General features: G+C 39.7%; 1 protein-coding gene across 1 annotated transcript; it reads right to left on the bottom strand.

Annotated features, from left to right (window-relative positions):
* Positions 1–27737: 27737 nt before the first annotated feature.
* On the bottom strand, positions 27738–60828 carry ELOVL4 (ELOVL fatty acid elongase 4). The gene is made up of 6 exons (XM_062571056.1): positions 60571–60828; positions 43557–43744; positions 40714–40794; positions 32036–32207; positions 29650–29777; positions 27738–28629 (listed from the first exon to the last, which is right to left on the bottom strand). The coding sequence occupies exons 1-6, from the start codon at positions 60665–60667 to the stop codon at positions 28354–28356; spliced, it is 942 nt and encodes a 313-aa protein (XP_062427040.1). The 5' UTR covers positions 60668–60828; the 3' UTR covers positions 27738–28353.
* Between the last annotated feature and the right edge of the window lie 11261 nt (positions 60829–72089).

Raw genomic sequence — 72089 nt, 5'->3', positions numbered from 1 at the left:
GATGCCTTCCCTCATCCTTGCTGGTGCTCTGTGTCATCCATTGCTTTTCTTCTTCTTTGTGGACTTTCAGTTACACTTATGCCAAATTTTCCAGGTGCAAGAGATCAGATGGGGAAGTCTCTGGAGCTGTCCTTCAGCGGGAAAGAAGGAGCATCTCTCAAATATTTTGGCTCTTCTCCTCCTGCTCATGCCTAACTAACTCCAGCTCCACGCTGGGAATGCTGAAGGAAGCCTTATGGGACGCATGGCTTCCTCCAGGTAACCACAGCAGAATCTCCTGGCGTTAGAGGAAGCTGCCCCACAGCTTGTTCATCTCAACATGCATATTCCAAACGGCTGCTCTGAACTGGGTTTGACGTTATAGCTATGAAAACCTCCTGTGTGGACTCAGCTCAGAATCAGCTCAAATAACCTGGAAAAGTGGGTATAGGTGGTATTTTTTCACAGACTAACAGTTCTGTATGTTTACATTTTTCTGAAATGATCACAATATTTTTATCTTGTATCTTGAATCTTAACTATACTTTCAACCTTCAGTTTGATCACTTTAATTACTTTGTTATTATTTCACTCTGATAATCATCAGCTACGTCTATAGTAGGAAACAAAACGGATCCAAGGTGCTGGATCAAATACTAGCACATGATCATACATAATTTTCAAATGCTAGCACACACCTTCCCTTGTCTAGAGCCTGAGCCAACTACGGTCTTTCAGGTAGCACTGGGGTACATTTTGGGTGACAGCATGCATTTCAGATCCTTTCCAAGAGGCAGTATAGACAGTATAGGAATACATGGAGTGTGCTGGGCAGAGAGGAAGGGAGTTTAGGTCTGTGTGAACTCTGCCATGCCACTTGACCTCAAAGACTAGAAAATGGGCTCTGGTCCATTTTATTTATTAATGAAGGTATGGCCACTGAGTCCAGAGTACTCATTCTCAATATCTCTCTATGATAATACACCATCCACAGAGACAAAAATAGTAGTGGTGACACACTGCTTAAGCTGCGGCAAGGGAGCTGTCTTATTTGCATTCAGTTCCACCATAAATGCCTTGAGTGATTTTGGACAGTTTACTTGGATACGAACAGGTCCATTTCAATGGTAGTCCAGCATGTTAGATGTTTTTGCAAACTCAGAGAATCACCCTGCACCTCTGAGTGCCAATGTGTATTTTAAAAGACAATCTGTTATCTCTATAAATCTCAGTGCTTCTGTATCTTTGGGGATATGTCCTTACCTCGTGGTGATCTTAGGGTAAAACAGGTAAGTGAGCAGAGGTACTGCAGTAATAGGAGAGTCGGTTGCATAACTATCAGCTTAATTGCTTTATTAATTAGTGCTAAGATAACTGGTGACTCTTTCTAGATGCTAAGTAAGTCTTGTATGTTTGTATGTGGTTAGGCAGAGGGGATCTGAGATCTCCAATGTTGTAAATCAGTATAGAACTATTTATTCTAGCAACAGTTTTATACAGTTTTATACGAATTGGCCAGCTGGGTGGGGAGATTATCTTTTGTTTATGTATTTATTTTCTTATTTCTGCAACTCATAAATGCTACAGATAACTCTAATAATCCTTCAAATAAATGATAGGCAGTATTTGCAGTTGATGGATAAACCATTCCACTTCTGAGTGGGGCCATATGGGGAACCAGACTGAGGACCTGATCTGGCTAGTAATAATACAGAAAGGAAAATTTATTTAAAACCCCAATTAGGGCCACTTTATGGTCTCACAAAGTTGTGCAAGCAGAACTTTGGGGGGCAATAAGGAGCTGGGAGCAGTGAGAGATGAGGAAAGGTAGGAGCCATCAAAGGGAACATTTGTCAAATGATAGCCTGGTGGGTAGTATGTTGGGTGTCTTCAATAATTCAGCTGTTAAATTATGGGTAGCCATTGTCCTAAAATGTGCTTTTAGTAAGCCTATGTATTTATCTAGTAGAGGCTCAAGCAATTTAACCATAACCCACACAGAGTATGTGACTGACACAACCAGGTCTGCCCAGGCACACTTCACTGAGAGTTTATTCTGGGTAAAGGATTTTGGATGACACATTACTGAGCTAAGCGGCAACATGTGAAAGGAAAATTAATATTTATTCATAGCCAACTTTAATTTGTCCAAAATAGCATCAGTTTTAAGCTCTTAAGGCTCCCAGTGTGTTTAATCCATTTTAAATGCATGATAATGAATTAAACATTCCAAGATTTTCCCTTCCTCATATTTATGTGGGTCAGAGGAGAGATAAAAAGTTGGAGTTGGTGTCATCATTATGTAATTAGACTTGTCTGGACTTTCATTAGCTGGTGGAACTGCTCCCTTCGTCCTGTCCACATAGAGTTATTTATAATTCAGCACAGAATAGGTTTCCTTGGTTTCACATAATTGCTCAAATTTTTATTTGTCTACCGTTGTAGATCACAAGTATTTTCAGTGCCACACAGGCAGACAACTGCTGCTTAAAATAACTCACATCCTGCAATTCTTCCCTCAGGAGCTTATCCATGAGCATTTTCAGTGTACCGATTAATGAGACCAAGCTTCCCCCTCCCACTCATCTGACTACTATATTTAAAGCAATACTGGACAAATTAAGTTAAGCTCTCTCTTCTCTGTATGAACTGACTCTCTTAATAAAAGAGAGGTAGAGGAAATCTCAATAAATCAGAAGTCTGCTACTGCCTAAATCAGGCATACGCTCCTCAGTTAAAGGAGACAAGCTCTAACATCTGACACAAAGGTCTCAAATTGGACCAAATATCATGAAATAAGTGACTAAACAAGCAGCACGACTATTAAACTCCATAAGTTAGAGACAGCAGTTGCTGTTGCCTTTTTTTTTTTAATTAATACTTGTATTTGCCAAAATGATAACACTCACGAGTTCAAATAGAAGATTAGAAGTCCCCATGTGAGAATTTAGGGTGTTGGCAAGAACCCTAGTAAGCTCACTGTTGTGTATGTGATAAGCATGTCTGATCGGGTTGTTACGGCAGGCCGTCGCAGACTGCCCATTTCAACTGCTTATATGCGAATAATAACGATTCTTCTTGTCAAAGTCAACGGTCTTTCTTCATCTGCTCATCTTTTTGGATACCAGCTGTGCTCTTAAACAAAGGACCAATCTATATAATCCTAAGAGTGGTATAAAATTTATATGAGGGAAGAGTGAACTGCATTCAAATGGGCCGCTCTGGGGCTAATAGTTAATAAAGAAAAACATTTCTTCTACAATGATAATTTAAGAACCCTAATTTCCATATATATGGGTGAACATGAAATCAGTGGGAACACCTGTGTGCTGCACTCAGCATGAGTAAGAAGGTATGCTTGGGAAGTCATAAAGCAGGAAAAGTGGCTTCCTGTAACAAGTACTGCTCCTGCATATATTGGCTTTAAACTCTATATATTAATATATATATTGATTTTAAACTCCCTTTAAATATTTGTTTATGCTTTACAGCCTTTAACATGTTGAAACCTTTGTGGACCACCATCTCCTCGTGAAGCTGTGAAATACTACTAGCAGCATTTTGCAAATGGGGGTCAGCAAGGTGAAGGACTGAGTTCTCGAAGGCAGGCAGGAGTTGGAAGGAGGAGGCTTTCCTCGTCAGCTGACCCACGTCCTCTCCAGGTTATGCACCAAGTCTCTGGCAAGCCTGAAACTGGGAGCTTCCCACATCCTAACCCACCTCTCAGCTGTCAGCCCCTTCTCACAGCTTGCCCTTGAAGTGCAGCGTCTGTCTTGGTGCAGGTAACAAGCTGCAGACCTCCTGCAACAGACCTCAGCACTCGGGCCGCCTGTTGTCCTGGTGGGCAGCATGGCTGTTCACCTGACAGCTGCCTGTACCACTGGCCAGCCCGCCAGGACTGTCATCTCTGGGGCTGTGAAGCTGCTGCTTCACATGAAGACTGTGGCACTTGCAGGGCCGCGGTTAGGAGGCGTCTAACTCAGAATTCAGATTATGTAAGACAACAAGAAATATAAATATCTTTCTATCTGTCGCCATGTATGTATACCTAGCTTTGTCTAATTTTTGTGTCATCACTCATGGAAACTGCTTTGTAAGATTTTGTCTATTCTGTTTACAAACACATAGCACAGCAGTGTCTCAGCACATGAAACCCCAAGCGTGAGGCTGACCACAGCATCACAGAATCACACAACAGTTGAGGCTGGAAGAGACCTTTAGCGATCACCTAGTCCAACCCCCCGCCCAGGCAGGGGCACCCAGAGCAGACTGCCCAAGACTGTATCCAGATAGATTTTGAATATCTCCAAGGATGGAGACTCCACCACATCTTTGGGCAACCTGCTCCAGTGCTTGGTCACCTTCACAGTAAACAAGTTTTTCCTTAGGTTCAGATGGTCCTTCCCGTGTTTCAGTTTGTGCCCACTGCCTCTTGTCCTGTTGCTGGGCACTACTGAGAAGAGTTTGGCCCATCCTCTTTACACCTTCCTCTTAGATATTTGTATACATTTATAAGATCCCCACTGACCTTCTTTGTTGCAAGGGCACACTACTGGCTCATGGTCAAACTGTTGTCCACCAGGACCCCCAGGGCCATCTTTGCAGAGCTGCTTCCAGCAGCACACCTCTGTAATTTTCTTTGTTGAACTTCATGAGGTTCCTCTCCGCCCATGTCTCCAGTCTGCTGACTGGCAGCACAACCCTCGAGGGTATCACCTACTCCTCAAAGTTTTGTATCATCAGCAAATTTTTTGAAGGTGTACTCAGTCCTGTTGTCCATGTTATTAGTGAAGAGGTTAAACAGCACTGGTCCCAGTTTTGACTTCCTAGGGGACCCCACTAGTTACTGGCCTCCAGCTAGACTTTGTGCCACTGATCACGACCCCTTGAGCTCTGCCGTTTAGCCAGTTTTCATCCGCCTCACCATCTGTTCATCTATCCCATACTTCATCAGCTTGGAAATGGTATCCAGGATGAACTGCTCCATCATCTTCCTAGGGATCGAGGTGAGACCTGTAGTTTCCTGGATCTTTGTTTTCGCTCTTTCTGAAGACTGGTGTGATGTTAGCTTTCTTCTATTGCTCAGGCACACCTCCCCTGATCACTATGACCGTTCAAAGATAATCAAGAGTGGTCTCACAGTGACATCAGCCAGCTCCCTCAGCACTTGTGGGTACATTCCATCAGGGACCATGGTCTTGAGTACATCCAGTTTGTTTAAATGTCCTCTAAACTGATCCTTCTCCATCAAAGGAAAGTTTTCCTTTCTCCAGGCTTTCTGCCTTTTCTCCAGAGCCTGGTATTTCTCAAGGCCACCTTAGCAGTAAAGATCAAGACGAAGAAGGCATCTAGAACCTCTTGCTTTTCTGTATCCTTGGTCAATAGGGCCCCAGCTCCATTCGACAGCAAACCGTCATTTCCCCTAGTCTTCATTTTGTTATTGATACATTTTTAGAAGCCCTTCTTGTTGTCCTTGACATTCCTCACCAGATTAAACTCCAGATAGGTCTTGGCCTTCCCAGCCCAGCCCTGCCTGCTTGGACAATGTCCCTATATTTGTCCCATTTACCTGTCCCTGCTTTCATGCTTTCACCTTCTGTATACTTCCTCCTTCTGTCTGAGTTTTGCCAGGAGCTCCTTGTTCATCCATGTAGATGTTCTGCCTCTTTTTTTCAACTTCCTCCTCATTGGGATGGACATTCTTAAGCTTGGTGATTCCTGAATATCAACCAGCTTTCTTGGGACATCCTTCCCTCTAGGGCTCTATCTCCTAGGATTCTTTCAAGCAGGTCCCTGAAGAATCCAAAGTCCACTCTCCTGAAGACCAGGGTTATGATCCTGCTTTTCACCCTGCCCCTTCCTCTCAGGATCCTAAACTCCACCTTCTCATGGTCATTGCAGCTGAAGTGGCCCCAACCTTCACATCCCCAACTAGCCTTTCCTTGTTTGTAAGTACAAGGTCCAGCAAAGCACCTCTTCTTGTTGGCTCTTCTAACACCTGCCTCAAGAAGTTGTCATTGATGCTCTCCAGAAACCTCCTGGATTGCTTGCGCCCTGCTGTGTTCTTCCTCCAGCAGATATCGGAATGGTTAATCAAAGACCAAAAAGGCTGACTGCAGGCTCCAGACCATTTGCACTGGCTGAGTCAAAAGAAGAACAGATGGAGAAACAAGCAATAGGCTTTCTTTTTGGAGTGCTCTTCCAGTAGTTTTAGAAAATACTGTCTGTAGATCAGCTAAGAACATTAATGGAACTTCGAAAAGGGCTTTCAGTCCAACAATTTTCCTATGACTTTTTATTTTCCTGGAGAGAAAGAAAATTGATATGTGAGAATAAATGTTGACAGAAGGAGTTTTTGAAGGAGTTGGTGGCATCCAGGAGCATGATACAGCTTAATCACTATCAAGAGAAAACCATGATAAAACAGTATTGACTGAGGAGGGAAAGTTTAAAGCTCTGCTGGTAACAGCTGAGTAAGAAAGAGGTAAGGTGCATTTTGCTTGGAAACGAGGTTCCTGTGTGTGTCACATGCCCTTGTGACACACACAGCTCACGACGCAACTCTGTGGCTTCTTATACCCCTGCAGGGACAATCTCTTTGATAAGAGCACCTGGGCTGGGCCATCTTCCCCTCCTGGTGGAGGAGATGGGGAGGAGGGGTGGCAGATGAACTACCAATTATGCAAGTTGGATGCAGGTTTGGACACCTGTCAGATGAATATAAACATAAAGGGTATTATGGGTGCCAGTGTGGGAGCTGGAGGCGCAACCCCTTCGGAGCCATATGCCAGGTACAGCTCCTGCCCCTTGCAGGCGAGGTTCAGGAGAGACCACTCTGGTTAATGATTTCACCGTCATGTCAGGTAGATGCTAAAGAACTTCCTCCTTAAAACACAAATAGTTTCTGATAGAAAACAATAAAAAAATTGATTTTTACAGAAAAAAATAACACTCATTAATCAAACAAATGGCACTCCTGGGAATCCCAGCAGTGCTGGAAACAAATTGATTGCAGACTTTGTCTGTTCTCTCTACTCCTCTCAACATTTCAGAATGTACATAATACCCAGCTTTATTATCTGTTGGCCCCTTAATTTGGAATTGAAATGCAATTAAAGTAGCACTTGAGAGAGCCATATATTTTAATTAATGGCCTGCATTGCTGAGAAGTTGGAAAACAAAGAGAGTATTGCCCATTCGTAACGAGTAAATCAAGACAGATGCATTCCTGGGAGTTCATACATCAATATGATGACATAACCTAGTAAACTGAAAGAAAGTATTCCTCTGTAATCTCACTGAAGCCACTCATTCTGCTTGAGAAATTTAACCCAATGGGTGCATATAAAAAAGCAGAGTGCCACTTATATAGACTGAGAGGATGAAATTCTCCTTCAGGACCCCAACGCAAGGGCAGCTCTTGCAAGACCTCAGCCCTCGCAATTCTCCTCCCTTCCATGCAGCATCTCCTCCTTTTGGTACCCGGCTCCAGTAGTTGCTTTGCCCCAGGACTGTGATAGAAAAGTGCTGCTATTAGATATCCATGCATGAGGTTTAAAATGACATGTGAAAAAGACTCACAGCTTCTTTTATCTGTTTATCTTATTTTATCTTAAACCAGGGGAAATTCAGTAGACTCAGCAACAGTCTAACCTGAATTCATTTCAACCTGAAACGGAGGCATGTGAGACCTATGACTTAAGGTCTAGGGTTTACTCCTGCTCACTCCTGTTCAGATGCCCCAGAACGCAGCTCTTCTGGGTTCACAGGCTCTACTGTCTCTCACCAGCACTTGTGGCATGGCACCCACACTGCTCAGAGAGAAGAGGAGTATTTCTGCAGCCTGGCAGCCCAGCAGCGAGTCACTAGGTTGCAGCTGAAGCCTGTTCATTACAAATGGATGTTGCTCAAGCCACATGTCCTTCTGTGCTGGGAGACAGGGTTTCCCACCTTCTCTGAGCCTGGCTCTCCATGGGGCTTCCCAGTAAGGGTTGGGGTTGCCCACCACCAGCAGCAAGCAGAGCCTGCGGCAGGCTGAGAAAAGAGTTCGGCTGTAAATGACCCTCTTGGATGTGGAGTCAAGGCTGCCCCTTGCCACTTCGGCTCCATTTTAAATGCATTTACTGTCACTCCAACTTTCTTCTATTTAAACATAAAACTATTCTGGAATGTGATTCTGCCTTTCTCATTTTAATGATAGATGGAAAGCTTATTGTACAGCACAGAAACACTTGCAAAAATAATTTAAATTTGATTTTTGAAGGTTTACCTGCACAGCTTTCATGCCCATATGCAGAGATTCCCCTGCTTACTCCAGTGACCTTTCACAGATGTGTTTGGAAGACTTTCAAGGATTTGCCAGGCTGAACTATTTCATATATTTAACAAATGATTGCTCCCTTAATGCTCTAGAGGTGAAACAATCAACTTCATAAAAACATATGAAGTCAAGGTCAGAATCTGACAATATATTCGTTTAACTTTATGCACATCTACTTCACTGGGACCGCTCTATGCAGAAAACTAAGCACACTCCTAAATGTTTGCAAGAAGAAACTTTGAAGTAAAAAATATGAAATAAATGAATATTTCCTATAGAACATAATTAAGAAATTGTAATAAAGAGACTTTATAAAATAAGGAAACCCACTGGTTGTAAAATGATTTCTTTGACACATTTAATTCCTCTATTATCCTACTCTTCTAATGCTTTTTGGCTTTCCTGTTACTCTGTCCAGGACAGATATTAATAAGGAACTCTTAAGGACTGAAAAGGAAACCTAAGGGCAAATGGGACCAGTAACATGCTGGTGTGTCAAGCCCTGGGCAAGCAATGGCCCAGAGAGAGGTGGTGACAGGAGCCCTTGCTCTCACATAGACTGGAAATCTCCTTCTCATCTTGTGCGAGCAAAGTGAACTGGTTTCTTGGAAAAAGGCATACGCTAGCTCAGCGCCAGTCCTGTGCCCAGTAAGATGGGAAGAGATATCTGTAAATCACTCTTTATGCCAAACGGATGTCAGTAGTTGCCAGAGAACCAGAACTAGATTTATGGGCTGTTATTGAGGACCCAACTAACAGTTTCCTTATGATAACATTTACTAATAATTAGAGCCCAAATGGGAATCATTTATAGTTTTATTACACATACTGTTTATTTTCCCAAATAAAGAAAATACTTCTTGAAAATATCTTTTGGGTTTCACTATGCTAAATGTTATTTCAGAGTATCTGAGACCTTAGTGCCTTTGTAAACGGGGCAAGAGGCAGCAATGTATTTTCAGAGCAAACCATCAAGGCTTGCCAAGCTCAGTCATTACTAATTTTACTCATTATGTCCTGCAGCTATTGCTCAAGGGGTAAATAAGACCAGAGAGTTAAGGAAATAAAAGCATACAGCGATTATGATTTGGCTAGAAGGCTGGGGCTAAACAGAAGAGATTTCTTCAGCTCTTTACAAAAGGGAAATAAAAACAAAACAAAACAAAAACCCAAATCAAATTCTTAGTAAAAGTAGACACTACCATGAGAGATGGAAAGAAAACAAATGTACCAACCATTTTAAAATACATTTAGAGATCTTGGAATTACAGACCCAGACTTAACAATTTGCACAGGACAACATTTTTTAAGGTAAATCAGTCTTCCCTGGGCTGTGGAAATGCAGTAGAAAGGGCCTAAAAATAGGCACTTGGGAAGCATGATGATACAGAAAATTGGCTGTTTTCAGTATGAGGTAATGAGCATTAAAATAAATAATTGAATTATCCTGTCTCTTTGTTTCTCAGCTAAAATTAAGCATTCTTGGAGAAGACAGGGGCCACCTTTGGAGCTAGAATCTCGTGAAAGCTCTAACCCAGGCATGTTGATTAAAACAAAGAAAAGGTTGGGATAGAGAAATGAGAAAATTCCACTTAAGTGGTTCTCCTGCATTTTCAATATTTTATCCAGTTTTGGTCACCTCATCTTAAAATTCATGAAGCAGAAACTGATGGGCTCCAGAAACAGGCGAGCAACTGAATGATCACAGGGAAAAACCCCTCTGAGCTGAACCTTGAGCTGGAGGTAGAGGGCTTTCAGCTATTCTCCGAAGTACAATTAGACTTTAGAGACCTTCATCTATGTTGTGGCAGTTGCAAACTGCGTATCAGCTTACCATCCACCTTTCCAGATGTACGTCCTCTCCTGGCAGCCTACTGAGAGATGCCAGCACATAACAGCCAGCTGCCATGGTCAGGGTCAGCAAAGGTTTGCTTGCACAGCCTTTGGGGAGGTTGTGCACTGGCAGAAGCCAACTCAGAGAAGAAACCACAATGCATGAAAAACAAGAGCAAGGGCTACCAAAATTACATATATATTCCATAATTTATAGGCACTGGTTGAGATACAAAACCAATATAGTAAGCAAATACAGAATTTCTCCTCCTCTCCTTAGCTACGAAGCTGCGAAGTCCAGGTTTTACTTATGTACATCCTCTTCTTCTTTTTCTCTTCTCTCAGTAACACCCTGACAATAAGTTTGGGTGATGAAACTGTTAATTTTTCCTTTGACCACTGCTTTTTTGAACAGCTAGGACCATGCTTACTGAGCAATCCCATCCAGTCAACTCACTTGGCATGTACGTTTATGACGAGGTCTCAGAGGGACTAGGGCAGGCATAAGCATCCCTCTGACTAGTTTGCAGACCTTGGCTGTAGGCAGGAGACATAGAGATCTACTAGTTCAGACTGGAAAGTCGTAGGTGATGTATGTGCAGAAGAAGTGCAGGTGTAGAGGGAGGTTGGGGCTGGCAGAGGGAGAATTACTGATGGGCTGCAGCCTGGCTCCCATCATCTCTGCATTTACATTAAAGCTTGTCAGGAAATTTTTCTCCAGTAGAAAATGGTTATTTGTTTGTTTGGTTTTTTTTCAGCATTTAATAGCATCACCAAGGTTTTCCAGGAACTGGCAGCAACAGGTACATGCACCCACTTCAGAGCACATGATTTATCCCTGAGATCAGAAACAGATGGGTGGCCCTTTATCCACACCTGCATATTCACGGCACAAATAGCAGATCTGAAGTGCTTCATCTTCTGGGAAACCTGTTTTACAGTGCGGGTCTCCTCCTGCTGTCATCTTAGTGGAAACTGGAATGTCATATTGCCACCTGAATAGGCTTGTTACCAGCCCCATTTTATTTTCTGAAGTATCAAAAAGATGGGAAGGGGCAGATGCATGTGAAAGGTTACTAATGGCTGAATCAAAGGCACCTAATTAGAAGCCTCGGTAAGTGCACTGAAGTGAAGACAGGGAATCTGGATGAAACAAAAGGACACTGTATAATTATTAAAATAAACATGTTGTTTTATAAACCATGATAAACCACAGAATCTTTAGGTTTATACTAATTCTGAACTTTGCTTTACCTGTCTAGTTACTTTATAATATCAACTTTCATAGCCAAGTCAAAATCAAACACGGCTGAGCTGAGCATTCAGATCTATGTGCTTTCCTTGTTACAGTTACCAAGGAGAAAATCCTCTTCTCTAATCATCAAAGACTGAAAGTGAACTTGAACTTTCCAAGGACACTGAAGCAGAGCTTGAATAAGAATTCGTAATGAAAATGGCATGAACCTTTGGATCAAGTACAGAAAATCACACAAGAAAAAAAAAAGGGGGGAAAAAAAAAAAAAGAAATCTCCTTTTTTTAATGTCTATTTTTAATCTGCCTACCACTGTGGACACTCAGGCCAGATGGCTTCCCACCTTAAAACACCATCCTGGTGGCTACTTTCTGCATGCTCACTGCTCTTGTCCTGCCTGCTCTGTAGATAAGTGACCATGAAAACCTGCCAGCGGTGTAACTGGTAAAGGGATGGCAAATTCACCTAGCCAGTATGTTAGAGAAATGGGAAAATTGCATTATCCTGAAGTAAAAGTAGATAAATTCTATTCCCCTGTAGCTACCCCTGAATATTTGCTTTGTCTTTTTTTGAATCTAGTCTGTTTACAATCAATAAGCAAGAGAAAACGCATTTCTAGAGCACTGGCTCACCTGTTTTAGCTGTCTGCTTCACACATACTCAGCCATGAGATGAGCTGAGACATGAACTTGCCCATTTTTCTCCACTGAGTACAAAGGGAGTCATCTGCAGGCAAACATCTACCCTACAAATGGCTATCATAGAGGTGAGATGAAAGCCAGCCCTCCCGTTCACGGTCCTGTCACGTAAAGCTAAGAAGGAAGGGGCTTTGGCTGCCAAAGTTAATTCAGAGGAAAGCTGAAACAACTATACCTACACTCTACATATAGATATATGTATATATGCATGTGCATATCTATATGCATGCAATATAAATAGATGTGTATATGTACATGTCTATATGTATGATACACACACATATATACACAATATATACATACCTTGCACTGAAATACACAGCTTGGAGTTGAAGGTCCCATTTGTCTCGATGAGTCCTGGTGTGCGCAGTTACGTATGAGCAGGAGAAACGATCTCTTTGCGCAGGGCTGGTGCAAAAGCAGTCTTCCCAGTCTGTGTCCAGACAGAGATGCAGAACAGCTACTGGAAATGAGTAAAGTCATTTCACAAAAACTTCTGTGACGGAAATAGAACACACACATAAAGCTACTCACAGCAATTAATAGGGGTTTGCTAATTATAAACGAGAAATTCTCAGGAATTTGTCCCTTCTTTTGTTTGTAAAACGAGTAGGCAGAGTAAGAGACAGTTTTCACTGCCTCCCATCCCACAGGGCAGAACAGGCTTGCAAAACCCTTTCTCATCATCCCAACCCAGCAGGGAATTTCTGCCAGCTCCAAACCCAGTATCAACAGCCCTTTCTCTGCTCCTAGAGAAGTCACTGACAACAGCATCAAGGCTCCATTTACACTTACTTTTGCCAAGTGTAGATAATCAGTGGTCCAGAAAGGCTATCAAAGCCAATGGCACCTATTACATTGAAAGCTTGATTACGGTGCTGGTGATTAAAAAGAGAGAGGGGTCTGGAGAGTTTTCAGGGAAACATCTTTTGAGCCCGTCTACTCTTTTCTACATAGCAATTTTGCACTAACTCCGTAGGTTCATCAGGGAGTTAACCCCAACCTGCAAGCAGGAATAGGCTTCAGGCACGGTCATGATTTTGGCAATCTTATGAAAGCCAGTGCTCTCCTAGCACAGCAAGTGTTGCTGGAGAGTTTGAGTTCCTATCGTTTAAAGATAAGCTTTCAGGAAAAAAAACAGGACCAAAAAATCAAGCTTTTGAAGATTTGCGATCTGGTACAAAATAGCAAGCCATAGCTGGCCTCAGGTGGGAGGAGCGTAACCCCAAATACTTTGCTTGCCTCTCTGCTACAGGCTGAGTCCTGAGGCCTTTCCCTGAGAATAAAAACACTTGTGATTATAAGGCATGATGGACTGGATCAGTCTGAGGCAACTGAGTTGGGTGGATCTTTCTCTTACCTTATCTACGGTGCATCTGGTGTGGCAGTTCTTACATTGCTCTGATAGCCCCTAGAATTTTCTTTATGGTGTCTGCAGAAATGAGACACATTTTCTAGATTTTCCATGTTAAGTCTGTGTTCATCTTGCTTTTACCTTGCTGTCTGCATACTGCTAACCGCAGGCAAGCCTCAAGCCATCTCCCAGTTCTTCCTGGATTGGTGCACCAAACACCCTGCTTGCACTTACTGCCATGGGTAAATGCGATTCAGCACTTCTTCGGCACACAGCAGGTTAATGCAGAGGAAGCCAAGGCCCCCCTGGATGTCCCATGAAATTGAGACATCCAGGAAAAGAGAAAACAGGAAAAGATGAAAACAGGACTTTAAGATGACTAGTGTAAAATGACTTCCTCACCCTGCAGGTCTGACCCACTTCTGGGGCCAAAGGTCCCCCCACAGCACCATGAACGATGTTATTGAATATTTGAGTTTTCCCCTTGGGCAGCTGAGGGTGCGCATCTTGGCCTCAGACTATTTATTGCCCCCGAAGACCACCCTGGGCCCCCTAGGAAACCCTAAGAGTTCATAGCAATGGACTGAACAGGTTAACTGAGAGAAATTACATCAGATCTTTAAAGACAGTAGTGGTGAGCAGCCTGGCACTATGCGGTAGAAAGAAAACCCAGCACATTGCTAAGCTAATCCTGTGACATTTTGAAGAAATCATGCCCCCTGCTGATTTAATTAGATTTTTTTAGCCTCGGCTCTAAACCTGGTGAGAACATTCAAACATACTGATTAGTGTTCAAGGTCAATAACTCAGACATCCTGCTGGATATTAAAAATCTTCTCTTTCAACCCTGAAATAAGATGCTTATTATTGATCTTTGGGAAGCAGAAAGGAAAAGATGAATGGCACATCCTTGCAGGGACAGCCTTTTGGAGACCATTCCCAGCATTTTACATGCCCTTTGTAGCATTTAATGGGGAAGTAAAAGCCTGGAATGCTAATACGGACAGAAATGGATGCGTAGGGAATTTTGGGGGTTTATAAAATGTCTGCGAACATTTGTGACTTCTCTGTACATTAAGATTGTCTGATTTCCCAAGCAGTCTGCAAAGGACGTATATCAGCTCCCCATTTAAAATGATCATGAGCGATTGGTGCCGTAAAAAAGAGGTCACTGCGGAATAGCAATCACTGCTGTTTTGTGAGATGTTTAGTTTATACTCTAATATCCCACATCAGCTGTCTCGATAGCACTAAAAAAAAAAAAAACGCTCATTTTCGGAAGTCCTCAGCTGTGTCCAACAGGCCAGCACGGAGACCACTCGGAGCGGGAGCGACCCCCCGGCTGGGGGCTCCCGGCCTTGCCAGCCCCCTGCTCTTCCCCAGCAGGTACCGCGCGAGTCCCTGCGCAGAGAAGGCCGCTGTTGTGTGTCTAGCACCGTGGCGACGCTGGGATCCAGGCACAGAGGTGTCCGTGCTGGATTTAAGACGGTTCAACGCTGCTTTCTGGTGTCGCGCTGCTCTCTGCTGGTGTCCCCGGAAGGATCGGGGCCATCTCCGTGTTGCAGTCGCCGCACTGCAAACCTCTGCCCACCTGCAGGTCTTGGAGAGCCTCTAGCGACTCTCTCTGGGAAATGCATCTCGGCGCTTCACCGGGCCCGGGAGAGCAGCTCTCTGGAAAACCTTGCGTTGGTGTTTAAGACACACAGGGGATGGATTACAGTAAGCGCAGCTCATACTGAAAGTTTCAAACAATATAAGAGCTCCTTCTCCTTAGTAAAATCAAATACGAAGGCTAAGCAAGATTAAAAAATCAATATTTCTGAAAGGAACTGCTTGGGTTGTTTAGTAGCCATGGAACCACAAAAAGGGCAAAAAAGTGCCCGTAATGAAAAATCAGCCTGATACTGGCGTTCGTTGCCAGCTTTGAGGATGGCCAGGCTGAAGCACCACGTATGCCCAGCAAGTCGCCCACGCCATGCAGGGGTACTGCGCTGCCACCTCCCCTTTTTGTTTTCCTGTATTAGCTAATGCATCCAAGCTCTTTGCTTCCCACAAGCTGTATCAGCAGCGATTTCAGGTTTTCTTCCAGATCACTGAAGAAAATATTGACTAGCAGGCCCCAGGAGGAGTTGCATTTTGTGATAACTCTCCTGTCACAGCTGCTTCCTCAGATCTACCAGTTATCCAGGTGTTAACCTGTTAATGTGGCCTTTACTGCTACAACATACTGATAATGTTTTCATTAGTCTTTTACGGTACCAAAGCAAAGCACTGACAAAAATCCAAATATCTGTCCACACAGCCAGCACGTAGATGAACAAATAGTCTCTATACCAAATAAAAGCATGCCTTTTTGCTCATGATCATATCAAGTAGCAATATTCATATTCCTTCATATTCCTGTCATTTATCAGTTCAACCCCTGTATCAGCAGTCTCATCATTTTGCCTTGGGCTGATGTTGGATTAAATGTCTTACAATTACCAGATTCATCTTTATGCCTTTTTAACACTGGCCTAATATTAATATTCTGTAAGGCTTCAGGAATTTCCCCCATATACCACGATGACTTCGAAATGAAGATAAGTGGGCCAGTTATCTCCTAACCTGATCTTTGAGGCCTCCAGAGTATGTAGCGAGACTGAAACGTATTTATGTATAATATATATTTTTAATATCTTTACATGTTACTAAGGGGCTAAGAAATATGACTCCTCTCGTTCTACTTGAATACATCATCCTCCTCCTTTCTGAACTCGCAGCAGAAACATCTGGCTTGCTTCAGCCTCTTCTCCCTAGTCCTTCAGCTGCAGCCTGCTGGTTTAGAGGGCGGCCGACAGCCAGCACCCTCCTCGTGACCAAAGACCCTGTGCTCGTCTGCTAGATATTGCATAGCGATAAAATACCTCTGGCCAGTTTAAAAGCCTTCTTTTAAGCTCCTGGGGCTCAGTCCGCCCTCTCCAAAGAAGAGTGGGCAGGTGGGGAGGGGTTTTCGGTAACAGGTGCTGGTATCTGAAGAGCTTCTCCTTCGTTTGAGGTTGGCCCCCGCTCCGGACCAGGGGACCTTGCAGCAACATGCCATGTGGAGTCATCAGGTCATCAGCCATCCCCACGGCCATGGCGGGAGCGCGGCCATTTTGAAGGTGAAGAGTCACCGGGGTTGGCTCGTTTCTGGCTGCTCGGGGAGCCCTGGGAACACGGGAGGCTTCTTCTTCTTCTTCTTTTTTTTTTTTTTTTTTTTTTTAACAAGGTGGCTTCGGGCTTCTTGTCCCTTAATTTTGGCATGAGATCTGCCTCTTCCCATGCTGAGAGAGGCTGCTGGGATGACATACAACCAGCTCTACCACCAGTTGAGGGGCTTTTCTTTTTTTTTCTTAAAAAAAAAAAAAAAAAAGAAAAGAAAAAAGTTGTTTGCTCTGTAGCTTGGACCCGAATTTTGAAGAAGGTGCCACGAGGGTTTTGGGGGTGTCACAGAGCCGTCTTCAGAGGCAGACAGGGCTCCAGCGGGCGCCCGTGCGGCAGGGCTGGTGTGACCTGCATTACTTCTCCCAAGGTGAGCGGGGAGGTGCTATGCTGCTGCAAATTCCCAGCTTTCTGTGGAAAAAAGAAAGCGGGGGCTCAAACCACTCATCCGCTTGGGCCGCCGCTGCCACCACTACCCCAGAGACCACTTTGCGGATGGAGCATTTCTCTGTGCTGCTATGGCCTTGCCACTTGGGTATTCCCATCACTGTCCTTAATCATTGTCATTCCTTGGGGTAAAACACGGCTGTAAAATCCCCCAGAAAACCATTTGATCCTCAGCCGTGTGCTTGATTCACCCCAGCGTTACTCACGTCCTGGTAAACAACCGGCAACGAGACTTGCAAGATATTTCAGCCGCTTCATAAATAGCCTTCTTAGAAAAAAAAGAAAAAAAACACAAACACACACACACACACACACACTAGCAGAGCACTGATGTTAACTCAAGCCACCTTCCTTGCTCGGGGAATAACCACGTCGCTTTGCAGCCCTGCCGGGAGGGCTCACGCTACAGCTCCGGCTCTGCGCGGCAGGAGGGTGGCCCTCCGCTCAGAGCCCGTCCGGTCCTCTCATCCTTCACGGTAGCCGCTGGAAAGCCCACACAAGGCACTTGCTGGGGTTCGACAACGGTACCGCCGCTCCGGATAAACGGCAGGTCTGCATACAGTCTTCTTTTCCTTTCAAGGTTAAAAAAGGAAAACAAAACCCAAACCACTCTCTGTCCATGCAGAGCGCAATCTGTCAACAGCCTTGCAGACTGCGTGAAACCTGTAAAAGTCAGGTGTGACCTAGAAAGCATTTTGCAAGTGGCTTCAGCACACAGCTACTGCAACTTCTTGAACCTTCCCTTCTCAGTCACCTGGTGTGAATTCAGCACCTATTTCTTTATTTCTTTTTCAGTGGTAGATAGCTATCTAGTCAAACCAAGAAGCAGTCAAAAGAAAATTACCCAGAGCTTCCTTAGGTAAAGAAAGCTGAAAACCTGAAAGTGGTCTTTTCCCAATGCTGAGAAGCTCCTGAAAGCCCAGGGGAAAGTATTTTTTTCCCCCTATTGGTATGCTGAGACTAGCAAATCCACTTTAAGATTGCTTATCAGTTAGAATTTTTAAAGCCTAGGTGGAGTGAAGAAACGCTCTCCTGTTAATGTCAAAAAAATTACCTAGCTCTTCCTTAGAGAACACCGGCAGTTAGGAAAGGCTCTAATTTTTCCTGAGGAGATGCTGTGTGTTATCAAGCAGGATGTACTTTCATCACCATTACATTTTATCCACGCATGCGCAGTGTAACCTGTTAAGGGTTTGCATGTTGCCCAATGCCTGTGAAAGTCACAGGCAACCTAGAAAATCCTTTGAAAGTGGGTGCAGTGTCCAGCTGTCGAGCTGCTGGAATCTTTCCCTTCCGTGCTAAACTGTCTGTAGCAGGAATTCAGTACCTATTCCTTCCATTATTACTATTACTTTTAATAGCCATTTAGCCAAACAAATAGGCAGTCAAAAGCAAACCAAACCTAAAGAATAACTGGTGAAGTAAATAGTGTCATTTTAAAAAGAGATGAGGTTGGACACTTCTTATGATTTTTAATTCTTTTAATTTCCAGATGATACAAGAGCAACTCGGCCAGGATTATATGAATTCCTACTTAGTAACTTAAAATGCTTATTTTGCTCCAGATTTTCCAATCTAATGAACTGAAATTCTGTCTTAAATGTTCAGACTGCATTACAACGGGGAGGGAAGGCGGGAAGGAAATTAAGAAAACCCCTATCTTTGAGGGGTTTTCATGAATCTATCTTCCAAAGGATTTCCTACAACTCTAAGGGTTATTTTGTAAATATAACAAAGAGAAACAGAATCCTATATGATTCCAATAGCTGGGGCTTGAAGAAAATCAGTATCTCACATCTTAGAATTAATAATATTGGTAAATAACAATGAAGATATGTCTCAACAATTTAGGTAGATAATCTTTGTACCTGCAATCCCACCCCCTTTGAAAGGGATTTTTGCTCAGTGAAGGTGTTACTGTATAATATACTACGTCTATGTATGTTTTCACTCTGTGTCCCCCCCATCCCCAACATGCAAAATCATGTTGACTCAGGATGTTATGAAGCTGTAACTACTATACCAAAATCTAAACTGAGCTCAAAATCATTTGTCAGGCCAAGAAGATGCATTATTTTCAGCACGCTTCCAGTCCAAAAGCAAGCAAACCATTAACATTTGTGCATCTGTGTGTGTAATCCAGCGTTATGTTCGTACTTCCCGTTCATGATGTGTATCAAGATGTGATGCAAAGATGGAAATGTTATTTTTGTCAGATTGCAATACATAACGCAGATCCCAGTCAGTTGCTGGAATTCCAGCCAAGACACATTACAGTCGAGAAAATGAGTTCCTTGTATTTAATGCATTATTTTTAGTGCATTACTGGAGTTGCTAAGCAACCATCTTTTAATATTTGCAACGAGCTGCTGGCAGCTTGCCTGCCATCCAGGTTCAGTGCTGCTCCCTGGCTGCAGGCAGCAGGACCAGACTCTCCAAGTGAAAGACTCAGGAGGACAAGAAATTCCTCTCAAAGAGGTGCTGAATAGGAGCTGAACCATGTTTTTGCAAAGTTCCATGAGAGTTCAAACCACCAAAAATATACAGGCTTGCAAAATTTAAAATCCAGACTGCTGTCATAATGGTTTGGTGATTAACAATACAAGGATTTTAGTAAATACATACCTTCTATAGCTTTCAAAGGGCTTTAAATTCAGCTTTCCAGATCCTAAAGATTTATAAATCTGTAAGACAGACAACTTAACTGCAATGCTAAGGTAAGCAACTGCTTTATATTCTGCAGTTTTGGTGTAACGAGAGTAATTCAAGAAAGTTTGAGCTACAAGTATTGCACATACAGTCTTAGAGTTCTTTTGAAAACTATACTTACTAAAAAGGCAGAAAGCAGGAAAAATCTTCCTGTACCCTAACCTGCAGCAGAAAGTAGCTTTTTCCTCAGTAATATCATAGCCAGCATTGCATAAGTTCAGAATGCATTGCCATCGCGTGTCCTAGTGTTTTACTAATTATCTAAACCACTACCACTGTAAATCTTAAAATAAACAAACAACAAAATGTTCTAATGCTGATTTTTCTATTATTTCCTGAGTGTTTTACTGCACAATGTGAGATCCACATGGTAAGTGAACTTTTATAAATCCTATAAACATCAGAGTGCCCTCAGGTAATGAAAGCTTTCACTGAAATAAGTGAAATTGTGCCTAAAGAGCAAGTATTAATAAGTCACGAATTTCAGAATGAGAATTTTTACTTGTGGAAGAATTTTTACCTGTACGTTTGTACCAGTTGCTCACATTTGAAATAAACTCTGAAAGTAGTATTTTTATAAAAATCTGTTCTTTATTAAACTCTGATCACAGAAGAGAATAGCTTAGTATAAAATCTCTAACAATGTGATTCATAGCACAGTAAACTCTCAGTATCTCAGTCATAAAAGCTCTGGGTGTACAATACGTATGTTCATATTGTAGAATACAGAACTGGAGGTCGTCCTTGCAGCCCCCCCTTCTTTTGTTGTTTTGTTTGTTTTTTAAAGCACTACTTAATAAAAGTTAATGATTTTAATGAACTGAAAGGAATTTCCGTACCTTATTGTGTCAAGAATATCTGGTTTTGTAGCAAAGCTTTGAGAATACTACTGGCAAAGTACTGTTACTAGTCAACCTGCAAAGACTGTACAGCTATTCTTAGGCATTTCAGAATGCGAGATAAGTCAGTTTGAATGCCCCAGCGACAAACTGTAAGCAGTTAAATTGTTTCCTGAATACACATAGCAATCTTCATTCAAGGAGCCCCTGCAGCAGAGCAGAAGAACAGGAAGGCGTACACAGTGGTTAAAGATAGCAAGGGGAAAAAGGTAAGTTGCCAATAAAAGACTAGATATTCTGTAAAGCCTCACTTTCTGACAGAATCCTAAGAGTGATTTTTTCCTGTTTAACTGAAACATTTTCAGCACATTCAGTTTATGCGAAGCAATTAAGAACAATTTGAAAAGCATGTTGGATCCTCTCCGAGTGCTGAACCCAGATCCACATTTTCTTCAAACTCAAGTTTTCAGGGGAAAATACTCAACCATTCTACGCTACATTTTGTGTTTAGAGAGTAGGAAGAATTGAAAAAAAAAAAAAAAGAAAAATTCTTTCACCTGACTTTTCCTATCCCTTCTGCTAAGTTGTGGAAACCAGGCCTGACAACAAACTCCAGGTGAGGATCTGCTGTCCAGGAAAGGAAATTCATAACTAGCTCGATGGGCTGGGATCGCCGTTCCCTTTACCCAAGATGAAGTTTAACCCTTTAATTTGAGTGGGAACTGTATAAAATGATGCCTTGGACTTGAAATTTTTGCCCATCGATACCTTGGAGTCCATTTTAACATACTACTCACTTGCAAGGTCTTGGCTGAGCAGTATCTCCCACTTTTGAATAATTCAAGTGAACGAGTATCTAACCTGAACATCTATCTATAGAAAGAGTAACAAAGTAAGAGCTCTAGAAAGTAGTCCTTTAGAAGTTATACAGTAGTTTTCATCTTCATAGAGCTTGCATTATTGCAAGAAACTCCTTGGAAACTTTGAAAGAGGTTATTAGGCAGAAAATATAGAGTAAACATTTATTATTTATGAGTCCTACCAATGTACATGTCACTATCTCCAATGTAAGCAGCTGTGGTTAGATATTGCATCTCCTCATTCTATTGTAATTTAAGACAGAAAGCATTTTTATGCACTTCAGAAGGTAATTATGCACAAGTACACTGGTTGTATAATGTTACAGCACTTATAAATAATACACGGCACTAACAACTATATAGTAGTTGTTAGACTTCTGTAGTATCTAAAGTCAAGAGCAAGAAATTAGAACTACTATAAGTTTTAAAGCTTTCATCCCAAGTCACTTCTTTTCTGTGTGCCTGTTTCTTTTCTTTTAAATATACCTGCCAAAAGATACCAAAATGAAAGCAATTTGCTCATGAAACAAATTTAAGATACTATTGTAGCTTTAACAGCCCTCAGACATGGGCAGACAGCACTTATCTTTGAATTATTTAAAGAATCAAAGATCTCTCCTCTTTTAGCAGACTAAAGCATACCAGATATTGATTTGACAGACACCAGTGACTCCATATGAGATCAAATTATTTTCAGCATATAGAATCAAAATTTAGACAGCCCTGCTCCCCCCCTCCCACCCAGTATCAACTGCTGCGTGCTGTGTCCATCAGCAGCTAGCAGTGTTTTAACACTAAGTGTGCACTTACCAAGACCTGGACAACTGATACTGTAAGTAATCAGAACAGCCAAGAGCTAACCCATCAATAAGTAACTTTATAATTAACTAAAATGCGATATCTAAAATGCAGTTGTCCGTAAGAGAGAAAGTACTCCTTCAAAATTGTCTTTGAGCATATGCTTTAGCTGCTTCTAAAACTACAATCCACTCCAATGATTTGAGCTGAGTAAGCAAACAAGGATTAAAACCTTCACTTGCCCTCGGTTTCCTGGAAGCTAAGAAGCAAGTGACATAAACAAAACCTAACATGAAAAATAAAGGATCCAGTCTATTCTATCAAATCATTTGAAGAATCTTAACTTGATGAAATATACTTATTTTTATTTACTAGTAGGGAGTAAGTATTATGGAAAAGACATTCTGAAATTATTGAATTCAGCAGCATATGTGAATCATCTAAGGGACAAATTCTGTTCTGTAGATCTCATATTTTCTGATTTCAGGGAAGATGCAAGCAATGAATTGAATCATCAGTTGCCAGCAAAGTAAGAAACAATCAGCTGGACTGTATTTTGCTATCATGGCAGACCTGTTTCTCTAACACTTGGAGTAGCTACCTACACTTAGGTGCCAGGCATGCAATGAGGGAGCAGCTCAGTATGGTAAGGCTGATCACCGAGATCAGACTTTGTGAACTAGCTATAGAGCAACTGATCACACACAGGAGATGTAATGGATTCACGCTTCCTGTCTGAAGAGCTTGAGCCTCTCAGTTGAAAGTCACTACAATCCAGCAAAAAAACTAAAACTACTTAGCCTGCAGTTTTATTCCTAACTGTTAACACTTCCAAGGCAGAACTATCTTGAGCCTTAGGTTCTCTTATCTCCACTTTTTAAAACAGAAGATAGAAGATTTAAAAATGGCTATAACCTCTGAATATATTGCTTCTAGCTAAGAAGCATTTTCACCTTTCCTTCCTTCCTTTCACCCTTCCTTCCCTCTCCTGTACATCCAAGACAGGATTCTGTAGTGATGGGTCATACTGGTAGAGCATTAAATGCCAGCTCTATCAGATGCTTTCAGTTTCTGCTAGCCTTAAGATGGCATCTGGTCCAAATCTGATGCTGACATATGTGCTGTAGAGCCAAAATATGTTCCAGAAGACCTGTATTTTGCCTAAGTGGACACTGTATTTTTAGTCAGTTGCCTAAGGGTGACTTCAAAGCTTCTAGAGCAAAAAACAAAATTGGAATGTCCCCCAACCTTAAAAGGAGAGGATGTGCCAGAAAAACTTTCCCCACAAACTTCTGTGCTACATGATATATAGCATCAAAACGACCTCAGCAATGGTGTAAAATTAGCAAATATTCCAAAGCAAGATGACACACACACACATTTCATGGAAAACAGGAAACCAAACTCAAACAGCATGAAAAAAAAGTTGTATTTATTTTATTGTTCACAAATGCATGAACACCTGATGCAAATGCAGCATCTTAAACCATACATTTCCCTTAGTGTCATGAGATACTGGTAGAAAACAAGAAATTTTCTATTCTTTATGATTAAATACACTCTGCTGATGTAAGTGGGAACTCACTGATTTCCATGGAGCTCCAACTGTGCAAGCTAGCAAAGGGGCCAAATCAGACTGCAACACAATTAGACACTGCAAAGGTGTCTTGCTCTTTTCTCAGCGTCAAATTATCATAATACGTGCTTCCCACTAAGATGGATACACTGTTCAGATACCTATTAAGTCCCCTACTCTCTTCAATTCTAACTGAAACATATATAATTTTAAATAAATATTTAAGCATTATGACCCTGAACCCATGCTAACTTAATGCCAGGTTTATCTTTATGTTCCAGAAGCAATCTTATTTTACTCAAAATTTTAAAAGGCAAGTATGCTCAGATGCTGTTTTAGGAATGAGATCTTTCAGCACAGTAGTCATCTACTCCTTTTCTACCTGCCCCCTCTGCACCTGCAGGACAAATGCTTCCACTGAAGAAATCCAGTCTGAGCTTAATCTGAAAAAAATGCACAGCATTTTTCTTTATCTTTTCCTCCTGATCTTGAGATGGAAGTAGTTAACGGAATAGACTAATCAGGACACAAAGGTTATGTTTTAAGCCATCATGGCCAATAGATGCAATGGTCATATAATCAAATAGGCCATGCTTTTGAACGCTCACAGAAACATTTTTTTTTCTTTTCTCTTTATTAAAGAAGCATTCTCTTAAACAGAGAACTGTTTGCAATGATTGCAATGACCTTGAAGACTTACCTGCAGCAAATTATCCCTACTGTTTCCAGAAATGATCCCTACTATAAGATAGCATCATCCCTCCACTTTGAGTGAGGAGATAGCCCCTTCCCTCTCTCCTCCAAATCTACAGCTGAAGCCTCAAAATATTTATTACACTAAAAGAAATGGCTCTGATGGAAAAAGCTTCCATCAGCCTAAGTCTAAAATGATTGAGAAACACTATGTATGTCTGCAAGACCGATACTGGACCTATGGATCAATGAAAACTTCTTCATTTTACTGCTCAAGCTGCAGGAACTATGCTATTAGCTCCTGCCAACTTCACATTTAAGAAATATCATTTACTTCACACACTGGAAGAACCTGTTGAGAACCCATACATATGTATATATAGATAATGTTTACAATGAGCAAACTGCTAAAGGAACCCAGCAACAATTAACATACACTGTTAGAGATGGGGCTAAATGAGGTGTCACTCAGATAGTTATATGACTCTGGTCAAAGAGTTTCAGAATTGTTCACAAGTAAGTATCTTTCAATGACAAAAGTAAAAAGTTTCAAAGAGTCTGAATTTCATTTCTAAATAAACTGGAAGTAGCAGCAGAAACTATTTGCTATGCAAAGTAGTTTCTATAATTTAAATCTCAATTCTTTGTATAGTTAAGCATATACACTATCACATTTGTAGCCAAATTCTGAGGTACCTTGGACTAAATGATGACTTTAATGAATCTGGCAGTATCTCATATGTGCATCACTGCCTCAAATTTGGAAAAGAAGCAGCTGTACATTTCCAGCACTGTATATTGCGAGTCTGGCTGCACAGAGTCTGAAACAGAAGTATTCCGCTCATAATCATGCCTGCAAAAATGGACATTTAATAAGGCCATTATATTCAAGCTCAAAACAGGACTCAAGTCACAAGAACAATTAAATAAATTAAAAATAGATCAAGGAAAGCCATATAGCATAAGATGATCTCAAAAAGTATAATTCCAGGAATAAGTGATTTTTTTCCCCCATGAAGTTACATGCTAATATCCTGATTTGGTTTTACCCACAGGTCCAGACAACATGACTGGTATCTATGCACGCATCCTCACAAAATGTTATTTTATTATTAATTTTACTAAAAGGTACCCAATGAGCCAGAATTTGAGGGGAAGATTCTATCCAAGCTCTCTCAATGAGGTTTAGGTTGTTATCAACTTTAAGCAGTTTCCATACATGCTGAGGGGAGGGAATATTTGACTTTCAATTGTTTTAAGTATTTGTCAACATGCAAGACAATTCTTATTTTACAAAGAGTAAGAAAAATTACTGAACATGTACTGGAATATTCCTCAGGATGTTCTGGCAGAGCCAGATCATGTTAAAACTACCAGTTTTTCTGATCTGGCTTAAGGAAAAACAGAGCACACAGTCACTTTAACACAAAACAAGAAAGGGTGCAAATCTACAGTGAGTTAGCTGCCCACATCCTGTGGCAAATAGAAAGAAGCTACTCTTTAATCAATGTGGGGTAAGTTACCTTGAATTTACAGTAGGGTAAGAGTATTCACACTAGCCATTTACCTTGGAGTAGCAGGTGTGCTGTAAATCTGCTGTCCAGCTTGTTTTGTAGTAATTTGTTCCATTCTGAAGTTGTCCAGCCATATAACATTTCGGCTAAGTTAAAGGTAATGGCATTTATTCAAGGAGAAAGCAGACCACTTTCCCTCTTCCCCATGCCACTTTACATAAATACACAGTTACACAAACACAAAAAGGGTCAGTACCAAGACTGGAAGAATCACAAGACAAAGCAAACAGGAAAATTAATGGTTACATGCATCACCATTCAGCAGAGACGCTCTCTCACAATCCTATACTCTGCCATAAAATGCACAGTAGGTTTACTGCTGATGACCTACCTTTGAGGCTAATCAAGCATTAGTAATTATTTTTGAGTACAGATTATATCCAAAGATCTTCCTCCTAATATCTATATTTTGGGTTTAGACAGTTTTCAGTACCATGGCAGAGACAAATAGGACAAAGATCTTGAATTGTTTGCATGTTATTTAGAACAGGTTAATGCATAATTGTGATGCAAAAATTAGTAATTGTGCCAGACACTTTACACCTAGAGCTCCATTTCTTTTTCTTGTAATAAATGTCACTTGCCTGATGCAAGTTTTACACTAACAACAAACATGTTTTTGTCCAAAGCTGTTAAGAATGCACTTAGACAGCTAAAGATCAGCCCTTGCAGTGATGAAAAAGGAACCTGAGAGTTCAAGATATTGTTTCTAATTCCACCTGTCTCATACTCATGGCATGCTGGGCAACTCAATTCTCTCTCACAGTAATCACATTATATGGAAAGGAAATAACATTTATATTTTCTTCACAAAAAGTAGCAAGTCCATTAATGTATCAAGTGAGATGAAAAGCAGTCTAAAAGAGGCTTCTACTTACTGTAGCAGTATTGCTGAAAACAGTGATTGGCAGAATCGCTTTGTCAATTAGGTTAAAAAACAAAAACAGAACACAAAAATCCCCCAAGAACATTTCAGGAATAGAGTTTCAGAAGCCCACCTCTGGCATTCGCATTAAAGTGGTAGCCTGACTACTAGAAATATTTTTGCCTGTAATTGTTTAATGCACAGAGTATTGATGGGTATATCAAGCAGTTAGCAATATTTTCAGCATTTTATACCTGCTGTACTTAGTACTTTATAGTTGAATTCTCTCTCCCCTCCCCCAAAAGGTGTCTGTCATGTAGTTAGCGTGACTACCCCATATATGCAGCATTTCTAAATGGAATTAGAAATTATTGTCCTCTCTGTCATAGTATTATCTTACCGTTTTCACTATCAACCAGCACCACAGTTTTAACGCAGGTAATGAACAACATGCAACAGATCTACATCAATTGCTTGCTTCAGACAATGTATTGTTCCACATTCATATTTTCTTAGAACGCTTTCTTCACTTAGCATATTAAAAATAGTAGTCCAAAAATTTAAGTTTGTATTGAAAAAACAGTATTGATGATTTGATCAAAAAATATTTGAACAAAAATTACAGGAAAAAATCCCCTCTACTGACAAAGGAAATCAAATTTTCTTCTGAATTAGTGTTAACGGACATTTATGTTAGAGGACTCCATATTTCAGAAATCAGTTATTTCAGAAATCAGTTATTTAATGCTCAGTATTATTTTCAGCAGATGAAGAGGTAGGTATATTTCCACACAACAAGAAAAAAAACTCTAATAGACATTAAATTAAATCAAGTAATGTCTGAAAAGTCAAACACTGCTCTGACAGCACATAAACATAATTATGTCTGAAAATACTTCCCAAGGAGGACAAGAAAAGTTGTGCATTCTGATTAGATAATACATTATCATTTGAAATTTAATGATTTTTTTGGAAAAAACCCACATGTATTCAAACACTACTTTCTTCCCTTCCCTCCCCTCAAGAAACGTGAGTGTCCACAAAACTGGTTGCATCAATGGTAGTATGATCTTTCAGACTGCTAAACATGGAATTACTGCAATTCTTCCTTACATTCATCAACACCAGCAGTCTACGAATTTACACAGAGACCATATACATGATAATTACATAATTACAATAGAAATCCAACTTTAAGTGTTGTTAAAACAATCTTCATAAATAATGAAAATATCTGTGTTCTAGCTCTTCAGTGACCTAAGGTTAATTGGTACAGATAGATAGCGGTTTGTTTTTTGTTTTTTTTTTTTTTCCTTTTATAAACTGAACTGGAGGTTCCTCACTGCCAGCAATGGTTAAGGCCTGGATCAAGTTACTCTCCTTTTGCTTTTCCCCTTTTCTGCTTTTTTCCATTTTCCACCACTGGATTATTTTCTGGTTTGTTTACTCCATTTGCAACAGCACCATTTGCTATTTTGCCATTCTTTACAGGTTCCTTGGGCAGCTTGTATGTCCGATAGTAGAAGTTACCAAACAGGAAAATGAAGGTGATCGCATAGAAAATTACACCCCAGTGCATCCATTTAGGGAAAGGACAATCAATATAAATAGACAAGGCTGTGTGGCCAATAGTCACATGGAACTGCGCCTGCAAGACAAAAAAATACAGAATCAAGAAAGTGATCATATATTCTACACATCTGACTACATCAATGTATACCAATGCACTAGGGCATGAAAATTGTTAAAATTTGGGGGAGGGTGGAGGTGTGTGCACTATTATTGGCTGCTAGATCACGCATGCACGCATATGACTGATCACGGAGATCAACTTTACTACAGCCCTGGTACCAGTTTTCAAAGACAGAAAAATGAGAAGACATTAAGAGATCTGGATCTTATCTGCCTTTTGAATAGGTCTTTGCAATTCACGTTTGAAACAACCAGCATATCAGTATTAGAAGACCTGTACAACTCTTATCTGTGCTGCACCTTTTTTGAGAAATAAAATAAATGCTTCCTTCTCCAGGCTCTTTTACTAATCATAAAGTAGATTTCGAGTATCAGGAAGAAAAAAAAAAAAATCAACGAAAGCAAAACAATAGAAATGGACATATACCTATTCATTGTAACTAGATTTTCCTTCATCAGGTTGTTGCTGTATAATAAACCAGATCTCAGGCTTGTCCTTTAAACTAAGATAGAAATTTAAGGAGTTTAGAATAGGATAACCACATGTAGTATTACTCCTTATGCTAACTGACTGCTTGCATGTGCGAGAATGTGGGGGGAACTCACTGCCAGCTTGACGCTGAGTTGTGGGGTGGTCTTTACCACTTTTCCAGTATAATCATTGTTTATATTGTGCCTCTAAATAACAGCAATTTCTTTGTGAAAGTAAACATCTTAAGACTTTAAAATACTTATAAGTAGTAACAAGTTTTTTTAGAGTAACTTTTTCCACATACTCATACCACAATGGTTATATACTTAAGCAATTATTTTGATTACTCAATTGCACCAAGGAACATAATCATTTCTGACTTGAGCTGTAAATAAATATCAGATAGCTAAGTATTTCTGGAAAGAGTCCATTTCAGAGTTCAGCAGATACAAACCTACTCAGAGGCAGTAACTTCCAAGATAACGGGAGAAAAGCTTTACTTACCAATTGTAATATCGTCAAGTATCGTTTCCACCATAGATACTTCTGAAATTTAGGGCCACAGGCAGCTAATCCATAATACATGTACATAATGACATGAATAAATGCGTTCATCTGAGCTCCAAAAAAAGCTGTCCAGAAAAGAAGATTTTAATGTAACTTTGAAAAAAAGAAAAAAGAAAAAATCCTATATTATTTATATAATAGTAAAATCATGAAGCACAGGGAATACTGCACTTCCCTCTCTGAAATATTCCACTGTATCAGACCTAACTGCTGACATGTATTGACACAAATTTATCTGTTCATGCAAGTAGCATGTCGTGTCTTTCATGAAACTACTTATGTAAAAAGTTATTCTTATAAATTTTTGTTGAATAGACATTTATCATAAGCATTTCATATTAGTTATTGTAGTATAAGTGCAATTGGTTTGTTAAGGGATTATTAAAAGTAATGTTTCACAATGCAAGGTATAGAAAAGTATCTATCAGGTTCTATAGTTTATTAAGCTATGTATAAGTAAAGTTCATACAATTCACTTCCCAGTGAAGTGGAAGTCTGATTAAAGACACTTAGAAATAATACAAAGCAAAACCTCATTTGCAGCTGTAAGATGTTTAAGAACACTGCAAAGCGGGTTTGTCTCTTAAAAGCTCATCTTTATTTTTCTTATTTATAACCCAAACTCCAGCATTCTTAAACAAATAAAGGAATAGTGTAACATTTTCCAGAACAATCCATGCTGGAAACAAAGATGATCATTCTCATTTGCATTAAAACCTCTTAGCTGTCAAAATACACAGCCATTTAACAGAAGTGAATTATCTTTTTAAGGTTTTCTTACACTTCCAAAAAGTTTTGAAAGGGCTGTAAGCTAAAACACTGGGGCAGTACAAACAGTAGCTGCTAATATCAGACAATTCAGATTTCCATGTGGTAAACTATATCTAAATCCTGTCAGTTAATTTATAATTAATCTTTCTATGTAAGCAATGTGCTATCAACTACAGAACTGAAGATAGATCTGTCTGCATTTACGCTGCAGCTCTCCATAAATGCAGAAAAGCAACTGTTGCTTTTCCTTTTGCAGGGGATAGAAACTAAGAGGCAGTGCAGGAACACCGTAAAACTGAAATAAGTTTGGAAATAGTTCCAACTGTTGTATTGAATACTGCAGATATTTATAGCATTGAAAGAATTATAAAAGGCAGTAAGAGTGAGGGTATTTTCAAGTGTCCAAGGAATATTCAGGTAAGACTAGCAAGCAGCTACAGTAACCAGTGAAGATCATGACACATCTGGTTGAGTACTCACATCCTGCAGACCATTTTGGAGAAATTCAGCCATAGTTACAGATATTAGTTTTACATATTTCTCCTTCTGAACAAAAACAACCACTCAGTACAAGACATGTAGAGTAAATGAGAGCATAAAACCCACATACTGTAAGTACAGGGGTGGTTTGACAAAAGAAACTTTAGTTTGGAGTTTACTGTAGGCAACTTACAGTGTCTTAAGCTTACAAAGCACATTACAAACAGAACAAAATATTTTCTCTGAACCTTTAGCTCTGTAGAGCTTATAATTTGAGAGAGAAAAGGCAAAAAACAAAAGGTACAATGCAGGAAAGGGAGGATGTGGCAAAAACAATGGAAAAAGATTCTTTGATATGGGTTTTAGAAGCAAGAAAAAAAAAGTTAAAGGTGATCACGAATAACAGACTTGTCATTATGAATAGCTTTTAAAAGTTAACTGACCGACTTAATGGCTCACCTTCATGGGAAGGTTTCAGAATTTTATACATGCATCTTTATAAAAAAGAAAGCAAACCCCAAATAATGCCAAATATTGTCTCCATTAACTTCATTATATTTGCACACAGATTGTGGCCCATAATTAGATTTTGCAGTTCTCTGTATGTGCAAAAGTTAGGCAAGACACATTCATCTTTGTTTTGTACACAGAATCAGTAAGGTTGGAAGGGATCTCTGGAGATTATCTAGCCCAGCCTCCCAAAGATTTCCTGGTGCTCGTTCCACTGGGGCTTGAACCCAGGACCTTCAGCATGTAAAGCAGATGTGATACAGAACAAGATAATTCTGAAGACAGAACTTTAAGCTTGCATTTGACGCCCAGAAGGCAGAGGGGAAAAAAACCAAAAGTTTTGCAATTCATTAGACTATGGCCCTGTTACATTTTCTTCCCCCACATTTCCCACAGAGGAGATTTGTGCATATTAAAGCTACCACACAGTTTCAGTGCTATTTAAACCTCTTGTACATCATACAGTGTTAATTCTATGAAAGTTATTTTCTATTCATCCCAAATAAGAATTTTCCATCATGTCCACCCAGAAGGGTGCTTGTGCTGGGGAGTGGAAACTCACCTTGCCCACCTGCAACCCACTTAATACCAATCCACCACAGGGTGAACATGGTGAAATGGTGATAGACATGAAGAAAACTGATTTGGTTAAATTTCTTCCTCAGGATGAAAAATACTGTATCCAAGTATTCAATTCCTTTAGAGACATAATACCACCATAAAGCAGCAGCTATCTGTAATAAGAAAAAAAAAAAAGAGAGAGAGAGAGAAAGAAAGAAAAAAAAGAAAAGCTTTAATGATTCCAAGTGGAATGGAATAATATTAACTCCATCTATCTGCTGCAAGAGAAGAACATCTCTTCCTTCCCCAAATCCTGGTTAATGGCATCAGATGTTGAAGGGGAATCATTAAGCACCTGGCAGTATTAGAATAATATCATCAGTACTCCAGTTATCTATTCTGGACAGCATTGTAGTATTCTGAATCCACTGCTCAATAACACTACTGTAAAAAAGAACATAATTAAAATCCTTGCTGTCTCTAAACAATTTACCATTTAAACATAAGGAGTCTGCATTCTCCTTTATCCTAAGCTTGGTGAGAGAAGATTACTGCAGGCATTTTTGTACTAATGAGGCAACACTGATGTTGTCAGAACAATGAGGCAGAAACATATAATAAAGCAAAACTGCAAAGACTGCAACTTTGCATAAAATTCTTTAAATATTGCAAGGGCATGGGTGGGAAGGTACCAACTCATTCTACCAGCTAGGTGCAATACAGATTTCACACCCCATACAGTAATACTCCCCTCAACTTCTTCTGGTCAACTCAGTAAACCTTTCTGAAAACTAGCATTCCCCTGGAGGCTATCTTCCATTCTGGGAACAGAAGAAATGAGATTATGGGAGCCTCGTACAGCAGAAGGTACAGAGCTATAACCCAACAATCCAACAATGTAGTGCCACACAGCAAGCATTTTTTTTTCCTCTTGACTCTTTCATCCAACAATTACAGTGGAATTTGCCCAAGGTGCAACATGAAGCCTGAATTCCCACTGAAACCAGCATATTGCTATACCAAGCAAAGCTCAGAACCTCCATGCAGTAATTTGCTAATGTTGTGATATGGGGGTATAGTGGTGGGGCACTCCCTTCTGTATCCCAAAGCATAGCAATGAGTCTAGTTCCTGGCATTATAAGTCATCCAGCTAGTTATGCAAGGGTGGGACCAGAACATATCCCAGATGGTGACTCAGATGCAAAATGAAAAAATGCTGAAAAAGGCACCACCAACGAGGACAGCAGGCCATGTCACAACACACCTGCTTGAGCAAGTGAAAAGTTGATCTGGTCTTTCAGGACTCAACTGATGGCAAGTCATACTTAACATTGTATAAAATAACTCCTCCACCCCCTTCAGTCCCCAGGGAAGACAGAAAAGAAAAATAAGAAAGCAGCAGCTTCTCTTCCCAAATATAAACCGTTGGGTGAGTAGGAGAAAGTGAAACCAGGAGAAGACGCAGTACAGAGCACTGTTACCGCCCCGCATGGTATCTTCCTCTAGCCTTACAATCTAGCTAGAGAGGAATGGTTTCTCCTCACAGCCGTAACCTGGTTGATGAACATTTTAGGAGAGGATGCGGCAGAAGCAAGAAAGCAGCACAAGAGCAGAAGAGTGCTGCAGCTCTGCATTGCAGATTCTGTAGTTTCCCAGAGGGACTGCACAACTTACCACTGACAAACTGCAGAATTTTAAATAGACACTACTGAATACCCTTCTCACTCTCCAGATTTTGTCAATTTTATATAAACAGATACTAACAGCTGTTATTTCAGCTCTCCAACTTTGGAGAGAGGCTTGATTACAGAAAAGTGACTCCTACAGATCTTGGAGTTCCCAGACATGTAGGAAAGCTGCAAGAACTATCGATACATATGTTGCTCAACATCTAGTACACTTCTGCCTCTGGGATAGTCAGTCATGTGTTTAGTAACACCTACATCAAGGCTCTGTCTCACACCCATGGATGAGCATAACAGTCCAGCACCTATCACAGATACTTGCTAAGCTGCAGTTTTTAAATAAGTTACAAAAGATAAACACCTGTTCATCTCAAGAGCTAACAATAAACCCTTTGGTCTCCACCCACAAAAGGACAAGCCATCATTACAACATTAAGTCCCTTGGAGATCCTACCTTTTGAGAAGCTTGTAAAGAATCCATAGCTCAGATACAAACTGCCATAAAAGCTCTCATGAAGCTGATGTGCATTTTGTTAAAGAAACAGTGGAATAATAAGCAGTACTCACCAATTTACTACACAACAGAGTAAAATACAGCAGAAAACTTGTATTTTACATCCAAAATGTTACAGGCTTACTACGCGTTCCCAGACAAGTCATTCCCATCTTGTTCTTTGTTTTGAATTCGACCTGTCTTGTAGTGAAAGCAGTTGCAATTTGTGGATTAAAATCAGCTGAACTTCTGGTTAAAATCCATCCCATCACTTAAGAACAAAAAATAGCATTCATCTCTTAGCAGTATTATACCTGTTGATCTTTGTGTTCCTGCAGATTTTTTTCCTGACACCTCTTTTGCTCTCTCCCTTTCCATCAACCAGTTTTACCTCTATACATTCTTAAAACAAGTTTCAGATACTGTTCTCTCCCAGTACTCCCAATGACTTATGTAGGTATTTTGATTATTAACTTATAGATGCAGGGAAAAAAATGAAACAAATGTTAAGTCATTTGCCCATGGCTACATATGCAATCAGTGACAGATAACAGAAATAAAGCAGAACAATACAATTAGTATGTAAGCTGTACCAGGAGCAGATGGTCACTATTAAAATTGTTCTGTAAAGCATCAAAAACTAGGATCTAATCTATAATCTTGCTTTGGACACAACATGAAAGTAAGATTTAATTTAACAGAAAATATGCATTAAAATACACATTTCTGAAGTGACTACTGCTAGTCATGACCATACCTTTTCTGGGAGTTTTCATATGTATCACCAAGTCTGTTAAGACACCAGATGGCATAGAAAGATTACATTACAGTCTAAGATTAAGGGGTCAACAAGGAGTCCAATTCCATGACCTCTGTCTGCTGCAAGTTCTTTTTAACAGAGGTCTGTTTTAACATGAAACCTGTGCCATGCACCCTCCTTCCCCTTTTTGAGTTGGAGCTGATTATCCATTTCGAGGTTTGAAGGGATAGCCTTCGAAGAAGGTAACAATGACATTTAAAGCAAAAACAGGTTTTTAAAGAGAGCTCTCTTTTCCTTGATTTCGTTACAGAATTTTATTTACAGGATCATGAAGTTTGTTAACTTAAGTTTCTTTTCCATGGAAGTTTAAAGAAAATTTGTAAAGATCAAAGTTACAGCCTTAATTATTGTATTTGTTTTATAAAAGAAAATTATTCATGCTCTAGACATACACACAAACAGGAAATGTCAAAGTAGATTATGGGTGTCAAGGGGATGGGGACAAACTCTTTTCAGTTGTCCTGTGTGACAGGACAAGAGGCAATGGGCAGAAATTGAAGCACAGGAAGTTCCGCCTGAACACGAGGGGGAATTTCTTCCCTGTGAGAATGATGGAGCTCTGGCACAGGTTGCCCAGGGAGGTTGTGGAGTCTCCTTCTCTGGAGATCTTCAAGGCCCACCTGGATGCAACCCTGTCTAACATGCCCTAGGTGACCCTGCTTGAGCAGGGGATTGGACTAGATGATCTCCAGAGGTCCTTTCCAACCTTATCCATTCTGTGATTAAAATTACAATACAGAAGACAACCATAGCCTGGCCTTAAGATTGCAATTAACACATTTAAAAGTAGGAACTAACTAATGTACCACAGTTCCAGACTCCTAATCCTCAGTTCTCCAAAAAACTTGTATAAAATATGTGCTAATAGAACGGATGAGTCTTGTCCTGGGAAACAAGAGCACATAAAAGTCAGGAGAGAGGGAAAGTGGCTACTCACAGAGGCTAAAATTAAATCCCTGAATTTAAAAGAAAATTAGAAAATTCCTTACTCTAAATAGTGGAGCTTCCAAAGGAGCACTCCAAAGTATGGAATTTAGCACACCTCATCCCTTTGCATTAATTATTCCAGTTCCTAAACTAGAGTTGAGCAAAATATTCTTCCAAGATGCAGCTCCAGCTCCTTCAAAAGCCCTTGTTGGGTATTTTTTCCCCTTCTCTATGTAGCTTTCCATAACTAATTACAAAACACACTCCTTAACATCCTGCCAGTAATCAGAAAGGTGGTTACCTACTATACACAGGAGATAAGTCGAAGGAAAAGTAAGATACCTCTGCAACCCTGGCACCTAATTCTCATCCCTGCTCACTCCAGTTGCCTAAGAGAACCCCAATGAGATCAACGAGTATAGGGTAAAAATACCAAGTAAGAAGACAAGCTTTTTTGTACTGCATGCAAACTAACTACAGAGTTCACGGTCAAGCAATGCCAGAAGCTTGATAAACTTCAAGAAAGCATATAGACAAATTTGTGGAAGAACATCTTCTTAAGAAGTGACAAAACAAACGTATCACCTCTGACTCAAAAGGTCAATGAGCTGCAGGTTGCTGGTGTTGCTAGACTACACAGAACAAGTGCCTCTATGTGCCTTACTTCACACTGTTTCCTAGAATCACTATTGGCTACTCTCTGAGGTAGTATGTGGGTTGGAGAGGAGAAGACAAACATTCTCTGTCACCTAGAATGGCCAACCTTTTGTTTCTCTTTGAAGGAAAAAGGATGGCTTCTTGACACCTCATTGGTCAAGATAGCCCACTACTTGGCAGCATCACAGTGGCACTTCCCAGAAAAAGGGGAGAAATAGAAGCCATACCAAGATTTTAGACCATCACATGGGATTTTTATCACATTTCTCATTATTTATCCCCTGTTTTTTTGTTCTAGCTTTCTAACACACAAAATGAAGTCATATATGAAGCTGTTGCTTTCCAGATCGTGTTCTGTAATGCTTTTTGGTCTCAGTGCTTTTCCTATTTGAGTCAATGCTAGCTTCCTTTATCTTAATAATGCAGGACTCATTTAATCATTTTCTTACAAATATATATTTATATGTAGTTCTATTACTGCAGAGCAGAATTCCTCTTCAGAGAAATCCTGCTGCCAGTAGAGACTAGACATTTACTATGTAACATATCTACTTAAACGCTGTCAGAAGTGTGATGCAAGACTTATCAGCTGTAAACTTGAAACTGCAAGAAGGAGCCCAGATTAAGATACATTTACAGTTGCTTTTGCAGGCTTACATTAAGAGAAGTGATAGCAAAGAGAATCTTAAGTTTTTTACAACATCTTGCAGTGTCAAAAATACAACATGCCTTAATACAGAGCATGATTTATTGTAACACAGAAACACAGAATGGCTGAGGTTGGAAGGGACCTCTGGAGATCATCTAGTCCAACCCGCTGATCAAGCAGGGTCACCTAGGGCATGTTAGACAGGGTTGCATCCAGGCAAGCCTTGAACAGCTCTAGAGAAGGAGACTCCACAACCTCCCTGGGCAACCTGTGCCAGAGCTCCGTCACTCTCATAGGGAAGAAATTCCCCCTCATGTTCAGGCAGAACTTCCTGTGCTTCAGTTTCTGCCCATTGCCTCTTGTCCCATTGGCGGGCACCACTGAAAAGAATTTGTCCCCATCCCCCTGACACCTTCTCTTAAGGTATTTGAAACATTAAGATGATCTCCTCTCAGTCTTCTCTTCCCCAGGCTAAACAGGCCCAGCTCTTGCAGCCGTTCCTCATAAGGCAGGTGCTGCAGCCCTCTGATCATCTTTGTAGACCTACGTCAGGCTCTCTCCAGTAGCTCCATGTCTCTCTTGGACTGGGGAGCCCAGAACTGGACATAGCACTTGAGATGAGGGCTCCCCAGGGCTGAAGAGAGGGGCAGGATCACCTCCCCTGACCTGCTGGCAACACTCTTCCTAATGCACCCCAGGAGACCATTGGCCTTCTTGTCCACAAGGGCACATTGCTGACTCATGGTCAATCTGTCATCCACCAGCACTCCCAAGTCCTCCTCTGCAGAGCTGCTCTCCAGAAGGTCAGCCCCAACCCTGTACTGGTGCATGGAGTTATTCCTTCCTAAGTGCAGGGCCCTGCACTTGCCCTTGTTGAACTTCATGAGGTTCCTCTCCGTCCAGCTCTGCAGCCTGTCCAGGTCTCTCTGAATGGCAGCACAGCCCTCTGGTGGATCAGCCACTCCTCCCAGCTTGGAATCATCAGGAAGCTTGCTGAGGAGGCATTCTGCCCGTTCATCCAGGTCATTGATGAAGAAGTTGAACAAAACTGAACTGAGTATTGATCCCTGGGGGACACCACTAGCTACAGGCCTCCAGCTAGACTGTGCTGCTGATGACAACCCTCTGAGCTCTGCCTTTCAGCCAGTTCTCAATCCACCTCACTGTCTGCTTGTCTAACCCACACTTTCTGAGCTTCTCTAGGAGGATGTTGTGGGAGACAGTGTCAAAAGCCTTGCTGAAGCCAAGGTACACAACGTCCACTGCTCTCCCCTCATCTACCCAGCCAGTCATTCTATCATAGGAGGCTATCAGATTGGTTAAGCAGGATTTCCCCTCGGTGAATCCATGCTGACTACTCCTGATCACCTTCTTGTCCCCCACATGCTCAGAGATGACATCCAGGATGAGCTGTTCCATCACCTTTCCAGGGATGGAGGTGAGGCTGACTGGCCTGTAGTTTCTTGGGTCCTCCTTCTTGCCTTTTTTGAAGACTGGACTGACATTGCCAGTCCCCAGGCACTTCTGCTGTTCTCCTTGACCTTTCAACGATGATGGAGAGTGGCCTAGCAATAACATCTGCCAGCTCCCTCAGTCATGGGAGTCATCCTCACACTCATGGGTGGATCCCATGAGGGCCCACAGATTTGTGGGTGTCAAGTAACACAGGCCAGAAACTTACCTCAGACTCTGGTTCAACAAGAGAACAAAGTGCACTTGTGAAAAGTACAGCTTCTACTTGTTACTTTTTAGTTTTTCTAAATTGAGAATTTATTTAGAAGAACTACCAGATAATTAACAAGATCAAAGTTTTGATTGATAACACACTAACCAGTTACTGCAACAACTTCACAGAACTCAATTTGTACTGCTTTCCCAATTCTGTCAGTTGCAGATTGCACTTTACAGCTTACAACTTTAGAAATAAAGTTTATGTAAATCCCTAAATTTGTAAAAAGCTTAGAAAGTCAGGAAATCCAAAGAGATGATACTGCTAGAGCAACCTGTCTTTTCTGGACATATCACACAATAAATATATGATACAGTCATTTTGCCTTCATTTATATAATAATCCTTTGTTTGTCATAGTGATCAAAATAGAAGCAGGTATGACCTGTGCACTGCCTTCCAAAAACAAGTACACCTAAAATTAAAGCATGAAGTAGAAAACCTAGTACTAGGCAAATCCTTGGTAAAGCTCATATGGAGATTGAGCTAGTCGTCTGAATATAAAACGTCATTAGATCCCCAGATATGCACCTTCATATTTAACTATGATTAAAATTCATTCTGTCTGACATGCCAGTCCTCAATGTCATCCAGTTCTGAATGAGGATACTATAATTTTTCTCATATATTGAAAAACGGTGAAGCATTTGTTACACCTTGCTAGTTTTTGTTTTTGAACAAAATTAATAACAGAAGTATTCCAGTGAATGACATAGCTTCAGCACAGTACTAGAGAAAATGTAAAAAAACAGGTGACTATAGCGGAAAACAAACAAACAAACAAACAAAAACAAACAAATAATCTATACAGAGAGTCATCACTTCTTTAATTTATCAGCTACTATACTGATGGTGTAAGAATCAAAACTATCCTCACTACCCTGCTGTCACTTGCAGAGGCTTTTGGGTAATCTATTCACAAACTGCCACCTTGACAAGACAGACATTTTTCAAAATGCATTACAAGTATTAAACATATTTAGAGTATAACACATTCTCATTACATTTTCAGGAACATGTTCTAATCTGTAGAGGACAAAACTTCCAAGAACAGCTGTAAGATTCTCAAGCGTCAGCTCTGCTGGAAGATAAGGCTTAGTACATGAGCCAATCAACACTATTACGGAAATTACCAACCATTGCACTTTGATTTTAATTTGAATGCTTTCCAAAAAACCACACATTTGAAATGTAAGCTTCTGCAATGAAATGTACTGATAGTACCTTTGCCAGAAACCAGCAAGAGCTCATAAAGACAAACATGAGTGAAGGAGACTAAAAGCTGCCTCGCCAGTATGACTGAAGTGCAATCACAGTATAAGATGGTATATCTCACTAGTTTTGATCTAGCTAGAACATTATCCCTTTATTGTGGTTACATTGTATCAAACTTCAGCATAGTCTAGTAATCAAAGTATACATACAAAGTTTATCATGGACTGTACAACCATCAGTGAAGCCAAGGATGGTATCTTCAGAATTAATCTTTCTTGTACCAGTTAGATGAAAGTTAATGCAAATATATGATGCATTATAATTAAACTGCTATGTCCAATGTATTCAAACCTGAAGTAGTCTGTCAGAATATAACGGGATACAGTCAAGGCTGACAGAAGAACGATTTTCAGACAAGACTTAAAGCACAATATAATGTTATATATTACACACACCCATACATACAAAAGAGAATCATAGAATCAAGAAAAAGAGAAATACTCACCCTAACTTCATAAACATTATCTGAATAATCCACTGTCTGGCAGACATAGCTGTATCCTCGAGCTCTTGATGACAAAAACAGCTGAAAATATTAAAGTCATATGTGAGGGGAAAAGGATATTACATAAAGCATGTTATTTTTTTTTTAATTATCAACAAACATCTTGCCTTACCAAACTTACCTGATCCAAAATAATTTTAAATATCCTTATGAGTCCTGAGAATACTACTGAACAAAGCCAATATTTAGTTCCAACAATGTATTGTTGCACAGTGCCTATTTTTTCCTTCTACAGTAAAAAGAAAATGCTTATTTTTCCTGCATATTTCTGCCCAGATAATTAGAAGCCTGTGTAAATTAGCAAGAATTCAGTATGACCTAAAGCTATTCAAATACAAATCTTCCTTTAGAGGGCTCTTGCTTCAGAAACAGAAACCACCTAGATGTTTTCACTAATAATGACAGAAGAGCAATTCCAACAACTAATTAGAGCAAAGAGAGAACTCTCTCCAACAGGTAAGGATTAGATAATTTAGATATACCACTCTTAAAACAATATACCAATCAAAATGCAGAAAAAAAGGTCCTAACAGCCAATGGGGAACACCCATAAAACACATTAACAGAGTTTGGATGAAGAGAAGTGGCACATTTTTGTGCCAACAGAAGTGGCTCAAAGCACATCAAATGCTTTTGGAGGGCTACTCCAAATAAAGCATGTCGCAATGACCTGCACTGGAGAAGATGAACTTGAAATTTTAGTGAGTTGCCATTGAAAAGAAGAACATTTGTTTAGAGTTCAGGGCTGTACAAGGTTCAGGTAATTCTTTTCATACTGACACTCATAAATGTTATGATCCAAAACTGTTTAAATTCACACAATCCCACCCTGTTGATGATCAAAATATAACAGCGGAGGAGGCATAACCTGTGAACAGTGAACTGTAAAGGTGAAAGAAGGGGTATACAAGAGGAATTTCAGGATAAAAACAGGCAGCCACTGACTACTCTTACCCCAAACTTCACTTCCTTCTCATTTAGGCTCAACTTGTGTTTGCTTTTGTGTCTAATCTTGCACACAGCACTAAGAGTACAGATGCAGAGTCAAGTATTATCCAGATACAACCAATATATAAGAACTTGTAAAGCCCAGTGCTTCGTTACTGTTGTACATGCCTGTTAAGGGGAGAAATAAAAGAAGTAACTGTCCACAGAGAATATCCTAAGAATTTCAAGTCATCTGGCTACTTCTCACGAACTGCTGTAAAACCACTGCTCTCCAGTTTGATCACACAAGGGCATCAGCATGTCGACAGTATCAGAGAACAGGAGAGATTAGTTTCATCTGCATTGTTACAGAAACTAACTGATTTCTACTGAGGTCTGCTGGGTAGTTTGACCAAGGTTCATTCAGAAGAGAAAGGCAATGAATTGTTTTCAGCAGACTTCAGCTACTTCTACGAACTAAAATAAGAAACATAGGATTTTGTGGCAAAATACAGACTACTCATTTGGGACTTTGGCAAGTTCTAGGAAAAATTTGCTCCTAATTTGAATCTGAACTTGAATTCAATACATGATAATCTTGGACTAGATAAAATAGCAGTGCTTGATCAACTTAACGTTTTAATATGAGTTATCAAAGATGACGAAATATGGTTAGACATTTGGAAGAATATTCAAATACTGTTTAAATTTAGAACAAGATCTATTGATCTCATTAAAGATGTTTCACATTCAAATTCTGTTATTAACAATACTTAGGAACTTGATAGTAATTTAGAAAACTATATGTTATTTTACTCATACCAATTATATTGCTCGTGAATTACATAAGTGGCACATCAGTACCGTAAACCTCTCGTAGACTGAAGTAAAAGTTGTCTGGCTAAAGAGAACAACTGAAATTGTTCTCTTTATAAGCGTTATAGTCCTGTTTAAAATCCATTGAGTCATAATCTACCATTTGCAATAACAGGAAATTAAAAGCTTTGCCTATAACTCAAATAATTAGATTTCAGCCTATCAATAGCAAACACATTTGCACCTGAGGTGTTCAGAGTGCTCAAATCACACTAATTTGTATGTGACTCTAGTGGTCTGGAAATGCTGTGCAAATGCATGTGTTGTCATATAAGTAAGGTTTGAACACTATCAGTGCAAGCCTGGTGCAATTCAGTTTATCTGTGCAGGAAGTAGTACTCCTACTCAGCTGCTGCTAGAGAGCTGTTTCCTCTGCACAGAAAACATAAGGCAAAACACAGCAACACTTAAGAACACTGTTATTAGAAGTAATGCACTCAGAACTAAATATTTGAACATTGTATCCTTTTCTGCATCTATAAAGACATAATTTATTCATTTTCATTCCTACACTAAAAAGCAAGCTTGCAGACAGGATACTTCTCCTCAAAGCAGACAATGGATGTTTTAATTGCTAAAAATGATAAACATATTAGAAGTTAAGCTGTTTGTTGCCTTCAATAAGATACATTCTGATACCTCTTGGGATAATTAAAAAGAAAAAAAAAATCTGTTAAGTGTTAAACCCCTAATGATTTTAGTTAATCTCTAATGTTTACACTAACATAAATCAAAAAACCTGAACTGGTCAGTATACACAAATTCTCTATTCACACTCATTTAGTAAGTTTATTCACAAACAAATGATACCTAGTTATAAAAACACCCATATCAAAGGCAAACTCAGCTTTAAAAATCTAGAGCATACATTTATCTTCAATAGATGCATCATTAATATATATGAAATAATTTTCATTTTTAAATCTCTAGACACACTCAGACTTAAACAGGAATTCCCTCTTAAGAGGAGGCATACATACCTCTTTGAAAATGAAGAAATTGAGTAGAACCATTCCAAAGTTGTAAACAACCAACAGGAAACGTAACTGGAAGGGCTCTCTTGTCTTCATCCATTTGGGACCCAGCCAGACAGTGAGGAGATAAATAGTGCTTATAGTCAATGTTGGAAATGGAGATTGCATCAAGGGCCAATCATCAACACGTTTGTCTGGAGGGGCAAGCAGATAAAAGGCAAACAAACAAACAAAAATCAACAAGGTTGGAATAAAATTATTTCATCATTACTTTAGGCATTGCGTTTGTCAAGTACTTTTTTCTCCTGGGACAGCTGGGCTAGATAGTACAGACATAATATGCTCATTCTTTCTAGGAAGGTTAAAGAAAATAAATAGTCAAAAAAAATTTCCTCACACAGAGATTCACAATGTCAAACAACTTACGTTGCTCAGTTCTACATGCCAAAACAACTAAAAAATAAAAAATAAAAATAAAAAAATCAAGCAAGCTCAAGCTCAGTCCAACCCAACCCACCCGTTCCCCTCCCTCACACTTCTCTTTATGAGGATCAGTGACCACAGCAATAGCATAACCAAATGCTTGATAATACGGCAAATGGAAGATGCACAAATCTGGCAAAATACCGGTAAAACTAATAGTTTTGATTAAAGTTAAGTATGACACAGTCTCCAACTAATTTTCTGTTAATAAGTAGTTTACATGACAGAAAAATGCCTTTGCTATTTGATGCACGTCAGTCTCATATGCTTCAGACAGAATAGTGACAAGCTTTCTGGAAAATGATTAAATATAATAGTTTAAAGGGATGGCTTTAGTTAGAATACTCTATGTTGTCACATAGAAGACCAAGGTTTTATTTACAGTCTCATTTAGTCACTCAAGGAATCTAGACTTACATATACTCCAGGGTCCAGAATTTACTACATTAAGTACAGGATATGTATCAAAAATAAAAAAAGCACTCTTAGCCAGAGAATCTAATGACAACTAGGATTTGCTATGGAGTAAAAAGACAATATTAAGTGATGCCTCTTACTCAGCAGTTTTTTTCCCTTGTGCATGAAGGCTAATCTCTAGTTACATTAATAGATAAAATGTAATAAATCCATAACTACCTTGCATATCTCTAAAATACTCAACTGGATTATTTTCTGGATGCTTCGGCCAACTGGAGTTTAGATAGAAATAACACCACAATGCCCCTTGGGGAGTTCAGACACCCAAAATACCTGCCTTCAGCTATTTGTGGGCACATCCACAAACACCAATGCAGTTAAACTGACGTTTACTTAAAGGCAAAACTTCTTTTGGAGAATTCTTCTTCACAGTGACCCAAAGATAGAGAAGAAAACTATACCGTAAGTTCCTGATCTCAAGCTCAGCTACATAGAAGGGTTAGAAAACCCTTCTTATTTATAAAATGAGCAACTTTGATACAGTGTGGTAAGTACAGAATGATGCAGTCATTACTCTTTCTCTTTGTCATTTCTTTCTTGCTTTCTTGGTTGTCCTTAATATCAGAAATTAGGACCTTATTTAGGAGCAGATTTCACAGGACTGTATTTTCAATAATTCTCATATACTGTGATCTGCAGAGACACAGTTTCCATGGCACTGGCTCTATTTCCCTGCTTTCAGTTGATTTTACAATGTTTGATCACCACATTGCAAGTAAGGTGCTTGGAGGCCTGCAAAAGCAGTGGTTTTCCACGGGGGAGGAGGAGGAAAAACCTAGCAGTCCCTAGGAAGCAGTCTAGTTGCTTTCATTATGACTGTCAATGACAAAAGAAAAGAAAAAGAAAACAAAAAAAAAAAAAAAAAAAAAAAGGAGAGAGAAAGAGAGGGGGCAAAGACATTCTCATGTGTGGAAGCCTCCCTAAGACTGATGCTGCCAGAGTGATGGAAGTCAACCTCGTGACTGCAGCCATCAACAGAAGAGAAGGGCAAGAACTATAGGGAGGAGTGGAAAAAAGTTCTGAGAAGAACAGACTGGCTGCAGAAACACAGTCAATGAAAAAGAACCAAATAAAATGAGAAAATACATCTTTTCAGCAAGTTCCTGGACAAATAGTTTTACTACAACATGATGCACTCTATAGAAAATATAACAAAAATTGCTTTATGTTACTTACGTCTACTTAGAACTATGTTTTAGAACATGGCAGAACAGACCCACTTTCTACACCTCATTGGATGCTACCTACTGAAACTGAAGTCACATGGCTACTCTGCAATTATCACATTGCTGTCCCCCTTACACTTTAATTCCTGCTTGCTTTTAGCAATTTCTCTATCAATCTAAATTTAAATATAACAGACTACATGATTAAAAAAATAGAATCAAAGCAGACCCTTGTCTTCTACAAGGTATGAGGTAACGGCCAAAGATCCATCTCTGCCAAACAAAAAGAAAAGTGTCAATTTAGAAAGAGTTCTGGGAATAGCAGTGTGTGACACGCTTTAATCAAATCTACATCTCACTTTGCATTGCAGCATGCAAAGATGTAACAGCGTGGAAGGCAAGAATTGCTCTCCCAGCCTCTCTGCACTGTCTGAGCAATACAAAAAGGCAAGGACATATCAGAGAATCTGGCTTCTATTTTCTAACCCAGTCCTTCACGAGATCTTGAATGCTAAAACAACAACACTGAAAAGGTAAAGATAAAGATTTGAATTCTATCCAGAAGCTAAACATTATTGTTTACTGCTCAAAATAACCAGATTCCTTTTTTTGAGGCAAGAGAGATAGAGAGATATCTTCCTGATCTCTAGAGGGGAAAAAAATGAGGATTCACCTGCGGTGTGAAAGGAGGTGAAGGAAGGAAAGGGTGGACAATGCAATCTTTTATGAAAGCCCCAGTTGCACATGGGCTTCTCCTCATGCTTCATCAAAATTGCAAACAATTCTTTTGCCTACTTTCAACAGGTACTACAAAATTGAAGAACTGAACTAGGGAAAACCAAGGATCGGGATTTCATTGGTCTAACGTCCCCTTGGACTATTAACTACACTTTGAACGTGAAATGTCCATGTAAGAGGGAATGCTCAATCCCACAGTAGACAATGCAGATTCAGAAGTATATCAACGGCCAAAAACAAATTGCTGGTAACTCCTATTACATTAATTGCAAACCACACTACACACTTATTTTAAGGGCATTTAGGAGACTGTACGTGGTTATTTTTTACTGATACTGTGGTACTAGAAAATACTTTATATTCTTCCCAGCAATTTCTAGATTTAAAAGTTTGTTCATAATAAGATCATGCTTGAACAATACAAAGTAACTGGCTGTTTCAAGCCAGCTCAGTGCACTACTACTGTTATGCACAAGGCATGCAAAAACAACTTCATTTTAGTTTACCAGGCAAGACTGCTTGTCCAAGTTCTACACAGAAAATCACAAACAGCTACACATAGACCCTTGTTCCAAGTTTCTTTTCAAATAAACCCTTTCAAAACAAGATAAATTCACTCAATTAAGTCATCTGCTTAAGAGACAAAATCCAGGCTATTCCAAAAAACCCACCTTGTCTTAATATAAGTTGCATGATTTTCTGTCCTGCTTATTAGCCAGTGCTGATGACCACAAATGATTTCTGCAAATTGGAGAAGACTGACAGCTTAAGGGACGTATGGACGTATTAAATTCTGCAATATTCATATGCAATAGGTATATTATTATCTGAAAACAAAATAAGCATGAGGTAAAAAGGCAAACTCCTTGAATTTAAAAAATCCTCCCAATTGCTTTGGAGCAAAATGACCAGTGCCTTTACCTGATTGGAACTGACAGAGAGTGACTGAATCTTTCAGGGGATTAATGTGTCTGTCTTTCAAATCCTAAGACCCAGATTCTAATTTGATCACAAATAAAAAGACTGCTATGGTGGAAGAGCCTATACTACAGGAAAGTAGAAGTTTTAGAAAAAAAAATTTCAGTTGCACTTAATTGTAAACACAAATCCAGAATAAAATAAGGCATCTGTTAACACAATCTGCTAGGAAACTATTGTTCTGTTTATCAAGATTTAATATTCTTTCCTTACATGAGGTTTGCCTATGATTTTGTATATACAAAATTTAAATCTCACATTGTAAAGTCAAGATAAGAAATAGAGGAACACATTTATCTGAAATTGCTCTGAAGCACTGATCCTTGTGGAATTTAATTCCTTATTATGTGGTGCACTTAACAGGAAATACACACATAAAGCTCTCATTTGTCCTGTCAGTGTAAGGGCAAGAGCAGGACCACTAAAAAGGACTAAATAAGAACAGCCTACCTGCTAATGGCCAAAGAGGACATAATTAACCCATAACATCTACACTGAAATATGGAAGAAAGAGGACAAACTTCAATAAATCTGCATTTATGGTAATCTAGAGATAAAATCCTAAAAACCTCCCGTGAACCACACTGTAAGTGTATTTATGTCCAAATGTTTCTTTTAAAGGTAGCTCAGTATTTCCTTGCCACTAGGCTAAGGATTTTGGGTGATTACATTTCCTATGTCTTCGAGAGAACAGGATTTTTATTTTACTGTTTTAAAATTTCCTCAGTAAGTACAAACTTTAAACAAACATACAGCACTGTTACTCATGCATTCATCAGAAGTGACCCTCTCCTTTTAATATTAGTTTTAGAGCATATTATATAACTAAAATGCATAACAATTTTTGAAGTTTCCTGCAGCAATATTTCATTTTAAATCAATACTTAACAAGCTTCTGTTTTTAGCTTAATGGCATATGTATTCCTCAGCTATAAGGTTGCTGCTCACTAATTTATCTGGAGAGCCTTTCAAGGTTATTAATAGCTATTGATACTATTCTCAGCGCAAAGACACTTACAGTGCCAATCCAGCACATCCATCTGTCCAATTACATTTCTAAAGACATTGCAGAAGTGATGGTAACTGTTTAAAAGGGGTTCTTAACAATGAGAGTTCTCTGTAGATCTGTTGTTTATTTTGACAAGAAGTCCCCCTAAGCTCAACCAAGTTTAAGAAATAGAGATTTCTTTAAACAAGAATGTAACTGCAATTCAACCATATAAACAAGGCAAATCAGAATTTTCTAATTACACTGTTTTATTATTCTAACATTTCACATATCTTGTTAGCTCCCGTAGCACTGTAATTGAAGTAAACTACAAAATGAAACATGTACCATATAATAAATCATGCCAGAAACGTAACTTCATGTGATTTTAAAATACTTTGAAGGAAGTTTATCTGAAAATTTTTATAAAATACTTTAGTGTTTCCCTCCCCATTTGCTAGTTAAGATTTTAAGACTCTATACAAACATACTTCTCCTTCTGCATTTGTGCTAGAAATACTGGCTCAGTCCTGCAAATACTTACAAATTAATATAACCTTCACCATGGCTATACAACCCCTCTAGACTGGCTCTGTTGAAAGTATGAAACTCAAGCATCTACATGATTATACCCTAGGCTTGTAAATCACAGACTGATGTATCAGAATCACTTAAAAAACTATTTCTTGTTACCAGTTTGTAGAGATTTCAAATGATTTTGTAGGGGGGAACAACCAGCCTTTGAATAACTAAAACCTTAGACTGGAACAAGAGCAACAACAACAGAAGCTATAAACTTATCCTTTACAGTGGTGTATAACCTAAATGGGATGCACAACTTGAGTCTCAAGATTGTGATGAGAAGTACTATCACACAGTCAAATAGGCAGGCCATATATCCCAGGATTTAACACCAACAGAAGTTAAATTTTTCTACGTATTTATTACAACTTTAATAGAGCAATTTAAAGGAATCATTCATTTGCAGGGCACATACAGTTCTCTGGTGCTAGAATGAATTTGTTTGCTTCAATATTAATTACCCATTGCACCTTCCACTTTAGTCCTCAATTTTTTTTAAATGAGAAATTGCACAATAGAGCATAGGAGCTCTATCTAACTCATAGCTAGGCCTGTGAGTTTGTAGCTATTGCACAAACTAAAATAACATGCCTATAGTCACACTCCTGCTTGAATCTGAGAAAAGCTTGTATGTCCTTGAGGAGGGGTTATGCAGGCAGACTAATGCAGGAAAGCAAAACAATTGGGCCATAAGGAATGTCCAGTTTATTCTTCTTTCTTGCTTGCTTTTATTCTCAGCCTACATTGTACTTGGCAACGTCTGCAGAGAGAGTCTTCTGGTACTATACACATTTCTGAGAAGTCCAACAGGGTCAGAGATATCTGCATCAGGGCCACTGCAGTCTAGTACAACCTGCAAAACAGACCAAGAAGCCTCCCTTAACCCATTCATATTAGCTAAGCTATCTTCTTTATCAGATTTTGCCATCTTAATTTACCTTTTTTAAACAGGTAGAGAATCCAGCAGAACACTTAACAGCTTGATGTATTAGTTACACCCACAGTATAAATTTTCTTCCTAATGCCTCTGGATTTAGAATTAAACTTCAAGAGTTAGTCAGTTATACCTTTCTCTGCTAAACTGAAGACCCGTCTATTATCAAAAATCCATTTGGGTAGTTACAAACAGCTGTCAGGTCACTCCCCCTGACACTTTTTTTTTTTTTTTTTTAAAAAAAAACCAGTTTATATCTTTCACTAGAAGGCATATTTTCCAAACCTTTAATCATTTTCATGAGTCTTCTCTGGATACTCTCCAAACATTTATATTAGTCTCATGACTGCTCCAGAGCAAAAACTACAGCTATACCAAACAAGCCAATGCTGTTTTCCCTATATAGAACAATTCTGTATCACCAAACATAACATTGTAACACCAATGATGGCTAGGATCCATTCAAAAAGTAAACCAGAAAAACTAAGGACCATATGCAAATGATGCTGTATTTGACAAAAGTTCCAAAAAGCCCAGCACAACAGAGAAGAACTGGCCTTCTTATTTAAGTCGCTTTTTAATAGAGCAGTTCATAGATAGTTCATGTTTATCTTAATCTTCAAGAATGAATGGGGATGTTTTAATCAAGTATTTTGCCCACCCTCAAGCCTTAACTATCCAAGAATAGAGTAATTTCTTTGGGCTGAGAACAAGAAGTATCAAAATTTTAAGACACAGTTACTACTTTAATAAGCTATGGAACACTAAACTAACACGCAAGTTCTAAATAAATAAATAAATAAGGCAGTCTCTACCACAACAAATAATGGAAGCATACACTCTGAAAAAAGAAAAAACAGATATGAAAAGACTGTAAGTGCAGCTGTACAAATCCTCTTCCATCCAAAAAAGGGAGCGGTGCCCCCAGAAGGGCTACAGATAAGATTACCAGATATTGCCTATAACCTGGTGTGTATTTGTATTAAATTTTAGAGCTTTTTAATTGACTCTTTAGCCTTCTTTCAAGATGCATATTGATTGCATGTTAAGTTTACATGTTGTTGTATGTCATATAGCTATAAAGAACATCTCCAGGCGCTGTTAAACATCTGTATATACGCATAAACAAAACATCAAACTTCCATTCAAGCAGCAAGAATACCTAATCCCAATTTGTTGTCAAAAAAACAAATGTATTCTAGCTAGTATTATAACTTCTTGGGATTCCCATAACTCAGTCACCAGCATCATATTATCTTTGAGCCTGTACACAACAATTGCAATATATGCTTGATTCAAGATAATGATAATAATGGAATTAAGCTTATGAGCCTTATCCATTTACCATCAAGTCAAAAAAGATTTCCAAGTCTAACAGACTGCCCTGTTCAATTTTATTTATTTATTTACCTCCTCTGTTGATTACGATTATTTGTGAGGACTGAACAAAGACTATTTCTAGGAATGGTAAAAATATATTTTTATTGGGGTTTATGCAAGATGAGCACAGTAGTAAGTCCTCAAAAAGCATGTAGTTTTTTTGTTTGTCAAACTTACTTTTCCCAAACACCACAAAAGCAAAATGTACTCCCAGTCCAGTGACATCTGCATGCCTTTCCTCAAATGTTACAAGTTGCTGAATAAAAAGATACAGAAAAGCTCCCATCCAGGTTGCAATTTTATGAAAATCCTGTGATCAAACCTGCATCTCTGTATTTCTACAGAAATAAACCCACTTCAAAAGAAAATACACTTTGACAAGACTTGCTTCTACAGTGTTTTCTTGTTAAGACTTTTTTTTTCTCCAAACTTTTCTGATTTCAGCCAAAACTGTTTTGGAGAGCTGAGAAGATACCATTAGTTTACGTCAATGTGGTGTCTCTTATGGTACTATGAAAATAATCATAGGAGTATTAATAAGCATGTAATATAAACACAGGATGTATGTACATTCTATGTTGCAATACAGATTAGATTATTGGTCCATCTAGTATGATTCAGGGTTTTAAATGCTGATGGCAGTGATCATAAAAGAAATCTTATCTGTAGATATATATATTTTTTAAGAATCCCTCAATTAGAAGCTAACATCCTTGACAAATGCAAAGGATTATTAACAATTGTTCTTATTAATAAACTCTGCAAGGTCTTATCCACCATAGATAAACATGTGTTATGTACAGCTTCACAGGACAGCAAGCGCAGCACTGAAATGTTTTGCTAATATGCTAACACAGGGCAAGGACACCAAGATTTAACTACAGAGTAGCTGCAAACAATTTACATTGCTGCTCTAATAAAACAGAATGATTTGGTGTTGTAGATGAACTTTTACAGACTCCAGGATACAGTGGCTAAATGCGTGAAAACCAAAAAAGGCAATCAAGATTTACCAAAAATACCAGAAGGCTCCCAGAGAACATCAGCAAGGAACTGCACATAAGCCCTCTGATAAACTGCCTGTTTTCTTCTGTTTGCATCACCACATGGATGCTGCTCAGCAACATGGTTTTACAGAAGGATTAACTTTACAAAAGCAAATAAAATCTATAGAAAAACTTACTGAAACATGTTAGTTATTTTTAAAGTTCAAGGGCAGAAGATGCAAGGCCAAAAGATGACCTACTGTACCTAAGACAAGTACATCAGTCAAAGCCTCCACAGAAAAATAACACTGCAGAACACTTACAATATTTCCCCTTGACATGCCTTCAGTATCAGTATGAACGACAAATCTAGAGAGAAGAAAAAAAACGCAGGAAAAATCTGGAAACACTGTTGTTGTATTCAAAACATGAAATAAACAGGGAAAAGGTCTCATGCCCAAAGATGACCGGAATATGAACTCAGTCTTTCACTCACTAACCATATCAGTAGTAAAATAATAAATTTAGCAGGTAGATAATACCATTTATCAATGACTGCTAGAACTAAGTCTCTTTGCTTCTACAGCCATGTTACCTTTCATGTTAACATACCGCTCCAAACCTGAGTTTCCCTAATAGTTTCTGAAATACAGCTTATCATTCTTGACACAAAAGTTTATGGATTCGTAAAACTGAGATCAGACAAAATAAAAGAAAAACTGGTCTAAATAACAAAGCATTTAATGGGTATTCTAATGCAAGTATTTTTACTGGACACTGCTGTTCCACATGAACTATTAGTATTAAACAAAAACTGAGAAAATATGCTTATAAAGCATGTATTTACAACAAATGTATTCAAGTTAGCATCTGTATTTCCTATTCTTTTCCCCTTTAGAGTGATATCTTAAACCATTTAAAAAATAGGTCATTACAACAATGGTTTAGGAACAGAAGTATGTAAGTATCTGTATAAAGAGATAAATGTCCTTCTTCCAGCAACCTTACATGAACATTTAGAAAACAATATAAAGACTGCTCACATTTCCTATGGCCAGGAAAGGGAAACAAGTTTTATAGTTGAGGAGGTGGGGGAGAGAGACAGGAAAATGCTGTACTCAAGCAGGCAAACTGAAACATATATAGGATGCAGATAAAAGACACTTTTGAGATATTACAGAAAGCAATAAGGGGAAAGGAAAATAAAATAGAAATAAACCAAAGAGAATGCAAGATTATGCTAAAACCAAAGAGTACATATGGGATGTGGATAGACAGAGTGAACTAGAGAAGAAGCTCATGTTACAAGAGGAATACAATGCCACAGAGAAAGAACACTCCAGAGCAGGAGTTAGAGATCAAACCACTGAAAAAGAATGCAAAAAAAAAAAAAAAAAAAAAAAAAGTTGCATTGCAGGCACAACTCAACTTACCTTGATACAACTGAGAGTAGTTAGTACGCACAGGCCTGCCATTATCTGGCATCAAATACAAGACAAATTGAGGTAGCTTATTCCCCCTCACCTTCCATGAAAGGAAGGCAAACTAGCTCTTGTTTAAGATACAAGCACACACAATGGGAGTTAATACAAGACATGTTGCACTCAATTTATCTCTTGGCTTGCCTTAGAGCTACTTAATGCTTTACCTACATTTAAGGGTGCAGTCCTGAAAATCCTCAGGCAGCTGCCACCTAAGCCAATGCAAGCCTGAATTTCATAACTATCTTGATTTATGTCTTTAAGATGCCACAAGACCTTGAAGTCTCTATGCTCAGAATCACTAGAATTGTAAGCACAGCGGCACCCATGTTGCACATGAATAAGATCCAGAAACTACGCATCTCCCATCTACATCTTCCTCAAAGACCATTAGTCAAATAGATAAGCCTCAGACCACAGCTCACACACAAAACAAAAATGAGTTCCTTACAAAATGCAATGGTAGCTTCAACACTGTTTTAAAATACAGTCTGGGAAAGAGGCCACAAAGCCCCGTCAGTTTACTGTTCAAAGTAGTGCCATCTTCCTGACAAGAATGGCCCAGACAAGGGCCAAATGTCCCAGCATCTGCTTTCCAGGCCCACTCCACTCATACCAACTCTCTTTAATGAATCTAAGGTCCCATTCTGTTTATGGCTAATTCTGTTTGGACTAACAAACTTGCATTTAGATCCAGGTTTTCAGGCCATTCATGCTTAGCCCCTTTTGTCTTAGCTCAAAAAGTATTCTGTATACACCACAACATTTTTTCCCCTAGCCCTACGTCCTACCAAATTCTTCCTCCCAAAGTTCTAGTAATGTCAGCATGAAACCTTTAAGTCATCCACTTTCATCCAAGCACTCCCTTAATCCTTTCCATGTGAATCTAATAACTCCAAAAACCTGTCTGGACCAGCAGAGAAAAAGTGGAGCCTTGCCTCACCCACTCTTCATGACTCCTGATTGCAAGCCCTTAAAATGAAGTAAAGTCTGTTTCCTACATCTTCCTCTATTAATTGTCCATTAAGAATATCTTTCTCCTTCCTAGTATTTATGTAGTCTTTGACAGCTGTTGCTGGTTATACAGGATGGAATAGCTGTCTTGAAAACAACCTTTTCTGGTTTTTCATAGCTATAACCATACCCTACTATAAGCCTCTTCACCTCTGAGTCATTCTGTATTTATGTCGTGCTATCACAGTGAACTTCTGGTCTTGTTTGTCTAACCAGTGAAGGAGGGAAGAAAGAAGAAGAAGAAAAAAAAAAAAAAAAAAGAAAAAAGAAAACAAGAGGTCCAACCACCTACAAACAGCAGCTCAATCACTATGCTCAGCTTAAGTAACCAGTGCAGTCGCCAGGATTGACATCCGTGCCTCACATCACATATTTCAGTCACCGAATAATTCTTCGCCTCTCATTGCAGTCTGTGGTCCTTGACCACACATCAATTTACACCTCAGTAATGCTGTGCATCCTCAGCTGAGGATATGGTATACCAAGAACTTCACAACAGTAATTTATGCTGTGCTGTAATTTTAAACATCCAGTCATTTAGCCATCCGCAGTAGTTACTAAGGTCATGCCATTGGCTTGTTTAAACTCTGTATAAAACACTTTCCAAACATTTTTCAGTGAAATTGTTTTAATAAAATCCATAACACCCTACTTTTTCTGGGGATTTCAAAAAGATGCTATATTCATTATAGCCTTACAGAAGTCTTCAGAACTCAAGTTACATTCTTCTCATGTCCATGTTTTGTGGTAGGATCATATCTTCTTTCTGACATCTCATCCACACATTTTCTTTTGCTTTTAGGATATGCTGGCAAGTGTTCAAACAAAAGTTCATATTACATTCTCGTCAATGTCCTCTGAAGGCCTTTTTCTGTGTTTCATCTCATTGCTGAAGCTAAGAGTTGTGGATGATTAACTACAACTGTTCCTCCTTCATTTTAGGAAAGAGAAGTCTTCCTCTCACACCTCTGTTTCTCTTTCACTGTCAGCTTTGCTTTAAGTTACCATCTATTTTGTTCTGATATATGTCTTCTGAGTTATGCAGTCTAATGAAACTGATGATGGTGAAAGTGAGTAGAATTTCTCTCAAACACCCTGCAAATTGTCTTCAATACTAATAGCTGCTGCTTTATTAAAAAAAAAAAAAAAAAAAAAAAAAAAAAAAAAAAAAAGTCCTTCCATTCACAGGTAGTTAAAGGGAATTCTTGATTAAATGAATTGACTAAACTGGGATGCTCTTACTCCTCATTTTGGTTGACAGTAGACCCACATATTCTATCCTGAACATTCTTTCCTTTGAAATTGTTGTCTCCAAATGCCTCCTGTGCCCCAGGTTTTTCTTTGTGTTCCCACCACAAGACAGACAAACCCAATACACCAGATTTTCCAGTGTATGATGTTTCTTCTTGTCTAATCCTTATGTTTCACACAGTCTTGGTCCCAGATCCAAAAAAACTGTTCCCTTGAGAAAGAAAAATATATATCTGCAAACCAAGCATTGTGTCAAAATCATAGTCTGGTGCTCAGCCAGCCCTTCTAAAGCTTAGGAACACATTCTGCTTTTTCAGTGGAACAGGCTTCATGGACCTTTATCTCATCCTCCTTTCCCTCTTGCCATCTGCATCTTCTGAAGAACTTTCATGAAGATTCTTCTGACTTCCAGCCTTGGCACAAAACCTCAAATATCAAGGTACTACTTATACTCAGGTAATTCCACTGTTCTGCTAATCACCCCAATAATTTTTTCTAAGCATAAATACTCAGAATCCTTTAGCCATATTTGGTTTCTGCATGGGAAAAGAATGATAGAAGAAAAATCATGCATTTTCTTCCAGTTCTTTGATCCTTGAGCTGAAAAGAAGGTAAGTCTGAATTTACTGAGCATCAGTAAATGTAAGTTATAGGCTACGATTTTCCTGGCAAAAGTTTGTACATCAATGTGAGTTCCTATGGAAGTAACACCACCTGATTACTTTCAAGACAAGCAGCTGCAAGCATTTATCATTCCTTCACCACCCCTCACTGTCTTACATGTCTAACCCAGCTGATTAAAGCTATAACTTCATTTCTCTTGAACAAAACGCTATTTTGAAGACTATCCTACCACTAAAGTGAAAGTTTGCATCTTCCTGCTCTCTCCTTTCTTCTTGATGGAAAGAGTCTGTAATCCTATTAACTGCAACAGCTGTAAATAGGTGCTGTTCCAAAGCAATCCCACATGGCCTGGGATGCCCCTACCTCAATTTAATTCTGAACTCCAAGAACAATCATCTCACCCAAAGTCTGTAATTCCCTCCATTGTTTAGCTTAACACATTCAAAGTAATCAACACCTCTAAAATAAATTTGCTGGATTCAGAGTTTCACAAGCCTCCTTTTCTGGCCACAGTCTCCTACTCCCTTTCCTGGATGCCTACACTCTTCATCCATAATTGATATTTCCACATTCCTCTTTCCTGGTCTGTGTCCTGAATTATTCACCTTAATAGTTCTCTTAGCTTCAGCCTGGAACCTCCCTTTAAGTCACTTGTTCAGTCATCTAATCACACCCTTAATCCTTCCTAGCAAATCTAACCCCAACCAGCTATCTGAGCCGACAGAAAGAAAGAAACACTGCCCTGCCTATTACACATGCTACTGGTCCCATGCCTTTACAGAAATAAAAGCATGAAGTTCCTAGATCATCTTTCCTGACACAAATTGTTCCCCTGAACATCATCTTCTCTCTGGATGACTGCTAAGAACATGTTTTTGTCCTTTCTAAAATTTCTTTAAAGTTCACGGCTTTAATTTACATAAAATTTACAGGAAGTCACAGGATATCATGATTATTCCCAAACAGTTTTTTAAATGTAAGATTTTTCTTAAAAAGAAAAAAAAAAAAAAAAGAGAGAGAGAGAGCTGACTGCTTTGGATAACATACTTAATATTAAAAATTGTGACATCATTCAAAAAAAAAATCAATTAGACTTATCATATATGCTTTTTTTAAAAAAAAACTTCAGAAAAGTATGGTTGATTTGTAAATAGCACAAAGCAGAGGGGAAAAAAAGGTCAAATCATTAAAATATGGAAAAAAAAGTGGCACAGGACTCAGTGGGACATCCGGCATAATTCTACACAGTCCCATTACAGGAGTCCAGGGCAACAAAAGATCATCCTTGCTGGCAGGACAATCCAGCTGAGTGTTGAGAACAGAGTCAAGACAGACTTGGGTGTCCAATACAACATGGAAGTGAAAACACGAGAATAAGTAATTTTAGTTTTATATCAATGGGAAATCTTTGTGTAGGAGTAGTAGTAGGAATAAAGTTTCTTCACATTTTATTGTGTAATTTTGCTGTGTAGTGGTGTTTCAGTATTTATTGTGTAATACACTGCATGGCATCATTTGTTGAGTAACTTTGCTGCGTAGTATAGTTTCATATTAAACGATATTGAACATTAGGCAATGGTCTTGTATGCCATAATTTATGTTGTTTGTTAAGCAACATCACCAGTGCACTTTTTGACACAAAGATAGAATGTCTGAATTCACAGAATAGTGGTGAATTCATGATTTTAACATGTATTCACTTGGAGATGGTAAAGACAGACAATTCATGACTTTTTTTCTGAATGAAAACACATATTGAAGAGCAATAATCCGAGCAAGTATTTAAAATGGAGCTGAAACTTAAGACATTAAGATGTTATTTTGTAATATAGTGATGTAACATTGCTTCATGATGACACTTTTTTATCTGGAGTATATTGTTACTACATTCTGTGATTTTATATGTTTCATATATCTGTGTCTAAGAACTACAGAGGAACTTTGTTTTACACACTATTGGTATAAAAGTAATATGATTATGACACAGCTTAGGTCCTATTCAAAACCATCTTTGCAGGGAGCCACCAAAATCTGGAACGCGAACAAGAAACTTGTAACTCTTCACGCAAAATGCAGCTGATGTACTTCATTATTGTGGAATCCTATGTTACAGCAACACTACTGAACTTAGTTTTCTATAATTAGGAAAAGTTTCTTTAGTCTCCTACAATTAGAAAAAGACTTGAGCATATTTTAGATGCCAACAAAATGCCATCCTTGTATTGCTTAAAATTCCCCAAAGCAGCAGCAGTAGGATGAGAAAATATAAGTTACTTTATGTCACTTGCACAGATTTCCATTTTTACCCTCCCCTTCTTCTTCTCCTTTCTTTTTTTTGAGGGGGGGAAGGGGGTGGGGGGCATGTATGTCATTGTTGCTTACAACAAGCATGGTCAGCATACAGACTTAGAGAGCACGTTTGGAATCTAGAAAAAGAATCAGGAATTGAAGTATTTAGTAAACAAAGCAAGCAATCTATAAGAATATCTATTTTGTACCTATATCTATTTTTATATCCATCTGAAAATGTTGCCGAATGTCTAGAAGAGCATCTTTCATGCATTACCTGAGAATCTACAAACAGTTGTATGTAGCAAGTGGCAGAGAAAGAGAGCAAACCTTTGTGGATTACAATGAATTGCTGCTGCATTTTCATCTGATCTCACATTCAGGCAGGTTTTAAATACAAAAGAAAAATATGCATGGAAGTTTAATATAATTTTAAAGATATGTCAAAAATGAAACTGTAAGATAGGCTGTGAATGCAGATTATGCAAAAATGAGCTCCCTGCACCTATAACATAAGATTAATTTATTATCTGACAGATGGCAGAAGGGAGGGGGGCGGAAAAGGAAAGACAGCTGATGCGGTAGTGAGCCCCTCGTTTTCAGTTACCACACTGCCACAAAATATATTCGTAGTTACATTTACTCCAGAATTTTCTCTGTATATTTCTAGTTTTGGATCATACTAGCTGTATTCCTCATCACTCTGCAGACAACTACAAAATGAAGAAAGCATCCATGCACTATTATTCTTCTGTCAACTGCTCCAGCCTACTTGCAACAGTAACTCCATGATGCCAAGCATCATGGCAAATTACCATCTTATTTGCTGTCCCAGTACTGAAAGCTGCTTTCACATTTCTCTGTATTCTAAGACATTTTCTGTTCCTTCAGCAACTTCTACATTGCAGTTAAGGCTTACCAGTACAAAAGTGGGTCACACTGAAAATGGAAAACCATAGAACAAACCCAAGTGCACTTAGCGTAAAATTAAAAGCTTCTACATTGACCATATTCACCAGTTCCTCGTTTCATTTGCTAAACTCCACCATCTGCAAGATATAGGCAATAGTGTCACTGAATTCCCGCCTACCACAGAAGTCAAAGGCTACCTGCGGTGTAGCATGAATTACCACAGGGCCCGGCTCACCCCTACATCAAATTCCTGTGTTATAACCCACAGGTAAGCTGCAGCGAGAGGGAACCGAAGGAATGCCTCGCAGCGGGTAAGACTCTAGTAACATGATTTTGCTACTTAGCGCAGATTACAGGCAAGAAACATAGCGCCATCCCGCACATGGCCGAGGAGCGAGCGCCTGCACGCACACGCGTGGGGGGAGCCCTCGCTCTGCCCTGAAGAGATGCCCTGCGCCAAGGGCCACAATACGGGATAAAATAAAATAAAATAAATGAAATAACATAACACGGCCCCAAGCACAGCTGGAGGGCTGTGCTGCCGGGGAAACCGGCAAGGAGGAGCGGGCCGCGGGGCCTGGCCCCCCAAGCCGCGCCGAGCGCCCCCAGCCCCCTCACCGCGTCTCCCGGGCAACGGAACCATTTTGACCGCTGCGCGTCCGCGGCGGCGAGCGGGGGGCGCCAGCCGCGGGATGGCGGCGGCGGGGCTCGTTCGCGGGGCCGCCGCGGCGCGTTACCTCGGATGCTCCAGGTCCAGCGGTAAAACTCGAGGGTGTCATTCACCACGCTGGACACGAGGCCCGCGGCCCGGGGCGGCTCGGCGGCGGCGCCCATTGCGAGCAGCAGCAGCGGCGGCGGCGGAGCCGGCAGATGTGTCTCGGTGCGTGCGTGCCTCTGCGCCGGGGCTGCTGCTGCTGCCCTCCTAGAGCCGGGGATGTGATTTAAATCGCTATCTCTCGGTATCTTTCCTCCAGACTCCGCCTTGCTCCCGTCACCGGCTCCCGTGCCCCGCAGGGAGGGAGGGAGGCAGGGAGGGAGGAGGACGGGGGGGGGGGGGGGGGGGGGGGGGGGCGGCGCGGCGGCCGCGGCACCTCAGTGCGCGGTGCGGAGCGGCGAGGTCGCGTCACGTGACCGCAGGCGGCCGGCCGCCGGCAGGCAGCCGCGGGAGCCGCCGCGCAGGCGCACTCGGGGCAGCGCGGCGGCGGCGGGAGCAGGTGCGGGGCCGGGGCGGCTCGGTGACCCCAAACGGTGCTTTGAGGACCCGCCTCCTCCCTCACTGCGCATCTCCTCATTTGCCTTTTATTTTTATTTTAATGTTTAAAATTTAAAATTTATTTTAAATTTTTATAGAGGAAAAATATTTTAAGTGAGCTTTTGTTTTCTTTCTTCCTTTTCTCTCTCTCTTTTTTATTGCTTTGGATGTTTCTTCTTCACTCCCCTCTCACTCTGTTGTGGCGGGCAGGCTGAAGCACCTGTGGGAGGAGTTTTTACCATATCTCATGCTATTTCTGTATAGGTGCAAATTTTTCAGCTGACTTCACCAAGAAACTTCAGCTAAAATCACTTCCCCTCACAGCACCGATAAAAACAACAGCAGCAGCAAAGGGATCTCGCCACCTTCTTATCCCACTGGTGGCGGTTGGTAGCATTTCCCTGACCAGCAATTCACCTCTTACCCAGTCTCTTCCAACCACAACCAGAACGTTTCACACTGTCTTTCCCCTCCCATGGACCAACATTTTTACAGTCATTTTACAGCACAGAAAAGTTTGCTGGTCACTAACAGCTGTAGGAGAACAAGTCCCCATAGTAAAGGCTGGTGGGGCCGTGTGTGCTGGTGGTGATGTCCCAGTTAATCTGTTCTGCACCTCATATCTCAACCTGTATCTGCCTGATGTCTGTGCATCACCTATTCCGGACACGTTTTGTCACTGGTCTCCCTCCTGCCAGCTAGGATGGCTGCACAAGGCACTCAGGAACGGTTTCCCCCTTGAAAGGAGCTTCTCATGGCATGAGCTCTCTTCCTAGCAAACAGCCGACCGGCTGGCCTCTAATGCTGCAGCTGGTATGCCCATACCGCGTGTCACTCACCATTGCCGGGTCTCTACGAGCGCTGCCAGCGCTCCTCCCCTGCTTGGCTCTCAACCCAGCCCCGCCGATGGGAGAGGCATGTTGCACCAGCTGGTTGCTCCCTCATGACCAGCTGTGCCTGTAGCTTGGAAACCAGCAGGTGTTTGGAAGCAGAGAGACTCTGAAAAGTTGAGATGTCCTGCACTGAGAAAAGAAGGAGGAGCTATGTGAGCCTCTGAAGGCCTGGATAGAAAACACAGGCTATTTTATCACAGTGCTGCTTGAAATCTGGCCAAAGCCAGGTTGCCGTGTACCAATGTATGGGCAACTACTTGTTCTCTCATGTGGGAAGTCAGTCAGAGCTCAGCATATATGGTATTGAATTGAATTAAATTCTATTTTCATGTCACTGATCATTGCAGGAGGTCCTTTGAGAGCTCTGAAATGGATCTGTCACTGGTTAGGTGACAGAGGACACACAAACCAGCTACTCTCTGAAGGCAGACAGTGTAGAGTTAGCAGTGGTCCCTGGGCCTCCTTCAGGTGAAGCTACTGCTGGCTGTCACTGGGCAGTTAGAAACCTCACATGTGTTTGGCATTGTCTAGAACAAGGATTCAAAATGTCGTAACACTGTCATTTAAATCAAAAGGAAATCAGAGGAACAGGTCATAGTCCTCAAATTAGTGTATGGCTGTTTGGCCTGGCAAAAATTGTTGTTTGAAATAGACTGGGCTACTGAATGAATCAAAATGGCAAAGGATCACATTCCCATGTCATCCCTGATGTCAGTGAACTAAGCAGAGCGTCAGCAACACAAGGAGGAAAGGTCCACAGCCTGCCAAAGAACAGAAAGGAACAAGGCATGTTAGCAATATTAATGCATATTCCCAGTAAGTGTTATTTATATTATGCCACAGATATATATTCTTCTTTGTTATAATGATTATTTATTCTATGGAAGAAGTTTTTCTGGACAATCATGACTAGTAATAATTATAGCTGATAAAATATTTATATGCTCCAATTTACTGTTTCATCTATTTCATATTAGATATTTTTTCTTTGATTATAATTAATTCCTTTATATTGGCAATATGATTGTGCATGCACAATTTTACCAAGCAATTTATTCTTGAGCAGTAACAGGGCCACAGAGTGTGGACAACAGGTAGAAGATGAGCATTCTAATCAGAGTAATTTCTTCTGTGCTTAAAGACTCAAGATTAGTTTAAAAGAAGTTAAATAAATTTATGGCAAACTATTCTAATTAGTTTAAATTTCAACCTACAAGCATGTGGACATGGTTTTGAAATTAAGTCTCTGAGAGCTGCCAAACACATCTCAGGTAGTTTCCTAAGTTTGTGCACAGCAGGACGTGTGGGTCCTAAGAAGGCTGAGAAACCTCTCTTCTGTCTAAAGGGAGCAGAAGGAAGAAAACATCCAAAAAAATCTGCAAAATGATAGGCAGAAAAAGATGAATTTTTAATGCCATTAATTAATGAGATTTGTCCTCTACTACATGGTATCCTGGGTAATCAACATGTTCCTAAAACCAGGTATCTCAACTGGACAAGTTGAGGCTGGAAGGGGCCTGTTGCAGCTAACCCCAGAGACCGTGGGATTTCCTGCTGAGCGTCCAGCCATTTGTCCAGCGCTGCAGGGTGTTTCTGCTGGCAGCAGTGATCCAGAGTGCTGCAGGAAAGGTGCAAAAGGTAACAGGAAGCTGTGGGATAGCCTGTCCCAAGGAAGGTCTGCTCCCAGCTCCTATTAGAGGTTTTCCTATGCTCTGACACACAAACAAATTATATTCCTTCCAGACCCTTTTTAAAAAGCAAATAGTGAGACAACTCATTCCAGAATTATTTCAAGTCATTTTCTGTTTCTCTGTGTCAAACATAAATAGCAATAGAAATGTTACAAAGTCCAGGTTATTGGTATATTTAGTAACATATGTTTATTATAATGATTATTTATTTTTTCTACAGAAGAAGTCTTTTTTTGGATAATCATGACTAGTAATAATTATTTATAATTTATAATTATAACTTTCAAGAGTTTATTCATAAATTTCAGTGAAGCGTGTTTTACTGTATTATTTCATGGGTGAGCAGGTGCTTCTGTAATAAATGAAAGAGTTCTTGCTGGTGTTTTGCTGCAGGTTAGCAATGAGATTGCTGTGTGGGAAAAATGAAATACAGGTATGCTGGATATTCTTTGTGAAATCTATTGGGAAGAAAGCAGTCTGCGTATGTTGCTCCTGGTGATCCCTCGAGACAGCTCACAAAAGGATATAAACAGAAGTGAAAGAACTTTGCTTAGCCACAAAGGGAATTTTAACAACCAAGAACTTTCCTGGTGGGGAAACTATAAAAGGCATGAATCAATTTATCTGACAGAGAACTAAATGTTACGCTCTGTCATAAGCGGACAACTAGTTCATTTACAAGGAAAAAAGGCATAAAAATACTATTTTTGTCTTAGATATGACCAAATTATGTTAAATATTGAACTTTTTCATTTGTTTTCATGATTTTTTAAGAGGAAAAAGTGTTGGAATAATCAATTCACACAGCATATGAGATTTCTTTACATAGCCCGTCAAATCCGCATGCTCCTTGTATTAAAGTTTTCTAGCTGATATAACTTATAAAGACTGCTAGCTCTGCCAAAAAAACTTGTCTGATCTTTGAATCAGCAAGTACAGACTTAAGTATATGCATATCCAATAATACAGTTGTTATCTGCTTCAATACAGGGGCTAGTTTAAGGCAATTTTCTACTATAAAAGCTTAAAAGAATCTATTTTAAAACAACCATAATTTTATAATAATAATAATACCAACAATGTGTCTTTCATCACTAAGTAATTTTTTTATTAAGTAACATATTGTTAACTCTAATTCAGATGGAGTAACTAAGGCACGCAGGGATTACCTAGCTTTTACACAGGGAGTTGTTGGTAGAATCTGAAATGAATCAAGCTTTTTCATCTTCTAAATTTATAATCAGTCTGCTAGAAGCCATCTGTCCTTTTATACATTTTACTACATCAAAACAGTTTTTTTCCAAGTCAAATATATTGGAATGATGTATCAAAAGTACCCAGAGATGTTCAAGCTCAATGAGAACTTTGGCCAAAATTAGCTTTTGATGTAATTTCCCAGTAGGTTCCACCTAACTTGCATCTGCATACACCAGTGCTGAATTTGATTTTCTTTCTGTGCCAGCTTCGAGTTTAAAACATCAGCTGTTTTTGTTGTGGCTGTATCTGAAATCAGAATTTTAACATGTATAATAGCTTAAATGCACAGGGGCCAGATCCAACAGAAAGAATTCCTGGTGAAGTAAATACAACTTTTATGTCCACAAGACTTTATATACACATTGAAATTTATTCTCCGTCTTTCTACTCCCAAATTTGGTTCTGAAAAGGAGACCATGGAACAGTGGTGGGCAATTTTCTACCAAGTTATATCAGATTTTTATTCCCAAGTAAATATAACTACAGTTTGATTCCAGATCATTATGTTTACAGTTTGTAAACTGTCAGAACTAAACCTGTTTATTGTAAATCTGTCCAGTGACTAGAACTACATGCCAGGCTGCACTTGACTTGAGCTGCTCCTGTTCAGTACTGGTCCAGAAGACCCATTCACTCAGTGCCTTCTTGACCTATTCTCAGAGATTTATTTATAACTATTTCCTCTGTAGGAGATCTCAACCTAACCAAGAAGCTAATGTGTAATATATAATGTCGCAGATGTGCTGTATACTCAGCAGGCACAAATTCAGAGCTTTGTCTGTGTTTCGGCTTCCTTTTAAAAAGGAATGTTTCATGGACACAAGAATAATAAACCCCTGCATACATATTGTCTTGTATTGTGCCTTACTGATACTTTTCTTATATCGTTTCTCATACTTTTACACAGCTACGATATTTATCTGCAGTGATATCTGCCACAGCATCTGTCATTTACAAGGTGTGGCAAGCACACTTTTGCAATGAGGGATTCATATGTGTACATGCTGGAGAATGGCTATGCCAAACTATCAGCTGATGTTTTGAGGGTGCTGTGTTGAAACTACAGCAACATGTAGAGTCAGATCTGCAGCACCTTGCTAACTACCGAATCCAGCCTTTTCCATAGGTGTGTGTCACAGCTACTGCACCCACTGTGCTGGGTGTGTCAGCCACCTGAAGGCGTGTAGCTGTTTGGAGGGATGATTTTGCATCTTTGCTCCTGTACTAGTAATGGCCTGAAATGTAGGTCTTAGTCCCCTGCAGAAGCCACTTATAGCAATATCGTTAGGTGGAGGGGTGCTGATTATGCAAGCTGTGCGTTATTACACTATCGCAGGCTTCTTCTGTAACTGTGTGAGTAGGGGTGGAAATGACAATGCGAGGCATATACCCTTTATCTGCATTAGGCGAGGAGAACTAAATTGTGCTAGAGGAATTACATAAAGGGTGTGCCAGCTGCTGGGGACTGAACCCAGGCAACTTGGCGCACATTCAGTCTTTCGCTCTGCCGTTGGGATGTTCTGCAGTGTCTTTTTCATGGAGAACGTAGATGCCAGTCCACATTAGAGGCTCTATCCCCAGAAGATCAGGTGGAAGTATGTATCACAGGGTAATACAGTTTATAAAAAACAGTTTAGCTATATAATACCCTGGTGAGATAAGTGAATATTATTAACTTTGTTTTAAGTATGGTGAAATCAAGCCCACAGAAAAGCAGTGCCAGTTCTGGCTCTTTGGAAATGAATCATTAAAAAATGCTGGGAACTCCTCAAATCTTGTTCACCGCTAATGTAAACCCATAGTTCACTTTCCAATGCCATATTCAGACATAATCAGTTAGGGCATGAGTCCCACAACCCTACTTTGAAAGAATCTGAAGACCCATTAAGTAATTCTAGAGAAGTCGGACACCAAATATAAGATTTTCTATACAATATAATAAAATTCCAAATTCCTCACAAGAAGTATGAGATTTCTTTTATCTTTTCATGCAGCAGTGCTCCAGAAATAAAGCTCCAAATCTTTTTAGCTGGTAGGGTTCTTCATGGAAAACTTGATAGTAGATGAGAGTGAGAGATTGTGTGTGTGTGCGTGCGTGCATGTGCACATGCATATAATGCAACCTCATTTTAAGAGAATAATATCGTACAAACCAAGAGCAGAAAAAGAAAACACCAACAGCATGAGACAGTTGGGTTGTTTTATGTTGGAAAACAGAAATCTAGCCATTTCCTTGCTTTGGACCTTGCAACAGGGACAAGCCCCTGTTCATGCTCAGCTCAGGTTGCCACATATCCATCTTTCCAGGCCTGGGAATGGCTAGGGAAATCCCCACAGAGAGCTACTGTGCAAGTACTTCTTGTGCTTTACACACCCCTTTCTGATCTTCTGTGGTCCTGTGCTTTGTGCTACCCCAAGCCACTCCTTGGTGCAAGAGGCAGATAATGCTCAGGATGATTTTGCCAAGAGTTATAAAGCTCTGATGGGAATGAAGTCTACCATTCCCATGGTACGAATCATTGTTCTTTACGGGCAGCTAAATGGACTCTCAGAAGGGAAGGTAACACCCTAAACTGCTCTTCTTTCACAAGAGCAGTTATTATATCTGAATAGAGCATATACACTTTAGGTCTTGTTCCAATTTTTTAGGTCGTATCTATGTAACAGGGCAGTAAATAAAAAACCTAGACCTGTAAACCTTGACACTGGTAGAGGATCTATCTATAACAGGCAATACTAAAGTGTGGCCAAATAATAAATATAAATTAGATACTGTAATACCTTCTTAAAAGTCATGGGAACAGATGCACTTGCGGTTATAAAGGAATAGTTCTGTTTCTGAATTACCTCAAGAATTCTTTAAGCAGTAGTTCTGGACCAGCTCCTCAGCTTGTATAAATGAATCTGACTCTGCATTAGAGTCTTTATAGACATATATTTCATGTCATAATGAGGCAGAAGCACTAATAGAAATATAATACTAAACTTCTAGTTAAGAAAGTGGCAATTGAAAATTAGAGGGAGGCCAAAGACGTTGCACTAATAGAGCACAGTAAAATGGTAATAACTGTATTAAAATGCCCTGAGGATCAATTCATTAATATGTCAAATGCCAACATGAAAAGAATCTTTGTTTTTTAAAATAAAATGAATTTCTTGAATACTATAAAATTGTTCTTATTTCTCCCTAGTTAATTCTACGCAACAAAAGAATTGAGCTTATTTGGTCTATGCCTAAGTAACTCAGAGGATTTTTTAAAAAAAATGGAATTTAAAGATGGGGAAAAAAAAGGCAAGTAGCAGAATAACAGCTCCAAAAAGGTTTGGAGAGGGGACTTCAGTTAATTCAGGGAAATTCCCAGGGAGTTAGTTCCTGGTATCTGCTGCTTTGAAGGACCAAGGAGCGTGGGAGAGCAGGTTGATCTTCAAGGACAACCTCCTCCGAACACAGGAAGGATCTTTTGTTGTCTGCAAGACATTGTGCAGGTGTGAGAAGGCCAGAGTAATTGAATGGGGAAATCCCAAGTCAACGAAGATGCAGAAGGGAAGTATTCAGGAAGTGGAAACAGAGGTGGCTACTCAGGAGGAATAAGGAAGCATTGCCCAAGCTTGCAGGGATTGAATCAGGAAAGCCAAAGCTGAGTCAGAGTAAAAGCTGGTGAAGGATGTGAAGGGCAGAGAGAAGGTCTTCTATAGGAGCATCAGCAGCAGAAGGAAGACGACAGCCATCTGGACAGGAGACCTGCTGAAGAAGGGAGATAGAAAAGGCTGGGGTACTCCATGGCTCCATGGCTTCTTTGCCTCAGTCTTTATTGTCAGGGTCTGCTCTCAGGCCTCCCATGTGTATATAGTGACAGAGTTTGGTGGAGACAAGTACTACCAATGGTAGAGGATGACTGAGTTTGGGACTACTTAAGCAACTTGAACAGAGAGCTGAACTGGATGCATGACTGATATCATGGCAACTCTCTCACTGTCCCTTCAAAAGGTTGTGGTGAACAGAAGTTCCTGATGACTGCCAAAGTACCTGTCCCATCCATCTTCTAGAAGGCTAAGGAGGAAGACATGGGGAACTATAGGCCAATTGGCCTCACCTCAATCCGTTGGAAGATTATGGAGCAAATCTTTCTGTTAGCCATGTCCAGGCACATCAAGGAGGAGATGGTTGAGAATAACCAGCATGGGTTTACTAGGGGGAAATTTGTACAACCAACCTAATTGCTTCTACAATAAAATTATTGGAATTGTGGGTGGGGGGAGATGAGTGGATATTATTTACCTTGACTTTAGCAAGGCTTTTGACATTGTCTCCCACAGCATCTTTGTAGCTAAACTGAGGAGGCAAGGTGGACCACCAGGTGGATTACAAAGTGGGTAAAAGTCAGACTGGAGCATCAAGCTCAAAATGTAGTGATGGCCAGCCATAGCTTTCCTTGGGCATCTATATCGGGGACTAATACTGTTTAATATCTCCATTAATGGATTTAACAGTGGAACAGAGTTCACCCTCCAGAAGTTCACAGATGATACCAGACTGGGAGGAGTGGTCATTATGCTGGAGATTAAGGCTGCCATTCATCTTGACAAGCTGGAGAAGTGGGCTGATAAACCTTTTATGAAATTCAACAAAGACAAATGCGAAGTCTTCCATATGGGATGGAATAATTCCATGCAATAGTACAGTGTGGGGTCTGACTAGCTAGAAAGCAACTCTGCAGACAGTCTTTGTCCAGACCTGGAGGTTCTGGACAACAAGTTGAACACGAACTAGCAGTGTGCCCTTGCAGCAAAGGCCAACCATATCTTGGGCAGCAATAGCAAGACTGTAGCCAGCAGGACAAGGGAGGTGATTTTTCCCTCTATTTGACACTTTTGAGACAGCATCTGGAGCACTGTGTCAAATTTGGGGCTCCCCAGCATGAGAAAGACTTAGATATAGTGGGGCAAGCCCCATGGAGGGCTACCAAGTGGCACAGGGGCTGGAGCACAGGCTGTACGAGGAGAGGCTGAGGGAGGTGGGTCAGTTCAGAGAAGGCTTAGGGGTGTCTTGTTGCTGTCTGTGGCTACCAGCTGGAGGATGCAGGGGAGGCTGAGCCAGATTTCCTCAGAAGTGCACAGAGAAAGGATGAGAGGCATTGGGCAAAAGTTATACCCAGGAAAAAAAAATACAGAATTCAGCTGGACAAGGACCTGAACAATCTGCTCCAACTTTGAAGTTGTCCCAGCTTTGAGCAGGGAGTCGGACTAAAAGGTCTTTAGTGGTCCCCTCCAACCTAAGTTCTTCTGTGATTCACTTTCAACTTCCAAAGTTAAATCTTCTCTCCTTTAACTCCAGAATTTGACTTTAATTTCTTCTTCAGCTCTCCAACCAAGGCAGATGGATGGTGAGTTGAAGTTGTTAATATTTCTTGTACGATCCCTTATGTACACTTGTACAACTTTCTGTATAAATTGTTAACACCTTTAAACTCATTCTTCAGAACATAGCCTAAGAAAACTAGGTAAAGCATGATGAAATTACCATGAAGTGAATGTAAGAGTGCAAATGAAGCTTGCCAGCATGTAGCAGTTGCATTTTACTCTTTTTGTCTGTGCTTCACTGGTTTCACATTAAATTTCTGTGTTCCCACATTACACATGGTAGCAGTTGGAACAATGACCAGTATGGGACTGTTTATGCCCAATAGTTCAGAAGGAATTTCAGAATGAGCTGTCCATATGTCCCATTTAAATTGATAACTAATGGATCAGAAGGTGTAACTTCTAGAACAATAGAAAATATTGTGCTTATTGTAGGAATATCCAAGGAAAGGTAGGCTGTGTCTGGTAGTAATCAATAGCAAAAGAGAATGTAACAACAGAAGAAGCCCATAAATGGGCTCCATAATCCTCCAATATAGTTCTCTAGCTGCTAGCAATCTATGACTATTTGACCTATCTTTGAAATGAGTTTTACAGATATCCTTAGAATGACAGACCAATCAGGCTTATTTCAGCATCAAAGAGCCCTGTCTGAAACATCAAACAAGGAATTACAAAAAGCATGGGCATTCATAATACTGTACCTACTAAGCAGCATAGCCTCCAGGGAAGGAAAATAGGTTCTTTATTATTTTATGACAATTTTTTAGTATGACACAGACTATGGATGATGTAATTATTTGCATTTTTCCAAACTTCTTTAAAGAAGTCTGTTGCTAAAGTCTGCTAAAGACAAAAAAAAGAAATTACTGTATCTGATACTGGGTAAGAAAAAAATGAACAGATAACTGAAACATGAAAATGGCTAACATCTAGCCAAAAATTGATACAAGTATGTAAGGTGTACATTGACATTCATTTCACCAGCATACTCCAGAAAAAATTATCTGTAGATATACTTATAAAAGTAGCATCTTCTCTCTTTTACTGATGGTCAAGGCAAGGTAGTACAGTAGATAAATCTGTAAAGGTGCAGGTCCATGTATAACCCAAAACTAGTCCAGAATTGTTCAGTGGCTGCAGGAAATATCAACCCAGAGTAGATGGTGCCCAGGTCTGTTGGTTATTTTGTCAAGCAGCAGCTGAAACATCTGTCTTTGTTGCTATCACCCTCTCTGCTCTCTTTTCAGCTGCAGACTGGCTGCCTATCCTGTTGCACTATTTTTATATCCAATTCCAAGTCCTAGCTGACTCACTGGCAAAGTCTTGGCATTGCCTGTAGTGGCTCATCTCTGGCTCCCTTTCCTTTCTCCTGCAGATTCTGGATCAACAGTCTGATTGAGTCCATTGGCCAAAGTAGTCCAGATATGAAACAGGAAAACAAACTCTTTTTAATTTTCTCCATTTAACTTTCAGCAGAGCAAAAGGGAAACTACAATTTTTATCTCTGTGGTGTACAAGAGTCTTCATTTCTATTCTATTTTAAATTAAAATTTTATGAGTTGTGTCAATAGATAACCCTCTTAATAGTTAACAGTATCAACCCTCATTATTTATCATCACCTTTTTTTCTTGTCTGAAGTCCAGCTGCAGCTTTCAGCTATCTGTTGTACTTTTTCTGACTTTTTATGTAGATCAGTTTATTGCCAGTAATCACTTCTCCATGTAGATATTCATATGTTCTTATTTAATGCTCTCTTAATTTTTATTGGATTAAAAATGAGCTATTTAGACCCTTATTG

Source organism: Rhea pennata, chromosome 3, assembly GCF_028389875.1.
Source record: "Rhea pennata isolate bPtePen1 chromosome 3, bPtePen1.pri, whole genome shotgun sequence".
NCBI lineage: Eukaryota > Metazoa > Chordata > Aves > Rheiformes > Rheidae > Rhea > Rhea pennata.
Note: the sequence above shows the minus strand (reverse complement) of the source record. Positions and strands in the feature narration are given on the sequence as shown.

Coding starts and splice junctions, on each gene's coding strand:
- ELOVL4 (XM_062571056.1), bottom strand. CDS start 60,667: ATGGGCGCCGCCGCCGAGCCGCCCCGGGCCGCGGGCCTCGTGTCCAGC. Junction 43,745..60,570: donor CTGGACCTGGAGCATCCGAG/GTAACGCGCCGC, acceptor TTGCCCCTCCAG/ACAAACGTGTTGATGATTGG. Junction 28,630..29,649: donor ACTTGACGATATTACAATTG/GTAAGTAAAGCT, acceptor TTTGTCTTGCAG/GCGCAGTTCCATGTGACTAT.